General features: G+C 38.1%; 2 protein-coding genes across 2 annotated transcripts; one reads left to right on the forward strand and one right to left on the reverse strand.

Annotated features, from left to right (window-relative positions):
- Positions 1–8,409: 8,409 nt before the first annotated feature.
- Positions 8,410–28,527, reverse strand: LOC139718406 (flavin-containing monooxygenase 5-like). Its single transcript, XM_071629879.1, has 9 exons — positions 28,401–28,527; positions 21,220–21,353; positions 19,857–20,120; positions 18,798–18,998; positions 17,864–17,919; positions 17,146–17,376; positions 15,781–15,946; positions 10,368–10,612; positions 8,410–9,520 (listed from the first exon to the last, which is right to left on the reverse strand). Exons 2-9 carry the CDS (start codon positions 21,332–21,334, stop codon positions 9,200–9,202), a joined length of 1,599 nt encoding a protein of 532 aa, XP_071485980.1. The 5' UTR covers positions 21,335–21,353; positions 28,401–28,527; the 3' UTR covers positions 8,410–9,199.
- Positions 28,528–43,223: 14,696 nt separating this feature from the next.
- On the forward strand, positions 43,224–50,911 carry LOC139718453 (ATP-binding cassette sub-family A member 2-like). Its single transcript, XM_071629924.1, has 4 exons — positions 43,224–43,533; positions 45,408–45,634; positions 46,376–46,469; positions 50,720–50,911. Exons 2-4 carry the CDS (start codon positions 45,569–45,571, stop codon positions 50,833–50,835), a joined length of 276 nt encoding a protein of 91 aa, XP_071486025.1. The 5' UTR covers positions 43,224–43,533; positions 45,408–45,568; the 3' UTR covers positions 50,836–50,911.
- Positions 50,912–54,520: the final 3,609 nt, after the last annotated feature.

Below are 54,520 nucleotides of genomic sequence, written 5' to 3' on the forward strand. Positions count from 1 at the left end.
CTGCAGATCTGTCCTTGGTCTCTCTTCCACCCCCTGGTCTCACCATGGGTAGTCTGGGCTCCGTCCCCTTTTCCTTGGTGCGATAAACCAAAGAGAGGGCGCAAACTTTCTGATTGCGATACTGAGTAATCGAGAGACTGCGCGCACAGTTTTTCTCGGGTATCGCAGTTCTCGGCGTATCGCAATCCTCGGGTGTCACGCCCTCATACGTCTTGTCGCGTACACTGAATCACCTTTACGAGTAAAAAGAGTCCAGAAGCTAGACTAGTGTGGTGGACGATCGAGTTTCTCTGAAGATTTTGCTCTAATATGGAGTACTCGGTTAGTGAACCTAGTCTAGCGGAACCATGGGAGTGTTGTGTGGAAGAAGGGGGAGGGGTGGGGGTCGAAGACCTTAAAATAGAAAAGCGTGTTTCCGAGCGAACTGCTAGTTTATTGGCAGATACTTTTCGTTGACACACGTACAGGCGCGCCGGAAGCAGTTTTGGATTGGGGGGGGGGGGGGGGGGGGGGGCAAATATTGGAGGGGGCTCACGATAGACAATACATATGTTACACAATATACACATACACACACACACACATATATGTACAGTGGCGTACCGTTGGTCGAGACATGGGGGGCACCTTGTGGAAAAGTAAATTTGAGGGTGTGTATGCTTGTGCGTGTGTGCGTGCAGTGTCAGTCTGCAAACTTAATGGGACTACAATACATTACGGAATGTGATACATTCAACAACGCAGTCATTGAGCAACATTGTAAGTTTTCCTTACATGGATTATGGAATGACGGTGTGAAACGACAAATTACTGTCAGCAACATCAGGAGAATTGCATAACAATAAAATGCGAGCGAGCGGAGAGAGCGAGCTTGAAATTTTGACATTTTACAGTCCTAAAACGGCCGTTTGTAGCTATATCTTTCGCTTTGGAAATTAAGGGGGGGGGCGCACGGGGCGCAACTGCTGGTAATTACTGGCAGCAACATCAGGAGAATGTCATAACGATTCAATGCGAGCGAGCGAAGCGAGCGAGTAAAATTTTGACATTCTACAGTCCCAAAACTGCCGTTTGTAGCTATGTTTTTCGTATTGGAAATTAAGGGGGAGGCGCAACGGGCTCAACTGCTGGCAATTACTGGCAGCAACGTTAGGAGAATGGCATAACGATTAAATGCGAGCGAGCAAAGCGAGCGAGCTTGAAAATTTTGACATTTTACAGTCCTAAAACTGCTGTTTGTAGCTATATATTTTTTTCGCTTTGGAAATTAAGGGGGGGGGGGGCGGCCCAGGCCCAACTGCTGGCAATTACTGGCAGTAACATTCTCTTTTACAATGGCATAACGATTAAATGCGAGCGAGCTTGAAAAATTTTGACATTTTACAGTTTAAAAACTGCCGTTTGCAGCTATACTTTTTTTTCGCTTTGGAAATTAAGGGGGGTAGGGACGCACCGGGCGCAACTGCTGGCAATTACTGGCAGCAACATCAGGAGAATGGCATAGCGATTGAATGCGAGCGAGCGGAGCGAGCGAGCTTGAAAATTTTGACATTTTACAGTCCAAAAACTGCCGTTTGTAGCTATATTTTTTCGCTTTGGAAATTAAGAAGGGGGAGGGCGGTGTGGGCGGGAGTTAAAACTATTTTCCGGGAGCGCTACCTACGTCAGGTGTCACGTTAGTAACAACTAGCGGTGGAAGAGGGACGTATATGGAAGATTTTTTTTTTCTCAAGGGGGGGGGGGGGGGGGGGGCACACGTATAAAAATTACAAAACAAAGAAGAATTTTTAAAAAGTTGCTTCAAAAGGAGGGTTGGTATGGGCCAGTTGGGCCGCCTGTAAATCCGCCAGTGCTTAAAGCTAACATTTTGATATTTACACGATTTTCATAGCCAAAGGCCTCTAAAAACTGCAACGGTTACCGTTGAATGCGGTTGAGATAATCTGCTCACACGCAACGAAAAATGAATCTCTAAACATTAGAGTTAGAACTACTAGTCTTAGCTAATAAATTTCCCTAATTGTATTTTATTCATATATATATATATATATATATATATATATATATATATATATATATATACTTCCGGGTTTCATGAGCTAACAAAGTGATGACACCTTATGTATTCCTTTGTATGGTGCACAAAAAGTGTGGGGGCCCAAGCCCCCACGGCCCCCACGGCTGCGCCGGCCCTGTATATATATATATCTGTATCATGAGGAAAAAGTGAGAAAAGAGAGGCTTGAAAGAAGGGAAAGAACCGTCTTCTTAGAAGATGACGCTACAGTCCGTGTATTGTGGCTTTATTTAACGTTCAGGTTCGTTCAGTTCATTGTCAAAGGAGGAATTTATTTGACCCTGTTTTTTTAGTGTGTGTTGGTATGTGTGTGTGAGGGTGCGTGTGCGTGTGTGTGTGTGTGTGTGTGTGTGTGTGTGTGTGTGTGTTTGTTTTATGGGGATGATGGGGGATCTAAACGTATCCTATTATGTTTTGTATCAAGATCACCAGATTTCTCCAGACTGCAATGTCCTGACTAAGTCTCCGATATTCGAAAAGATTTGTCACTTCCAGTTACGCCAAAATGCATGGACTCACTCCATATAAACTTGAGCGACGACGGTTCCATAAAGTCTGTAAATTATTTGATAGTAGGCCTACAGCTCGTTCTGTGACATACATCGGGCAACATCCAGTAGCTCCACATTTGCAGCGCTCAGGGATGGAAAAGGATATGAAATTGACCGAATATGAATCGGTCATTCTATAAATGCATAATGGTAAGTATATTGGACTGCCTTATTTTGTGGCAAACCTGTTGTCATTATTGTACTCTTTGAAGCCATGGCAATGACACTCATCTTCGGTTCCGTGCATTGTGACGTTCTTGCTCGCACAAAGTTCTTGCTTTACCCTTTTAATGTCACCAATGACCAAAAACAGTCACCTAGGACATCCAGATGTGGTAATTATGAAGGGGAAAATACTGAGATAACTTTTAAATGTTCGTATCGTGATTCTCTGTGGCATTGATATGATGGTGATTACAGACACTGGATGAATGTGAAACTAAAACAGACCAAACATCTAATTTTCTTTCACTTCATGTTTGTATCATTTAGTTCAAATTCAGTTTAATTATTCAATTGTATTGTCCGTATCTGGAAATATGATTTGTTGGCATGTGTACGTATCGTATAGTACTATCATCGTATATGCACATTATACTATTTCAAATTTCATTTTGGTGTTTTTCTTCAAATAAACCATTATTAACTGGTAGATAACTATATCAAGAACTATTAAATATTTATCAAGAAAGAAAGGATGTTTCTGTTCTCTTTTGGACGTGGATATTAATAAACAGCAATCACAACTTTCAGAACTAAATGTATATGTTTAACTATCAAACCAGTTGCAACTGATTAACATCAAGGCTAAAACACAGATCACTTATGTGCTCATTTACGTCGATGTACATGACATAGGGCAATTTGTCAATCAGTTGCAATGAAAACATCTCAACGGGAGAATTTCATAAATTTGAATATCAAAGCAGTTTCTCTACAAGGAATTAGGCCTATTTCTCCTTCTGTTGGAAATCTTCATATAACAATATAAGTTGGGGACGTGTTTAAAGCACTGTGTTGTAGCGTCATGCTGTTGAGTGATTTATGAAATGTGGAAGAACACCACGCATCGCTATGTGACATTTCTTATCCCGTTTCATCAATAAATCATTAAGCTTGGAGTACATGATAAGTGCTTCTTTTCGAACTCGATGATTTATTGATGTTTGTGCTGAACAATTCATATGAGATAAAGTGTGGTTGCACAAATAGCCATGTCCTGCTATTGTTTTGATACCGTTCTTTGTTTCTTAGTTTGAGCTTCACTTTCAAATCTGCGATAACCGGGAAAGCAACTGATAGACGCCTGTATGGAAAAAAAAAGCCATCGCCGGACTCACGGAGCTATAAGGCGAAAGTCTGCCCATGTTTACTTTAGCCTGAATAATACAATAGAGACAGACAAACAGAATGGTAAAATAAATCATCAAAATCCCACCTAAAAGAAAGGATGTTTTCCAATCTTAGAGCTTCAACCCCCCCCCCAAAAAAAAAAAAAAAAAACCTGCCATATCATTATGGGACGAACCATGTGTAAGGTATACACGGATATCACCTTATGTCACCAAGGCAACCTGTATATAAATCTTCACTGATTTTCCCCCTTGTTTACTTCAAATCAACAAGTACATGTTGCAAGGATTTAGGAGCTACATTATCAACCAAAAATCACTCTTAAGATATTTGTGCACAAACCAACAAGGAAATACTGATATCGCCTCCTTATTAAATTCGGGTTACCGCCAATACTCAAAGTACCGTTGTATAAGAGCCATGTCAAAGATGTACTGGATTGACGTTCAAAAGTTATGAATGACACCATTGAGCGACCAAATGGCAACCCTCTTCAAAATGGGGTTGCTAATATGGGTGAACCACAAATCTCTATGTAAGATCAGCGGAGTTAACGCTGCAGCGTTTGTGCAAAATTAACACACCGGTATTAACAAACACAGGTTCATTCAAAGAAATACTCTGCAAGTCTACTGCCAAGCCCACTATCAAGAGCGCCACCATCAGTTGGTCGCTCAGCTGTGCAATATAGTAGAGGTCATATTTCTTAATTGATTTTTTAACATCATAAATGTGTTTTGGATGATATTTACCCCTACATCATTATGAGAAATTGCACAATGCAAGGATGTAAAGCTTCTCAAACGGACACTTTTGAAAATGATGCCCTTTGGGGTTTTTTCAAAAATAAATCTTGAAGTGTTGATTAGTTCTTCATAGGATGAATATATAGATACAGACAGTTATCCTGGATTGCCAAGGGGGTATCATCATCACCTTATTGCCTACAAAATACTGTAGAAGACTCTGATTTATCAAACAGATTAACTTTATGTAGCTTGAGCTGTTTCAGTGGTAGCCAAAACAAAGAAAAACATTGAAATACCACAATCATTCAAAGTTGTGTGATACTGATTACTACTATGTACTAAGATCTAGAACCACAAGAACATAATAAGAAAACAGATTGTAGTTAAGCAGAGTTATAGGGGGAGGAGGGGGAGGGATGGAGGGATTTGACAGAATAGGGATCAACATAAATCAGCAGAACTTGTGTGGGATGAATACTTCCCATTGTCTTGTTACTCTATAGGGCTCACACGGGTGAATAACTCCCCATAGAGAACTGTGTTAAAATTCAAAATTCCAAAAAATCTGTAAAATAGCTGGGAGAAATGAGGTGTTTCATCTTCACTAACCTGGATAAGTGAGATATACCCTTTCATCCATCAAATTTCCAAGGCGGGTTCTTCAGCTCAAACTCTGTCCAAGGGTCCGCAAAGCCAGACTACGAGTTCTTTTCACTAAAAAAAAAAATCACCTTTTTTCTGTACATGCACCCAATGAAATATAGTTCCTTCAAATTCTATGAGAAAATCTTTCATCTTCCACCCAAAATGCACTTTGTAGAGGAATTCATTCTCAATATCTGCAGCTATCGACAGTTTTTTTTTTTTTTGGCCAAACTGCACTTCTGATTTTTGATTATTTTTTTCCATTTATTTGGGTATCTTTGGTACGATTTTATGAAGCGGTCAGGGGCATTTACAGGTGTGAGCCCTCTACTGTATGTAAACATGACGCAACCGTAAACGGTCGCGGGACAGTTTCAGATAGAACTGACTCCCCCATGATTTCGATTCTATGATAATCTTTCTTTTTATGTGGGATGGAGTGAAATATGTTGGTTTGTAGATTATCGCTGAAGTCCAAATAACGAAGAACAAAGTAAGCAGATTTTTTTTTGTTTCCATTTCAGAGCTTTTCATTTAATATTTTTTCTTCAACCTTTTCACAATGTTCAGGGAAACAAATGTAGGGTGGTCTACATGTATTTCTTAACTAATGGAAAACATGTACAGTACATGAATCAAGTAGCAAAGTTCCGAGTAAACATTGGTAAACAACGAGGTTCATGTGTACAATAAAAACGTAGGACCTATTTATACGTGATAATTTAGGTTGCAGAGGTTGACGCATGCTTGACGACCCACCGATGCCAGGCCACTCAAAAAACAAAAACAACAAAAACAAGAACAAGAACAAAACAAAACAAAACAACACAAAACAAACTAAACCTCAATTAATCCTTCAGCAACTATCGTTTTCTTACAACTTTTACTCATGGAAGGGAGAAGTAGATTTCAGTGAAATGAGACAGAGGATATAATTATAAACCCGACCAGAGAAATAAACTTTACACACCAACACCCCTCCCCCAGCAAGCACCCCAGTCACGGTCAGTGCACGTAAGGGTTAAGTGACGGAGGCCGTGAGTGATCCTGAACGTAACGGTTTTCGAAATTCAAATTGGTATCATTATGGACGACTAGTTTCAGGGGCTAAAACTCACATGTACTAGATAAATGTTGATAAAACAGACCAAAAGACGGAAAGGAATTAATCTGAAAAAAATATGTCATCATTATCATTCATGTCAAATGAAGTAGATAGATCTGCCAGTGTACCAATTCACATAAAAAGTCTAAGAGCTAAAAGGTCACATTTCCCTATCTCAACTTCAATATTGACAGGACGTGCATGATGGTGTATCAGAGTGTTGAGTGTTTAAGTATCTATGTCGGCGACAAAGCCAGTGTCCGCTTTGTCACGATGCCATATATGTTTGCTTCATTTGTCAATACAAAAATTAGCTAACAACATGAACAGCACAAAATACATTACCATATTACGTTACAGACTTATCTTCTCACAAACCTGGATGAAGTAACGGACCTATTTTTCTTTTAAATCTCGGATATCTTTAAATTCACCAGGTTCTGGAGTTTCCGATGGCGAAAAAAATTAAATATTAAGTCCAAGATAACAGGCTGCGTACAGAACAAAACGTCTCGAATTTGAAAACATTCATACATTCAGAGGTTTGGTTAGGGTGTAGTCGAGTTATCAAGTTGTCAATGAAAACTGATTTTCTGTAGTTTGTCTATTCATCTCATTTTCCATGATTCTCGACTTTTAGTCACAGTTAATGTTGATTATAACATTCTAAAGTACTTTACAATCATGATAATGTTTCACCTACTCAAAAGAGTCGCTGAATGATAACCGTGACCATAATTACTGATTTTAGTCAGAAAGTGATATCATTAATTACATATACGGATGATAGCAGAAATTTGTTTTACCGTTAGGATTGAACATGACAGTGCAGCTGCCTCATTAGTCAATTTCACAGTTTTTCCTCATGTGATACCTCCGAAGGCGCTGTATATATTGCCATTGTTTTATTTGTGATGAACACACGTATACTGTATAGATACATATATATATATATATTTGCTCATACGAGGAATTTATTTCATTATGGTGATTCAACATAGCAAAAATCAATAATCACAAAAATATCACAATAGTATAGCTGCATCACAAGTAAATATCGTTTCACAGTTCACAATTTTTCGTTATAATATACTGTTCTTCCGCTGTCTCTATTTTGTTACTCTTTTCGAGAAATTTCAATTAGTTGTCAGATCTCTTTTAAATAAAAAAAACCCCACAAAAATAGATAATCGTTTTGAAGTGATCTTACACAACATGTATATTCTATAGATCATGTATATCGTAAATTGTGAGAACAAGATTACATATGTGAGGATCATTATTATTTTCATTATCAACATCATGACCAACTAATCAAGTTTTCTCATCACTCTTCGTCTTTACATTGAAGTGGCTGCTAATCGGAACTCATTTTTCGTTGGCATTTGCATCATTTTGTATCATTTTCTGTATCGTGTAAAACTTGGGCGTCATAACCCACCATTCGTATAATTTGAATAATCACTGTACCAGTTACCAGTATCAGGGTGAACGTGAAATTCAATGACAAAACAAAATACATTAAACACAATTCTATGCTGGGAAAGTTCACTTTACGTCGCAAGAAGAATCCTCTCTGAACAATCGGCATGATCGTACTGTACATAATCTCAGCAATAAAATTAAACTTCCATGTATTACCAAGATCGTAGAGAACGTTTGAGTAGCCCAAATATGCATGATGCCTAGGTAATGATGTAAAGGAAAGGTAATCTGACAAACTACAAATACTGTAACATAGCGGTAAATGGAAGATACAGGCAGATTATCGACAGTTAACTTACATAATAGTACAACGACACTGTGATAATAGAATAAGGAATGTACATCTCAATCAAGTAAAGGTGTCGTGAGGAGATACCCCAAATAACTCCACCACATACATACAGTTGGACAGAGGAAGCAAAAATGTACTCATTCACCCTAAGTGGCTTTTGACAGATTTTACTAGATTTTAAAAGAATTAATCTCTGTGAAATCTTCAAAAGATGGACATGTGAGACAACATATTATCATTTAAATGATTAATTTTCTCTCTCTGCAACATTTTGAGAATTTTATTTGAGAATCCTCGGCTGAGCTCCAAGTTGGATCTTTGCTTGGCCCCAATAACATTTCCCAATACACAGGCTCAGCAACTGGAAAATGAAATCTAAATTACTGTACGATACTTTATGAAATGTTGCTCTTCACACCTTCTGAACATGAAATAGAAGACAACTCATATCTGTCTTATACACCGATAACGTTGGACCATTTCATTCAAATTTTATAGCCCTACAGTGGTTTTGTGTTGCATAAACATTTTCTTTTCATCACATTATTACAGCTCTACAGTAGCCGTGACAAGATTTAACTGATAAAAACTGGAAGACAGCTATACGCTGCATATGGTATTGCAAGTGTATTCATCGTAAAGATCATGGAAGGTGACAAGTCAGCGCACAATCAAATACAAGGCTATATGATGAAGCAGGATGTATGGATTTTGTTAATGCATCTGTCCATCTTCTTCTTCATACAGCGTGTTGTAGGTTGTTGCTGTTTACTTTGGATCTCTTCACACGTAGATATATATACATATACTTCAGTATAATCTCTATGCCTTCACATCATTTCGACCTTAGCTGAGCTATTGCGTTCAATGCATATCTGTTTGCAGCATAGTTTCCAAAGTATACTTCTTAGTTCATTCTCATCTATTCCTGAATTTCCAGCTTTACGCCAAAATGCCAATGAGCAGTACGATCAGGACAACGGCCATCATGAGCTTTCCAAAGATGCGAGTGTCTGGGATATCCGGGGTGGGGCTCGTCACGCTGCGCGTCTTCGTTGCCTTCGCTGTGTCTGCGGGCGCGCGAAAAATCGCGTCCCGCGCACCATGCCAGGCGTGTGGACCGACCAGACGATAGAACATGGGGAAGTTTGGCCCAAAAATAAACTTGTATGCCAGGGATGGATCCGTCTTCAGGAGATCTTTAAAGGCAGGTCTGCATCCTAGCTTCATCGCAATCATGTCCATGTACGGAATGGGTGGAAACTGATCGACGAGAAAAAGAGTATGGACAACAAATTAAGAACAAAATGAATCAACAAAAAGTTGCCAAGAAATGATAAAAAGAAAACCCACGTTATAACCGGAATGAAAATTCCACGTCACATAAACGTTTTTACGTGTTCAAATCACATCACAGTTTCTATCCCTACGAAATAATGCTCATGAAGATGAAAGAATCTTATCTTTAATAGTAAGATAGATTTGATGAACGAATTAGTGAAATGAAATTTGTGAAATTAATGAATGAAATATTTGAAAAGTTGAGGGCTTGACAGGGACAACCATATTCATGATAAATAATCCACAGTAGCGCACATAACACGACATAGTTTGTCATACAGCAGGGCTGAGCAGTTGACTTGTCCACCTTTGAATTACCTTCTATGTATGTGAACTTGTAGACGAATGAAGCCTCAAGTTCCTTAACTGTAATAACATCCTTCAACTTCGTATATTATTGTGACATCACTCTAAACGATCTTTGTAGGAGATTTGTATAAAAAGTATAATAACAAGTAGGGCCTACACATACACATACATCCACAGTAAAATCAAAAAATGAAATAAGAAATGTAAGTTATACACAAGTTATATCTCAATACAACACAGAAATCATATCATTATAAAGATGGCGTGTGTGACTGAAAGGCTCTGATTTTTTTTATAAATTTAGTAATATCGAAAGCAGATGCTGATAATACGAAAGTGATTAAAAATATGAAATTACTGCCTGCCATGTCTAAAGTATAAGAAAGCTCTATTCTCAATTCCTTGATAATGAGTGCGAAATGTGAATCATGGTTACAAGGTTGTAGTTGGGTGCACTTACGAATACTTTGTGATTGCCGAAGTTCTTGAAGTACATGCCCTTTCTTCTGGCTACATCTGCCAGCATCTCGTCCTGCCCTGGAAGCTGTACGGCTCCCTTGAAGACTCGGCCCGCCAGCCGTGCCTGCATCTCATAGACTGGGCCCTGAGCTCCGACCGAGGCCACAATACCAATGACTGCCATGGTGTGACGGGCCAGGCGGGGAGGGAAGACGTGCCAGTAGAGCTCCGGGTCGGGATGGTTGTCTGTATTTCAGGTAAAGAAAGACCATTGCACGTTATCTTCGGTGTTGACGTTGGTTTGCAATTACATTGTATTTATCTACAGACGTAAATTAAATATAAATTAAAAGCTATGCTCAAACTCTCTTTACAAGCAAAGTATGATAAATTACATAGCGTAGTGACAATTTCTTTCAAATTTGATAGAAAATTTAGTATTATTGTACAGTCATATGATTTATAGATCTTTGATTTCCTGAACGGAAATTCATCCAAATAAGAGAAGAAATCATATTCTTGCGTTGAAGTATTTCAGAATTTCGGAATGATAATGCAAGAAGATAAATGGCAGTATAGATGCAGATAAAATATACTAAAATGTATTTTCATACGTAGAAAACATATAGAATAGGAGTTTACGACAAATAGCTATAAGATGATGGCATCATCAAATCAAGGGATTTGCATCTATAATTGTGGCAACTGCCGGTGCTTTTTTTTTTTAAATAAGTAACAAGCAAACGTCAAATTCTAACTCTCGTGTAATGTCTGATTTCAGTAAATTTTCAACATCAGTATAATGTCTGATAATTATATTACTCTTTTGATGTATATATACGTGTATATCATTATAAATTGAGGAGGAGCATTCAACACTTTAAGTCCCTTCAGAAAGACTCATACTAGGGAGAGATGATAAAATTATATATAACTAGCAGACCACTCCTGCCATTCACGTACACGAACCACGGTAAACATGTAAAGGCCGTGTCACACCATAAAGCGGGGTTCCCACTATCACGATTGGCGCCACGATTGAAATCGTGGCGCCAATCCTGAAGGAATCGTGGTGATCTTATCAAATCTTATCAGATCTTGACGTCAGTCGTGGCAATCGCATTAATCGTAGAAACATTTTGGACGGTTCAAAAATTTTCTACGATTAACACGATTAATTGTTGATCGTGATCATCGCATCAGGTTGTCTTGGATCGTATCAAAACGCAGCAAATCTCATCTAATCGTGCTTCTTAATCGTGTTGATCGGGATCGACTTTTTCACCTCCCTCCTACTTATATGTATATGTTTATTCTTCTTTTGTTTTATATTTGCCCTTATTTTGCTCCAAGATCGTACATATTTTGCATTCCGCGAGTATTAGATATTTTTATACATATCATTATTATTACTATACATAGTTTTACCATAACACAGACGCACAAAAAAAGGGAGTTCCCCGTAATCAATTTGGGGTAATTTTTTAACAAACAAAAAAATAGCAAAACTAATACGACTGTGGTATGTCTGCACCTATTGACTAAGGTCAGTATAAAAATGAGAATGATTTCCTGAATCGTGCATGAGTGAGCACACATCAAAGGCAAATTTGATTACTTTTTAGAACTACTTTTACTTTTTACTTTTTTTGTTGGGTTGTTTGTTTGTTTGTTGTTGTTGTTGTTTTTTATTTTGGTGGGGGGGGGGGGGGGGTAAAGTATTGTTTCTTGTGTATTGCATATAATTATCAATCGCTGTTGTTGTTTCATCATCCATCATTTGACCCCTTCACATCTATTGTGACACTTTTCATGTTTTGTTTTTTGTGGTTTCGGGTTTTTAGAGGAAAATAGCTGTGTCTACTCTCATTAAACTGCAAAATCCATTTAGTTTAAGATTGTTGTCAGATAATGCAGCTAAGATCTAGCAACCCATGTCAAGTGAGCATAAGAAAGAGTAGTTGTGTCTTCATTGAGTAAGCATGTACACTTTAAAGATGGAGCAAAAACTGCAAAACTGTACGGTTGATATTGAATAGAAGAGGGCTGGCACAATGAATCCTAAAACAACACCACTGAAACATTCACCGGAAGCAGAATGTTTCTCACACCCCACGAAAACTTTTGTGACTTTTGAAAAGTGACCATTGTCACTCATACATGACTATAAAGATCACTGTCATTTTTCACATAGAGGTTAGTTAATAAGTGTAGCAACACCCCAGCGAAATAATTTTGCTTCAAACTTATTTTGTGTTAAAAAGTGACTTTATTTTAGGTGAGTTACTTCTCTGTTGTGTGTATATCGGTTTTGTTAAATACTGTTAAATAAAACTATTTATCAAGCCAAACCCACCAAACTTTCAATACCCCATGAGATAACGACATTTTGAAATACAAAGGCATATATACATACTATGCGAATATGAAATCAAACACATGAGCAATACTATAAGTTCGGTCAACTTTCTTATACTGAGCCAGCATTCAAAAAGATCCAATCCTCTTTTTTAGCTTCCATTTCATCATATTTTCTTCATGTGTTTCAAAGGAAGGCGAAAACCTTTTGTCTTTATCTTCTTCTTCTTTTTGTTTGTTTGTTTGTTTGTTTTTTTTTTTGGGGGGGGGGGAAGAGGGGGCAATGATTTGATCTTGCGTATGCAGTTTTTATTTTTTTTTTTTTTTGGGGGGGGGGGGAGGGGGTGATGAGGACGAGCATGTCGATTCAATAATCTTTAGGTTGAATTAGAAGAGGGATTTTCTGACGTTGTGGCTGGCCTAGGCGCTGCTTTCTCTCTGATGATAACGTAATCGTCATTCGCAATATTGCAAAGGTCACGTTGTCATCATCCTCACTCAGTCAACCCTTGCCATCATCAATGGTTGTGGATAAATAGGCCTAATCACTCTTCAGAAGTTATAGAAATAATGAAAGACATTGTCAGTCGGACTATAATATTCCCATTCGGGTCCAATCGCGCCTTAAATCGAGTCGCTTTTGATCCCGATCGTGAAAGATATCGTATCTTATCTCAACAGCCCGCATTGCTTCGCGGTATTCGTACTAAAACGTATCAGAACATAGCTGCACGCACAAGATCGGGGATCCCGATCGTAATGATCGTGTTAGATCGAAACCAATCGTAGACTCAATCGGGACAATCCTATTGGGTCATATTTGAATCGGAGACCACATCGTGATAGATCGTATTGCTTAGAATAGACCAATCGTGACCATATCGCATCCCAGCGGACCAACACGTATTGACTCGCATAACCTCGTATCCAAACGTGAAATTTCAGACGAGTTCAACAAATTTTCCACGATCAGTTACGAATGTCCAATCGTGGCGTTCGCAAAGGATCGCACGATAGTGGGAACCCCGCTTAACGCGGGCTTGTGGCGAGGAGGTAGTTTCCAGCACGTAGAAGATTTTCAGCGGGCGAACAAGAATGTTTGCAATTTTCATTCATGCCTTGTCATACCGTATGGGGGAACCTCTGCGGCTTGACTTGCGGGGAAACAAATTTACTCCAAGGAGCTCGCCGCACTTGGTCCGCACCTGACAGTATCTAGCGCGTAGTTGCCCGGAGGTGCTCACGCAAGTCCGATTTAATCGCAGCCAAGTTTTGAGCATGACCAAAACTTTTTCCGGGTGAGTCGCGGGAATGCCCGTAGAGGTCCACGCAGAACGCCAGTAGGATACCCTTAGCGGCAGCACTTCCCAGGCAATTCCCACGCAGGTACTTCGCAGTCCCGTATGCAGCCAAGATAATGAAATTCTGTGAGATTTCAGCCATTCCATTAGAGGAATTCCTTCACTAAGTTGTCAGCCCCCACGCGACTGGTACAAAGGTCACACAGTATACTCGCAAGTATAACGCGTCCAGCAAATAAGACACATGCGCTGACTCGCACAAATCCTTTTCCGCCCTCAGGAATGTCAGGTATGCTAGAAAATCCCTACACGTAACAAACCCGAGTAGCTTGCCCGGAAAGGTGTGACAGGGCCTAAACACGGTTGCGGGTAAAAAAATATGCGTGCGCACCTCCGGGCGACTACTTTTGAGATACATGCTAGGTACTGTCATGTGCGGATATCTACGGGGACCTCCGGGTAGTCAAAATTGTTCTTTGCAAGTCGCACTCAAGGCTGGTGTGACACGGCCTTAAAGCTATACCGTTTTTGGCTCAATTTTCACTAATTAATTTTACTGGTTAGGTATGAGTGTAATTCTATATTCCACGATTTTATTGCAGGTTTAATAATCACTTTTTGACTTACCTTGACTGCCCAATGAAAGTAAATACCCTCCCTCTCCCCCGTCAAAAAAGCACCGGCAAACCGCTAGATATAGGATTATGGTAGTCAACAGAGGACTGGAGACTTTCCTTGTACTGGGGATAATTGGGAGTTGAACTAAATCTAATTTGATCACCCTTTTATTCTGTTATTAAATAACCACTTCCTTTCCTTGTATTGCGGTAGTCGTAGTCTTTGCTTTGTTTTACCTTTGTTTGTCTGGGTTTATCACATTAATTTGCTTCTTCCTGCATTGATGTTTCATTGCGGTACAATATTCGAACTCTTCTTAACTAGCTATCCTAAAACCAAAAACAGATATAATCCCCCAAAAAAAAATCCAAACATACAAACAAACAGACACACACGAAAAACACACACACACACGAAAAACACACACACACACACATAAAACTACATGCGTTAGAGCTTAGTTTACGTGGTTCTAGCAACGTTACTTTTCCATTTGTGCTTCCGACGACGGAATTATTTCTTCGATTCAATTATCGTTTATGGGCAAAACGATCTAATAACTTGATAAGTTAAACTCTAAACAGTTTTCAGCACTTTTGCACTGTTTACATTCAGAATCAAACATGTTGGAATCAAAGTCGAAAATTCTGTACAAGATCTCCTCATTTCAATATCCTTTCTTCTTCATACTTTTTAAAAAATCTGACATACCCTAGGTTGTTTGCCAAGCTGACCTAATCTCAAAATGGAAAATTACACTCAAAATGTTACTACACGATCAAAACACCAGTTTTGATATTATTCACCAATCCCGGGTTCTTCAATACCGAGAACGTACCAGTATTTCTGTAAAATTTTCCTAATCTACCCGCAACATTTTGGGCGTTTTCTCGATCGTTATGCGGTATAGTTTCAAAACGTTAAACAACTTCCTGCCGCAAGTTTAATGTTTTCTTTGCGTTTTCATAAGTTTTGCTCTTTGCTTCTTGGCAACCAAAGATTTCTACAATGTTAAGCATGTGACAGGATAAAGATTTAGAGTAGTCTTATTCCAGTACACTGTATCCTCCCTATCTTTGGTCGAGGAAAGTATACAAATTCAATCAAGTCATAAATTTCTAATCTGGCTAGACTCACGTCTGAGAATGGATTCGTCCAAGTACGGAAATTTTGCTTCAAATCCAGTGGCAAAAACGACTGCGTCGACGTCATCGACTTCAGTGCCGTCATCGAATACGACGCCGGTCTCGGTAAACTGGGCGATCTTTGGTTTCGACTTCAAGGAGCCGCACCAGATGCGAATCTGGAGGGGAAAGAAATAAAACAATGATGCAGCCTTGTCTATAGTAACACTAATCTCAATTGTCAACCTCTGTACAAATGTATTTGTGATCTGCTGATCTTAAAATTTTAACCCGCTGATTGTGCTATAACACACGTTTCCCATAGACACCTGCCCGAGTAGTGGTACACTCGGGACCAGTCTTTAACGGGTTAACAAACATGTCGGAAAAAGGAACCGGCAGGAATTGAACCTTTCATTCTGCCTTCCATGCCTTCCGGGTACTACTACACTACTACCAGGCTATACCTGGTTGCCCGCAGTGACACGATAAACTTTGCACAAATACCCAGGTCCTGAAAAAAAAGGATTACTCTCTTTATATCTCATCCCACTCTCACTGTCGCTGACTGTGGTATCATTCAAAGAAATTTAAGCAGGGAAACGTACTTCAGAAATGCTCCATGGAAGATTTTCACTGACGTTAACTGATGTTATCAGTGCTTCACAAGAGTTTATCGTTGTCTGTACCATTGTCGTTGACCTCGTAAACATTAACTGATGAAGTTCTATTCCCTTTAGGCCTATACTGTTTCTGTTGTGTGTGTGTGTGTGTGTGTGTGTGTGTGTGTGTGTGTGTTTATGTTTTGTCACGGTGTTACCCTCTGCGTAAAATGAGTCTATAACAGCACGGTTTTTGTTTTCTTTTTCGCTTGTTTGTTCATTTTCCATCTATGAAGATGGCTGGATAGCCCATATTCAGCTGTAATGTGAGGTAGGACCACTTCACCGGGTAAACACCCTGCTCTTTGCGATGAGTGAATGAAGCGGGTTCTTTTACGTGCATGAGTTGTTACTCTCTCATACACGGGACCCCCATTTTATGTCCTATCTGAGGGACAATGATATGAAGCTACTAAAATGAAATGAGTTGAAATTCAACTCTAAATACTTTGCATATTTGTAAGTGACAGAATAGGCCCTATATGTCGTACTCAATATTTCCCATGTAAGACTATAATAATTCAGTATGATAATGGTGTTTTAGCATTTTTCATGCATTTGAATATCATCGTACAGTTCTGTCTCGAAATACTGTCCGGAAATTCTGTCTGGAAACAATTTCAGAAATATAGTCCTAGCCATCGCAATGTCAATTAATGTCTTTAACCAGCGAGTGGGTTAAACGTTGCTATGGTTACTATCTTACTTGCACCCACCCCAATCTCATCGTTGACCATAAGACTCGTGGTCTGGAAGAGCGGTCTCTCCGACTGCAGCCCGAGCTGATCCATGTTCATGCGCTCTCTGACGTGCAGCCGTATCAAGTTTCGAAACACTGGCCTCGGCAATAGTCCGGCCAGCCGTCGGTTGACGAAGGTGTCAATGGGCGTGCCACCCGGACCCTCCCGGGGAAGTACCCATGCACCTGTTTTCGTGGATAGATACGTCTAAAAGACGGGGAAAACAATAGATAGGTAGAAGATGGGGGAAAACAGACATCAAATTCATGTATCTTAATGTCTGCGAACGTGAGCCACCAACATCAAATCTTGGTCGCCATCAAATCAAACAACCACACCAAACCTCTACCCTGTCAGCAGCAGTGAAAACACTATGGATCAATTTGACATAAATCCATGATACATGTTGGTAAATATGACTGACATGAATACAAATCTCAGTTATCCTTTTTCATCGTGAAGTGAATAATAGTCTATCATAGCAGTACGACATTGTACAATCACACAGTTTTCCCCCGACAGTTTCTAATTGTGTTTCACTTGATGACACGTAACCAACAGGTTGTAGTCGGTTCGTGACATTCATTTGATTACATACAATCATTATACATGCCTTACAGCTGTACAGACAAGGAAAACGTATCCGCTCGAAACCTCTGCATTGCAATCATAAAAACACACAAGGTGACATTACCTGCTTTGCGTGTCGACTAATGTCAACTGCTACATCACCAGCAGAATGTGACCCACCTAAGTATATAGAATGGAAATACAGTGTACCATAAGCTTTATGATCAACATACACTGTGTCCAGATTTCTGTGAATTATTGACTTGAATACGTTCAACAACCATCTCCCCTCTATCTCTCATAGATACAATATGATTATGTTATGATTAGCATACATTCATGTTAACAGACAAGCGAAATGGCGGCATGCAGAATGCATCATGCGATGTTGCCAAATTTAAAGGGTGTGTACAGTTCTGGTCGAGGTGAGGATTTAGCTTTTAACGTTTTGCGAGATATTCAGAAACCACTCTATGATATGTCAAAGAGCATGCATTCTAAGGGGTATCAAAAGTTTATTTGATGAAAATCGGTTTTGAAAGTGCTGAGATATCCAAAAACAAGGTGAAACAAGGAGATCTAATAAAGTTGTGGACTGTCGCCTTTTATTATTATCACTTTTTTTTGATATCTCAGCCATTTGAAAAACAATTTTCATCAAATAAACGTTGAATCCTTCTTAAAATTACATGCTCTTTCATATTTCATGAGAGGTTTCTCATTATCTCACTTAAGAATATTCGAAACATGAATCCGCACCTCAACCAGTACTGTACAGTCCCTTTAAAGCAACTGACGAAAGCAGTTACATCAGAGGAGTAGTTAATGCGCTTTGGTTTCAGCGCTTGACAGTGTCATAAATCATCTTGTAAGATATCCTCAGTATGACCATTTACTCTATCGATATGAGACATTCATACAATTCCCATGATATGAACAAGTGAAGTTTTGACATTGTACAAAGCACTTTATCTAAAGTCGCAAAACCTTCCAAATCGTTGTCATATTTATAAGGGGTCCCGTACTTTGTCTCAATGAAAAAAAATGATTTAATTTACCGACGACAACAACCGTCTTATCGGCATACTCTCGTCCATTCTTGAAGTCGCCGCTGTGCTTGATTTTCCCGCGAAAGTCTGACATCCCGGGAACGTCCGGTATGGACACTTCAGTATGCCGACCCGTACAGACGAATACGGCATCAAATATTTCCTCCTCCTCACATCGCCCTTCCGTCTGCGTTGTAACCCGCCACTGACCTGTACACAGATATTGTCATTTAAGTACTTATCACATTTATTTTTTTTTTGGCCTTTTGTTTCTTGATACGGTGTCACACAAAGATTTAAGTGTCAAAATGCTATAATCCATTCGTAAGGAAATTGATAACATTGCATGCGCGCAATCGGTATTGGAGTATACTGAAAGCCAAGTTTGCATGACACTGAAAGCGTTAAAAGTTTTTAAAATTCAAAAGTAAGGGAACGGGATGGTTTGGATCGCCCTTACTCGACGCCATTTTTTATTCCACATTCAAACGTCCGACCAGTGTCCACGCATCGAGCATCGCACATCGAGCAAGATTTCTTGAACCAGAATGAGATGCTCAGCAGCTTCGGGGCATGCCTTTTGTTCGAAACGAAATTCTCGTCAGAAAAAAACCCAAACGACAACAACAATTTTTTTGTGGCTAAATAGAGTGGATGTGGAAACAGTCTACCAGTCATTTCACGCACTCTGACTTGTATTCCTATATCACAAGGCAATGGATTTCTGTGTCGATTAGATGAGGGAATTTGCCACCGTCTCAATAAACATTCTCGTTGGTAAGAAAAAGAAATAAATACACTGTACAAGCAGAGATCATAATATCATTTTTTATGACTACAAAGCCCCAACTCCTACAAAAGTCGTCATTTCTATAGTTAATTATGACGTCATAATAACATGATTACTAGCAAGTACCAGTAATATATGATTGAGTTGAAAACAACCGGGGCACATGATATTTCCCTGCGTTGCTCCTCGAGAAATAAATTTTGAACCACGCTAATGCCCGAGCATGAGTCAACGACTGATGATAGGATTGTCTTCCCGCTCTACGTCATATTCCTCACCTGTTTGCTCGAAGTCGTCCGTCTGTTCAACGGCTTTGACGAACGTGTTCAGCCGTATGTATCGCTCGAGATCGAATTGCCGCGTGTATGCCCGGTAGTACTCGAGGAGGTCTTTGCGCCGGAGATACGGAGGCAAACTTCCCTCAAAGGGAAAATCGCTGAAGCACATCATATCCTTGCTGGAGTTGGTAAGGAGGCTGTCGTATACACCAGCCGCAGGACATGGCCCAGTAGGTTTCTCATCCCTCAGCACCCAGATTCCACCTTTGGAATAGACAAAGAGGAAGGAGTGAAGTGAAGTGAATGAATGAATAAATGAATGAATAGACTGATTAAGTAATAGTAAATAAAACAAATAATGAAAACGTGAATATACATATGAATCAATGTGTATAAGCAAATTGCATTTAGGGCCTTCTTGATGACCATGACTTTTAAGTTCTACTGATATTTCATTTCATTTCATTATCAAAATTTCCACACAAATTACATTTATAACATGCAACAATGCATATATCAAATATATGGACAGGCGAGAAAATCAAAGATAGTTCTGCCAAACCTGTGTCCGAAGAAACGTATTCAGTGCTCAGAAAAATGATAAGAGAGATAAAGAATCATGTACGATTTGTAGAACTTAATTCAGAAGCGAGTGGCCGAACGGACTTCAAGGGTAATCATGCAATCTTGACATGGTGATCGTCTCACGACATTCATGAAATCTGTAACATTTTCTCCGAATATTTCAGCGAATTTGACATTTCCAAACTGCTGGATCTTAAGCAAAAATCGATCACGTTGATAATATTAAGGCCATCATTTCTCCATTCATGTCAACAACAACAACAACAACAACAACAACAACAACAACAACAACAAAATATCATAGTGAAGATTTGTGTGCAAGAGAATGGGAAACTTTTACGGTTGTGTTTCTTTTTAAGTTTACTCCATCCATCAAAATCGATTCGAACTTGGGGTGTGATTTTACTTTAAATGGAAAAGCAGTCACTGATAATGTGGGATCCTATAGGGCTTCTTGATCATACGTTTAATTTTATTTGATCTTTATACATTGTCGATCATCAAGTATATCGACAAATACAACAAACCTTACGATTCACAAATAGACCAATTACTAATAGTTCGTGCTTATGCAGTTGTTTACATCTTCATCAACAAAATTTATCTCAATCAACGACAAAGCTTGTTGAGGTTTTCCCCACGTAACTAAATATAGTGCATGGCTTGAAACATATGCTCAGAAGAACAGATTGATTGGATTTCTCCATCTAAGGTTTTCGGAGAATAAAGTTACATTTAATTTGATTTTAAAGAGCTGATTACATCTCTCGTGACTTACCGTATTGGTCGGTCTGTTCGAAGCACACTGGTTCAAAACCCTCCTCCAAACACGTTTTAATGGACACAAGGCCGCTGACCCCTCCGCCGATAACAGCCACTTTCTTGACAGTCATGATGGTATCAGCAAGATCACTGTGCACAGATATTGAACGCACAAGATCATACATACATTCCCGAAAACAGATACACCAGAAACATGTGAACGTGAGCCCCCAGAATAAAACGAAGAAAACAGAGGGGAAAATGATGCGTGAGAAGTAAAGACCAAGAGGCGAACCAGTTCATTAAGGTATCGTATGCAAATACAAACGTACCCCACACACGCACTGGTGTATTACATACACCATAAGTGTGTATAAGGCTATATTTTCTACAATGGACTGATAAATAGCTGGATTTCAAAAGACAGACACGGGACGATGGGAATCGATGATGTCTGATGATGTCAGATTGACCCGAGTAACCAGTTAGGCCTACTACAGGTATTCATCCCATCTACATACCTGCAGGTTGCCAGATTCTAGGCGGACCCCATACGAGTCACGATCTTGATGGGAACGACCCGTGTTTAATGCCGTACCCGTGTTTAATGCCATATCCTCAAATATGCAGGCATTCATAATAGCTGCCGTCTTTTTTAGATGATATACGTGGTTACGATGAGTTATGATATCGCATTACTTCTTGATCACACATGTAACTTCCTATACTCTGAGTTTCCTCGCTCCCTATCTCTTCCGTGAATCTGATTTCGCTTGCTTACAGACGCATTCTCCTGAAAACCAGGCCGCGTGGACAATAAGTGTCAGTTTGTATATTGAAGGAACAAATTACATTTACTAATGTTAATGAAGGCAAACCAAACTCTGGCCTCTTAATGTGTGGTAAAATGAATCATCCCAAGACCATGAAAAAACACATGGGTTATTCATTCCGGTGAATATTGCTATACAATGAGTTGCAAAATCGATACTTGGAATAGGCTAATGGATTGCACTGAGCCAAATTTAGCTTAAAAGTGTATAATGAGAGGTTCTTTTTTTTTGGGGGGGGGGGATCTTTCTATTATGACTTCAGCAAACATGTCTCTAAATCTTTAAAAAAAAATACACGGGGAAAATCAAGGACTATATAGATGACTCCACGAGTATTTGGTGTTCTTTGAGAGAAATCACCAATACGTATATAGTGTACGTAATTCCTGAGAAACTTCCCCGAAGAAATACATATTATGCGCTAGGAAAAAGTCAACAAACTTTATTAGGTAACCTCGAAGACTGAATAGCCAGGAAACAAATGATACACACGATGGTAATTTTGTCACCTACATGCAGTGCAATCAATGAAACATTGAGCAACCAGAGAAATGCTGCCTATTATCATAAAATGCACAAAGGACACTCGTTATGTGATCCTGATACAGACACGGCAGAGCGCTTTGAAAATCAAGATTAGTTCAATCGTTTTGGTCCAGCATAGATCAGACTGACACAGATGTTATCTATTCCTGCCAAATTCAGTTCAGTTCAATTCAATTTTATTTTCATTTCCATTAAATAAACAGGGAAAATTATATACAATGCATTTACAGAACATATTTGTAATAATTTCAAAAACGTACAATAACAAAATACATGTGATCATGAGTAACAACATGATTGCATTTTTAAGGTATATACATACAGACATAATATGCATAGTACAAGGATGGGAATGAAAATGGAGGATCCCACTAAAAAGCCAAGCTTGTACCATATGGGACCCTCAGAAATACATAAGAGAACGAATAACGACTTCATGAAACTACAAACAAATATATGAAACAAAATCAGAGAAACCAATGTCAACTGACATAAAATGAAATAACAGGAGGGAACGAAAAAAAGGAAAAAGAAGAAAAAAGGGAAACAAGAAAAAAATGAAACTGCAACACACGCCATCGATGTGACAATGCCTTACTTTACAAGGACATAGATGGAGCAGAAATCATGGTATGGTAAACTCACTGAAATCTAATCTTTCGTGTGGGTGTGAAACTTGTTAAAACAAATCTTTAGTGGTAATCATACTAACACCACGAACACACATTTGCAATATAGCACTTTCCCGGGGTATTCCCTATCGCACACATATTGCAATAAATATTGCCATAACAATGGAAAAATATGGTTCCTTCGCTATTTCAAACTAGCGACCTGTTTCTATTCTCCCAAGTCTCTCCAATTTGTTAAAAAGACTTGCACAAAATGTACTTTACATTAATTTTGGATGAAAAAAACCCAAGTTATTACTATGATATCTTTGCTGATGCCATTTGTGTATTACCATCCAACCTAGATCTACAAGCTGCCGTAAGAATTCTTAAGACCAAATTGTCCAAAACTATTCAACTGCAATAACTTGTCACTAAACTCAAGAAGATTAACCTCCTTATGTGTTTTAAGAAAAAAAGATTATGTTTAGGCCATAAGACAGGTAGCAGTAGATGATCAGTTGCTTGAAAAGAAAGATAACATGTTTCGTGGAGTCTTGCCAAATGGTAACATAAAATGGAACGACCACGAGTAATAAAGCTGTAACAAGATTTAAACTATGAAAATTAAAGCCGAATCATGTGCCGATGAAAGGCTATTTCATGCTATACAGCTCCCTATGTGCTGTGATTATGTCTCCTACATACTGCAATATGATATGGGCCATCTCAATCTCGTGTAACAACGTCTTACTCCTAACGAATGAATTTATGTTCATACAAACAGCAATACATTCTTTTACAATGATTGTAATTGCACTTATATACGTGATCCTAAAAGTGGAACATATACTACCGGAACCCATTACCGAGATTAGAACCTTGAAGTCTCCGTATATTCGTGTAAAATGTAGCTGTCATAAATACATATCACTTTGAATACATATCGATGTTTTGAGAGTTGTGATATTCTATAGGCGGTTTAGCGAACGAGAAGCTCGGCAGTTATGCATCATGTAAATAAGTTGCATGCCCGGACAAAATGGCGACAAAATAATCATGTTCAGAGCAAAAAAGACGATAATACTCGCCAGCCAGTCAGAGCTGAAGAAGTGACTAGATAGGACGAGTCACAAAACTCTACTCTCAGTGATTTTCACAAGCTAAGTCTAGTCGAAGAGATTTAATTACGTGTTACACGTATCACCATACAGTATACTTCCTGGATTAATCTACATTGACAAACGATTATGGTATAGGTGCTATTATTTTCCCCTTCACATTTACATCTCTTACAATCAAAAGCAGTTCACCTCCCTGTTTTCTTTTTTCTCTTATTCTCTTGAATAAAGTCCCTTAATCATTCATTTGATACAGCTACTGCAATCATATAAAACTACAATTAAGCTAAACCGAAGTATCGAAATTATCACGTCAGTTAATGAATATTTTATCTCGCGTCATTTTATTTTTTTTTAACACAAAATAATTGCATAATATTCTATCAAATGATAATTTCTATTTTGTATTAATGTATGTACGACGATGGTACGGAAAGCAGTGGACGAATTAAGATAAGGTACAATAATAGACCAGTTCGTAATTCCACTTTGCGCATGAGCAGAAAAAGGTCATTGTACCAACAGGCATTTTGGTTTGTAAATTCACTGAGATATGCATCTGTGGTGCGATGATTATTCATGTGATCCTTATCTTAATGGTGCTTGCCAGCACATCCACCTGACAGCAGAATGGTATTTCGCAATACAAAAGGAAATAGGCTGTTATTGCATTCAATACAAAACAATGAAATGGATGCCTGGTAAATTGTCAACTGATGGGGTATTCTGATCACCTGATCTAAACGCAAGTTCATTCTCTATTTGAACATGAATTCTATAAATTGTTACGTCGGGCAAGCTTATGCATTATGCCGCTTTGAAATCGAGTGAAGTGCCTAACGTACTGAGAAAAAAGAAAAGTTCTTTCGTACACATATTGTGTAAAAAGGAAAAGACAGAGCAATCATGCTCACAAAACAAGGATCGGAAAAGAATCATTCCTTAGGTCAGTAGATAGTATTGGTATATATCATTACAATCTCGATGTGGGGAAAAAGGAGAAGATTTTTCTCCAGACCCATATTCTAATTTGTCTATACTTCGTAATTCCTCCATAACGAGAATGAAATGATGATGATGATGATGATGATGATGATCATGATGATCATGATGATGATGATGATGGTGACAGAAACAAAGATAATAAACATTATAAAACATACTAAGTGTGATTATAAAAAATTGGAGATTGACAGACTTGTAGACCATGTGGAAGAATCACGATACCAATTACAAGCGTGTTATTGTAACACACAACAATCAAAAATACGCCTCCCCTTTTATTCTGGTCCTGGTTGAAGGGGAAAAAAGTTTTATACGCAGTCATTAGTGAAGAAATACGTGCGCTTGAGCCGGATTATTTTTTGAAGTGAAGCAAGGTGCCTTCTCTCAGCCATGATTCCATGCAACAGCGCATGAGTCTTGGATGACTTGGCATTCTATATATATTATACGAAAATATTAGAGACATTGGCGTATACTTGGTTCTTAAGTGCCAACAATCCACTTCCCTCTGAAATAATGATAGCACATAGTGATGTCATCTCTAATAAAAGTTTCGTTTCACAAACCCTCACAGAACATGTCTCCCTGAAATAATGGTAGTACTGTAGTGAGATCATGGCTAATATATAAAGTTTCGTTTAACAAACCCTCAAAGAACATGTCTTACTAAAATAATGGTAACGTCATGGCTAATATTAGTTTCGGCTTACATCCTTCACGAAATAATAAATCTTTGTTAAGGATATACCTAGTATTGAATGAAAATCGATTTCGAATTGCTAATGGTGGTTTATGTGGTATATACGGCCAGCCACTTTTTTCAAGAAAGCCTTGCCAATGCTTCTCTCCCTCCCTCTCTCTCTCTCTCTCTCTCTCTCTCCCTCTCTCTCCCTCTTTTGATATGTACTGTGCTGTGTGGTACTGTACAGTTGCACTCATATCATTAAGCTCAAAAAGATAAATTTTAGAAATAAAAATACTCCATGTGATGAAAAGAGCTCTTTTGACAATGCATTACACGCTGTGGGTTCATAAAATGAGAAATATGATAAATTTTGTTCAGCATATACAGCCTAATTTATATATTTATATACGATATACATGAATCAATCTGTGGCAGATCGCAGTTCGTACACCGTATACGAGTGTTCATGCATTAACTTAAAAAAGGAAGAAAATATCAAAAGCATGTTGAATTTGAATTCTTGCCTAATGACCAGTCACGAAGAACATTTAAGTTCCTATTAACCACTTTTGAAACACACACACACACACACACACACACACACACACACACACACACACACGCACGCAAATATACAGGGTTAAGGGATGCAGAACACGTGTTATGTGTATGGATGACACTCTACAGCTTTTGCCACACAAGATTGCTCTTTGAGTATAAAAGAGAGACCCTACAATAAAAGTTGTTATAACGCCATTTATCGCATTCTATTAAGTAATGCAACTTTGTTTCCGGTTGTCTAGTACCAGCGCAATTACTGACCTCTTCACCTGTTAGTCTTCTCAGCAAAAACGATGAAACTGAATGCCGCAGGCCTACTTGCGTTCAGTACGAACTTGTCAATGTAACATCAGAATGCTGTGTATACTCCTCATAAATATACCTATAACGTCGAAAATGATTACTCGGTGCGTTATAACCATTTTCATGACTAGAATATTCGATGTCATCACAGTTATTTTTTTGGGTGTGAATTGTGATTCTGTTATATCTTCAGCATACAGATTGTCTTTCCTACATTTTGTCTGCTTTAGTATTGATAGATCATTTTTGGCCTGCTTTCTGACAAAGCATGTTTTTAACTCCGAGTACGTGAATGCTTGTAAAATAACCTTTCATCATCAATATCTACACAATCGGGAGATAAAGAGTTCTCGAATCAACTTATTATTATCATTATTTTTTATCAAAATATCCCTAGTTAGTCAAAGCAAATTTTGTGCTAAACCCTGATAGATTGTTCTTTTTTTATGCGAACAAGGATTCGATAAAACCCCATTTTACGAACAGAGTGGTATGTATTTCTCATTGATACACTCCCCCTGTTGTAGTTTCTGGCAATATACTATGATGATTATGGAAGCAATTGAAGTCTACATTGTGCGATATTGATAAGCTAACAAATTTGTCATTACACGAGTATGGATATTCATGCATACCACGACATTAAGTTTAACGACCGTTATTAATTCAGATATTCATTGCATTTCATTTGTTCAAAATAATTTTCAGCAAATGATATGTGTACAAAATACATTATGCAAACAAAGAAATATACACAGTCTTCATAATTCATCGAAATGTAATATGAATTCACAATATACTAGTGAATTGTGAAGCAAAGAAGCATGATATTTCATAAATAATGTTGAAAATGAAGGAGAAGCTAAAACCATTATTAATGAGATACAGAAAATGTTACCATATTGCATGTACGGGCAAAGAAACGTATCTAAAGTGATCATGACATCGACGACAAAACTAAACGAAATGGGGGGGGGGGGGAGGAAAGGGTCATTAGTTGAGTTTAGAATGGATCATCTTCGGAAGGAGAAGAATACTGCAAGACATCAGATTTGGGTTGGAGGAATTGTATACATTAAAGTAATAAACTATTTGAAAATTATTATGTTTAAAGTTGTCTGCTTTACAAGCTTGTTATCACAAACTTTCAGCCGTCTTGGCTCTAAATTATTATATTCAAAATGATATAAGGTTATATAAAAGGCTATTTTACGGAAAGATTAAAAAACTTGCTTGTTATTGACACGTTAGAATAACAGAAAATACAGAAAGCAACTCTTTTTCCAGAGGTCGTTTTTAGCTTGTTGATAATGTATCTCTATACATAGTCTATTGCCAAATAGTATTGAAGCAAACGTTTAGTGACAGAATCGATTAACGGAAAGGGAGTGCAAATATGAAGTATTTCAGGCAAATAGATCGAGTAATAATCGTCTCAAAGATCAATCTCTTTATCATTATACCTATCGGTTACAACAAATACATTGACAAGAAAAACATATATCATAAGAATGTAGCTACGTGAGACTTACCAGTATGCAGGAGGTATACGACTACCGCTGTGGTTTGTAGCTCACAACTCCAGGAAAGAGGCACATTTGACCCTTAGCCCGTTAGCTCTGGCGTGCGAACATTGAATGAATGGTTGATCAACATGTGCATAATTATTATAATAACGCAATCATGTAAACTACACGTAGTTTTACTAGTTTCATTTCACGCCAAACTATAAAATGCAAGGCCACAAGAACCACACGCAATCAAGGTATCGGAAGAGAACCGACATTTCTGTGACTTTCTCTCTCTCTCTCTCTCTCTCTCTCTCTCTCTCTCTCCCTTCAAAAAAAAAAAGGGATTCCCTACGGGGATTTTTTGTATTTCCTCTGCGGTTTTTGAAGTTTCTCTGTACAGTATTCTCTTTCCCAGATATCCTGTACATTGTCTTTTACACGACTAACAGGGGAACTCTCCATCGCTGCAGAATCACTTTCAATATCGACAACATTATACGTCTATCTACTTTTATGCATAGACATGGTATTATCAGACATATCATTGCTATGCATAATTATACATAATACAATGATGATCATACTATTATAGAATTACAAGGATGATGATCCCGAAAAGTAATTAAGGTTACACGGTATCAATCAATTAATCAATCAATCAATCAATCAATCAATCAATCAATCAATCAATCAATCAATCAATCAATCAATCAATCAATCAATCAATCAATCAATCAATCAATCAATATATATATGCATGTATGTATATATACACACATACAAAATGTAGATTATAGTTATAAGCGTACCGTAATTGTATTATTTTTTTTTCCTTGTCATTTTAATGTGTCTACAACGTATGTTTGTGATGCATAGTATTGTATGTGTAGGGCCTCTGAAAATAACAGTGTTTGTAGCCACTGACAGAACTACTCTACTGGAACAAAGTAAATGAATGAATGAATAAATAGATAAATAATAAATAAATAAGTAAATAAATAAAATGACGATAGTATTAAAACAATGATGATCCCGAAAAGTACTTAAGATAACATGTACCAATCTATCTATCTATGTTTATGTAAATGTATATGCATTCTTTTCTTCTTTTTCACTCATCTGTTAAACTGAGCACAAAAAAAGAATAATAAGAAGAGAAGAACAATAATAGAAAACTCACTTTGCAATCACGGAGTTGCGAAGGGAGAAATTTCTTTGTTCACAAGCCTTGCATTTATAATCCATTATGCTATTTTCATGAGGTTCTATAAGGTCATTTTCTGTTGTTGTTGTTGTTGTTGTTGTTGTTGTTGTTGTTGTTGTTGTTGTTGTTGTTGTTGTTTGTTATGAGCATTGTGGCTAGGCGTAGTGCTACAATACGTGGTTTTGCAGGGCGTGTTCCGTTTTTGCAGTAAATGGGTTGGGAAACCACATTATACCTCCGGTCACGAGGCCACTCGATGATGATGAGCTATGTGAAAGTGAAAGTACATTGCCATGCCATTTCACGACTATGCGTATTTTTATTATGTGACCGTGCATCACAAAACAAATAAAAAGTCACACTCCTTGATTGGACGTGAGGACTCAAGAAAGGTGAAATGGGTCACCGAGTCAATTTTTAGTTTTCCATATTTTCTGAAAGATCTTTTCTTCTTCTACATTATTCTTGATGAGTTTGGGATCATAAATTGAATGGGAAAGTGGGTTTTCAGCAATTTTTCTACAACCCCTTCTATGGTAGAGTAGTGTGATCAGGTTTTTCATAGAGGCCCCTTTCATTTCTTGAAAATCCTTTCCACCCTCCTCACTTTCAACTCTGATAACTTTTGAAAGGATGATGCTACTGCTTTGAAAGTTGACATTTATCATGGGCAGAATGTGGTTATAGAGCATGCTCAATTTCAATATTTCAGCTTAATCTGATAATCCCTGCATAATTGCTACAATGGTTTACATCATGTTTTTGTCCCATTCATGACACAGGAAGCACGGCACCCTGTACCGCAGAGCCTCTTTTCTCAGTTCACACTTTCTAGAGTGTGTGCTTTCTTTCCAATATTAATATAGGTTAGGAGAATCCATTTGAATTGAGTTATACATCATTTTAAAGCTTGAGAGTCTGCTCTTTCAGAATCTGCCCTTAACTAAAAATCCATGTCTGGCGACTTTTTGTTGGTTTTGTGTTGCGGGGTCACATATTATGTAATGAGCCTTTCATCATCGCGTTTTCTTTCATCTGCAAGTCATCCTTTTTTTTCTTTTACTTTCTCTCTCTTTAATATTATCGATCATAATTCGGGTCAGCATAATGGAGAATGAAACAAAAATGTTTGTCCTTCAAATTGCATTTTTAAAATGAAAAACAAACATTTCCTCAACTTGTTACTGGTATATGCTAAAGTTAATATCATTTCCCTCTTCACTGAAGAGAAAAGTCATGTGCTCTTTCATTATTATACCCTAAAAAGGTACAAGTGTGCTTAATTGGCTTGATATTTTCCTGATCGCCCTGTGGTGACGTCACGAAATGTTGTAGTCCTCTCATCCAACAATAATGGCAATGATGGCACCGGAAATTTAAAACTTCATAACTCCTAAAAGGATTGTCTGATTACCTTCATAATATCATTTATCCTCGTAATCATAATATATATATATATATATCATTTATCCTCGTAATCATATATATATATATATATATATATATATATATATATATATATACAATATATATATATGCTACAATATATATATTTCATAATTATGTAAATATACGTATGCGAGTGTGTGTGTGTGTGTGTGTGTGTGTGTATTTCATTCTCCTTCAAAGGAAGAAAAGTCAGAATTACTACAGGGAGAAGAAGAAGAAGAGGAAGAGGAGGAAGAAGAAGATAATGGCATTGCTCTGGTGATGGTAATGGTAACTCAGTGCGTGTGAGTCTTGTTCAGATATGCCGCATTTTTGTACCTAGTTAAAACAATTAGTAAAAAGACATGTCTAATTCTTGGCGCTCCTTTCTAGCCCGCACTGATATCAAATTCGTTCCCTGGCCTAGACCTAATATTATTGTATACAGCCACACGCGTGTGTCTTCATCTTGCAGCTACATGCGTGTGGTTGCTTCCATTGTCTGCGGCGCAATAATCATTCAAAAATTTGTGTACAATTTTGCCTCATTTGTGTCAGTGGAGTCCAAAAGCTACACTGTTCCTGATCATATATTTCGAAAAGAATACGTGGATCTCGTAAAAGTCATAGGCCCCAGTACCTAGGCTGGAAAGGTGGAATCAAGTGCTCAAATTCCCACTCTTGAAGCTCTGGATGTACACAACCAGTAATTTTTACACAACAGTTGTTTGAAATATTTTATATCAGTAACAGTCTTGTTATGTAACAAGGTTTTTCACTGTGTAAAAAGTGATAACAACGCTGTGTAAGATTAACAAAACCCGGGTTGTGTATCAACTTTACACAACAATTGCGTGGTTCATAACAGGGGTTATGTTAAGTTGTGTAAGAATATTTTACACAACTTTACACATCTACTTTGCAGTGTAGTTATTTGGTTACACTGAACAGCAGTATGGTATACATACAAAATAGCAATATTTTTATGAAAAACCTAATACATCATAGGATTTATGGAAGGTTATCAGCTGTATTTCCGTCAGGGCTGAAAACGTGCACTTCTTTAATACCCGCATTTGTGCACTTTGCACAAATTTTATGTATTTCCTTTCCTAGTTTTTGACGAAAAATCATAAAGACTGTCTTCGCATATCAACATATAAAGTTTGATGCATTCACATGCATTTGAACCTTGAACTGAAAATCTATCAAAATGAAATTACGGCATGCAGTTTATAGGCCTACTGTTAAAGTCAAGAATTATTTATGGACGCTAAATAACATAAATTAATGAGAACAGAACAGAGAGCTCATTGCTGCATGCAAATGAGTGAGGAAGAAATTTGAGCTAGACCATTATGGAGGAAAAAGAATCTTTTTCATGCTTAGCTATAGTGAAGGTTTGTTTGTTTGTTGTTGTTGTTGTTTTTTGTCATCAATGCTTTGTACTTCTGGAAACAGCAGACCTCTAACTTAACACCACTTCGTTTGAGTTTGGTGGCATGAATTCATAAGCCTTGACTGAAATTGCTTTAACAACGATGTAGATACTTATATACTTTGACAACAAGACGTGTTTCATGGGTAATTTTCAATATAAATCTTCTGAATTCTCATGATACACCAAGTGGTCAAAATTTTCATTGTTAAACGCATAATTTACTATTTGCAGATGAAACAAAAACCCAGCATTAGTGTTTAAAATAGTTAGAAAATGTAAGTTAGGGATAGAAACAACCACTGTAAAAATTTGAACCAGTATAATCGATGTCAAGTATTATAACATATACAAAATGTTAACAATAATTATAATAAAATGTTTCCAGACTAAACCGTCTACAGTTACGGTTTATTGAGAAAAATGCAGATATCTCCTTATGTTTTAGGTTTTATCGAGAAAATTTTGTATGATAGGATGTTTTGTAGTATACAACAAACGTACACATATGCATTAAATGTCATATCTTGATTTTTTTTAAATCACTGTACCCAAAGGCAAACAGGACTTTAACCTTATAGTAAACTGTTGTTAAAGCGGAGATGTTCGTCATACAGAAGGTTCAATAATCCGGAAATGAAATATTGTTCGTTACTCTGGAGGTTCTTTATTCCGAAACACACAAATTTAAGCAGGACCTTTAACCTTATATAGTAAACTGTTGTTAAAGCGGAGATGTTCGTCATACAGAAGGTTCAATAATCCGGAAATGAAATATTGTTCGTTATTCCGAAGGTTCTTTATTCCGAAACACACATATTTCTTATACCTATACACATATTCGTTAATCCGAAATTGAAACTGTGCCCGTTATACCGAACAATAACATTTTGTGGCGTTGTTTCGAAAGTTCGTTAGTCCGAAAAAGAAATACGGTTCCTCGTTTTGAAGGTTTGTTTGTCTGTAAATCCGAAAATGGAATAAGCTGATTTCAAAAGGACTGACTTTAACAAATTACTTTTATAACGATAAATGGTTGCTTTGGCAACATCAGTAGGACGTGCACATGATCATGAGTAGTTTCAGTATTTTCTAAGTCTTTATAATGATGTAATCATTGTCTAAATTCTCAAGATTTTCCTAAATTTCAGTTGTCAAAATGGATGATGTTTCTTTTTTTCCAACTTTCATTTATCCGAAAATGAAATACGGCTTGTTATTTCGAAGTTCAAAGTTCAAGTTTCTTAACATTTCCATATGCACGGATCAAATAAATAGAGAATTTAATTATATACAATGTATAAGCAGAACATATTTGTAATAATTGCAAAAACGTAAATTAACAAAATACATGTGATAATGAGTAAGAAAATGAAGAAAACATAATTGTTTATACAAATTCGTGAAATTCTTCCGTCGAGATATTTTTTCATTGCAACTGCATGATTGACAAAATTGCCCTACATCGACGACCAAAGAATTTTATGAATTTGAATAATTACGCAGTACCCGCTGCAAACTATAAGGATTAGAACCAACACTTGCTGTCGGGCGTAAGCTCGGTGGTCTAGTGGAGATGACGCCTGTCCGCAGATCAGGAGGTGGTAGGTTCGAATCCTGCTCGAGTGTGTACGCCCATGTTTTTTTTCTTTTTTAATCATGGCTACTACTAAAACACTGATCAATTCAGTGCTTATTAATGTCGATGTATAGGGCAATTTGTCAATCAGATGCAATGGAAACATCTCGACGGAAGAATTTCATGAATTTGAATAATAGTTGTAGAGTGGTGCACAATGGCCTCTGTCAATCTGTGTATGCGCTTGCGAATGGTTGCTAAAAGCATGATTGCCAAACCTTCGAAAATCTGCTGAAAAATAAAATCGTTTATGTGAAAATTCTATATTTCTTTGTCATATCCAAGTAGATATGCTTGATTGCTTGTTTGTTTGTTAATTCCAGCATTTTTTTTTGTAGAAAAAAATAACAATCAATTAAACCACGTGTGACAAAAAAAATTGACGTTGTATAGTATATCATAACATCGCTATAAAGCAGGTTACAGTTCCTTATTCCGACAATTTGTTAATCCGAAGATGAAATATATGGTTCACTAACCGCTTTAAGTTTGGTAATCTGAAGAAAAAAAAGGGTTGTTTTTCCAAAGGAACGTTACGCACCTTCTTTTCATTCTTAGATTAACAAACTCTATTTCATTTCGGATTAACGAACATCTAGGTATGGGGAATATGTTTGTTAGGGAATAACAATATTTCGGAATAACGAACCTCATTTCATTTTCTTATTCACGATCCTTAATTCGGAATGGCGAAAATCGCCCATTAAGCAACGGTTATAGATTAACTCATGAATATTAACTTCATCGGATGAATTACTATACATACGGTATATTCTATTCTATTTCATTTCCTTTCATTTACTAGTACTTCATTTCCAAGAAATATAATTATAACGTAATTTGAAAACGTATCAGAATACTCATATACAACAACGCAATGAAAAACAAACAAACAAACTGTAAACTGAGATACAATGTTGTCAATTTCATGACAATACCCCCTAAAAAGCAACGACAAACAAACAAGTTGTCCGAAATGGATGAAACTGCTAAAAATGGCAGTCCGCTCGTAAAGATAAATCTAATAAAAAACTTACTATGAATCATTTTAATAAAGAAGAAAAGTGTAAGAAAGAGAAAAAAGTACATGCGTACACACAACACGAGGAAGCTCTCATGTAAAACAAGAAAGAGGAAAAGTAAGTGGAGTGAATGACAGTAAGAGACCATTATCTACGTAATAGTGTACGGAGGAAAGGGAGAAGGAAGAGGAGATCACTGGTCAAACCAGGGCAAGCTATAGGCAAGAGAGATGCGTAGAGTCGCAAAAGTGTAAGGAATTAAAGTAAGGAGTTGTAGAAGATGATGTACAATTATGATAACAAAAATATCATGACATCAGTGAAGCCATTCTGAATGAGATGCATGGTGCGGACTTGGATTTTGATTTCTACTGCAGCTTGTACCACAGTCCCCGTCTCAGTTTAAAAAAACGTTACATATATTATACATTCAGTTGTGACTTATTATTCTAATTTGATTGATATGATATGATTTGATTGTTCCACATCTCAACATGAATACCATGATACAATCGATAGAACATTAGACTAGATTTAACGTCGTAATTAATAGAGAAGACAAGAAAAAACATTTTACGAACATGAAATGAGGGGGGGGGGGCCTACGCTAAAAATCAATAAACCTAAAAATCAAAGCTTGTATATTGTGTAGGTCCCTAGATGAAAATGTTGGTCCTATAAACAAACAACCTTATCTCAAAAACTATGAAAAGAAGAAGTGGGACGTAAAGGAAATGAGAGCAAAAGGAGCAAGAGAAACAAACAACGAGAACGCATTTAACAGAAAATAACGAGATGGTCACTTGTAATGTATACGCTTACAATCAAGATTCCTCGTCACCCGAGCAACATAGTTACGTAACTGTATCATGTATAATAATAAGATTCACATGATACACAACAATTCATGAAACCAGGAATAGCCTTGACATAATAAACTATAGACGACTGAAAATAGTGAGCTTTCTCGCAAGCACGACGGCCCCCCCCCCCCCCCCCCCCCCCCCCCCCCCCCCCCCCCCGGAGAACGAGAACGGTTCTCGGCCAGAATTGCGTCCGGTCCCGATGCTGGGCAGGATTCAGCCAGCCAGCCAGCCAACCAATCAGCGATCTTGTCGCTACGCCCCCGTCCACGAAGAAAAGCGAAAGTTTTGATATGGGGACGGGAGTTCCGAGTGCGGGGACTGTCACAGCTGATTGCTTCCCTGTACTCTCGGTCTTCCCGTCGTGTATAGCGAAAGCTCCCTCTTGCCAGTGAGAAAAACGAAAAGCAAACCCGGAATACCTAATAAACAACGAATCTGATAAAGAAAAAGAAGTTGGAATGAAGTCGCATGCCACGATAAAACATAAAAAGGAGCTATGCGTTACATTATTATTGCAGGTTGACTTCTGTTGATTCATGATACCCTCAACATTACCTATATACAGAGAAATGAATATCTAAATAAGTGTCATGTACTTTTATTATGACTTGTCTGTTATTTTTCTTCAGATGATACCTGAATACGCCCAAAAAAATGGCCTTTCAAACCGAAATTCTGTCAGGGACATCATCTGTCAATCACCCAGCTTAATGACTAACAAAAGACATTAGCACATACCTTGACATAACTTGCAAGTATGTCTATATACTTGTTATTAATATGATTGACAATAGTTCAAGGGAAACGTACAAGGGTTATGCTCAGTCTAGGGGAAGGTGCATTCTATATCTCGGTACTTTACCAAAAAATGATTGGTGGATGTTGTTATTAGCATCAGAATCTCTTTTGGAAGTGTGTTCTCTTCTTTTTTTAGGCATATCCAAGAATCTGTAAAGAAAAATAGTAGAAAATGTATCATAAATTGTGTTCACTAGTCCGAAGACTTGAATACATACGTGTATAATGTTATAATGGTTATATAAATTATCATATATACATGCATTTTGCGAATCCGATAAGACTGGGGGTGGGGGGGGGGGGTGTCACCATTTCTGTCGAGTTGTTATGAGGGTGGGGCTGATTTAGAGCATGACCATGAGGGCGTACACAGGTTTCTTTCAAAGATAATGACCAGAACACGCATGGGTGATTCTCAAATGTTCTCTTGCTTTTGAGTTACCTGTTACAATAATTGTTTCTTTATCATACCAACATGCAGTGGCGGATCCAGGGGGAGCGCACCGGGCGCACGCTCCCCCTTTGTTTGTTAAAGCAAAATAGAAAAGAAAAAATGGGGGAGGGGACGTGCGCCTCCCTTAGGCACCCCATCCCCTTTTTAAAATTCCTGGATCCATCCACCCCCTGCACATGGCTCATTCTAATGATAATAATATAGAAGAGGAGGAGAGGATACGGAAAAAGTACCCTCTTGCAAAAGCAGCTCGCAAATGAATCTCATACGGCGGGCGGTGGACCCTCGTGCCCAAAGCGATCGGATATCTCGCAGCTCGTATATAGGTCGCGCGCTGTGTGTGCGAGTCCATTGCTCTCTGCGTGCGTGTGCTGACATTATAGCTAGCTGCCTTTGCAACAGGCTACATTGTACTAGTACAAGGAGAAAGAGAGGAAGATTTGTTTGCAATAGTGGTTGACGTGGTACGGAGAGTGGCTAGAGAGATAGATTACCGTACTATACTGGAGGTGATGCATGCTGATGACCTGGTTGTGATGAGCGAAAAAATGGAGAAGTTTCGGAGGTGGAAAATCTGTTGTATAAAATATGTTTACTGTTTACATTTTTGTCCATCGTTATATATGAACATTCTAGCATTTCAAGTTCAAGTTCAAGTTGGTCAAGTTGATTTTATTTCACTTCCAACAATTTCGTCTGTCCTTCTTTAGTATATTTGCTTGGTTGTTTGTTTATTCTATTACCGATTTTTTCCTTGAAAAATCCACAAATCAAATTAATCCACGAGATGACATATACAAATTAAAACTGTAAGTAGGCTATATCATTATGGCTATAGCCTATAAAGACAGTTTCAGTTCCTTATTCTGAAGATTTGTTAATCCGAAAATGAAAAATGTTCGCTATTCGCTATAAGTTTGATAATCTGAAAATGAAAAAAAAGGTTTGTTATTCCGAAGGTTCGTTACACACCTTTTATCCATTCTTTTCTTCTTCTTTTTTTTTTTTGAATAACGAACCTTATTTTAATTTCGGATTGAAGAACCTTTGAATAACGAACCTTCGCAATAGCTCCACACAATATTATTTGGATTAACGAACATCTAGTTATAGGGAATTAGTGTACTACGGAATAACGACATTTCAGAATAACGAACCTCATTTCATTTTCGGATTCACGATCCTTAATTTGGGATGGCGAAAGTCGCCCATAAAGTAACGGTAATAAAATGATCTCATGCATCTTAACTTCATCGCATTAATTCTTAACATTATTTCATTTTATTTCATTTCATTCATTTGTTGTTTCATTTCCAAGAAATAGAATCATAACATTTGAATAAGCATCATAATTACTGTACATACAATAATGCGCTGGAAAACAAATCTTAAACTGAGATGCAATGTTGTTAATCTCATTACAAATACCCCATCCCCCCTCCCCCCCCCCCCTCAAAAAGGAGAAATTGTCCGAAATCGAGGGGACTGCTAAAAAGATATCTAATTACAAAACTTACAAAATGTTATTTAAAAAAAGAAGAAGAAAAAAGCATTAGAGAGAAACGAAGTATAGGACTACACACGTACACACACATTAACATGAGGCAGCTCTAGAAAGATGAAAAGTATAAGTGGAGTGAATGACAGGTCCGAAGAGACTTTATATCAACAGAACAGGGATCGAGAAGCATGGGCGTGGGGGGGGGGGGGGGTTGCGTTGGAGCGAAGTGACCCTTGAATAAATGGTTGTACTGATCAATTACTAGTATGCACGCACAATTTTAATCTCCATGGTCTCGGAGGTGTATGGGACACCACCCTTCCAGACCCCCCACCCCCCCCCCCTCCCCCGCTCGCTCATAAGGGCTTGGTCACTTCGCTCCCTCGTATCATGGACCTATACCATGCTCGTATGCGCGCGCGCGGGTATGGATGCTCCTCCCCCCCCCCCCCCCCCCTTGTCAGCTGGAAACCCAGAAGTGGAACCAGAAAATAAACGCACCCCCCCCCCCCCCCCCGTGCCGCTGGTGAGCTGGTGACACCCCTGAGAAGGAAGAGGAGATGATGGATCACAACTAGGGTACGCGAGGCAAGAGATAGACTCGTAAGTATAAGGAACTATGGAAAGGAGTTGTATAGGTAAGAGGAAGCCAATTTGAGTATGCATGGTGTGGACTTGGATTTTTATTTCTAGAGCAGCTTGTAACAGTCCTCGCCTCAGTTTTAAAAGACGCTACATTATACATTCCGTTGTGGATTATCGTTTTAAAGAAACAGTATATGCATCGCAAACTCAGGCTGACTTGTATTGATTCATGATACCCTCAACATCACCTATATATCCGGCGAAATAAATATCTAAATACGCAATATATTTTATGATGATTAATTCGTCTATTACTTTCCTTCCCACGCCCAAAAAACGACCTTTCAAACCGAGATTCTGCCAGGGACATTATCTGTCAATCACAGCTAAGTACGATGACAAACAAAAGACAATTGGCACGTATATACCTCTTCTTTGGAAGTGATAATCAAGGTATGATATCAATCAATACAATTCATCATGATTGTTTTTGCACTACATAGCTCCTTCAAGATCAGTATGAAGTCTGTGTTTAAAATTCTTCTCTTTTCTTGTTTTTTTATTTCACGTGGTAGATAACCATGCATGTTCACGACACAAAAGGTATTTATGAAGTACCAAAGGAACGCATTATGTTTAATGTTGTCAGTCAGTATTTCATTTATTTTGTTGTAATAGATTTTTTTTAAAGACCTGCATCCGGTTCATGCCTAAACAACTGCCAGTCTCGTTTTTGAACTTCCGACCCTGGATTACGTTCGTGTATAATATCCATCTGAAAAGATGACAACCCCCCCCCCCCCCCCAAAAAAAAAAAGAAAAGAAAAGAAGAAGAAGAAGAAACAAACAATAATAAAACAAAAACAAAGGCGAATGCAAACATCAGCACATGTGATCTTAAGCAGAACCGGCAACAAAATATCCGGACTTGTGTAATATGCCACTGTAGGCACTACATGTATTAACGTTTCGAATGTGTGTGTGTGTGAATGAAAAAGGCCTATAAGTACGATTTCGAGCTGTTTCGTGCTGTTAGTGCCAAGGAGAACACGGGCACTGGGGCTTTCTAGCCGATGCTTTTCGTTTTGTTTTATGTTTTTCTCTGGGCCATTTTGCACCCGTCAACTCCGCAGAATCTGGTACATTGAACGCCCTAGTGGTATTTCTACGCTGATGTTCTGCTATCATTGACAGAAATCAACGTTAAACTCAATGCCAAACATTTAAGAAAACAAATATATAATATTTGTATAACACATTATAACCGTCTTTATATATTATTGCCCTGCTTCACATTAATGTCTTATACCCGTAAGATTATCAGTACCTGTATATTTTCTTTTCTCCAGCTGTAGTGGAAAGGCGTGATCCCACATTACAACCTGTAGTTCATGTAACGACTTTCTAAACTCAGAGTCTCTGGTGACATTAGCAACAGGATGAGTGCACCACCTTGGCTGTAGATTTGGAATCTGCTGCCTCATGGTAAGCCTTTAAATTAAAAGTATTGTTTATCATTATGGGAACAGAGATTTAAAAGATGTTCTAGCTGTCACTGACATTGATGCATAGGTCCTATGTGTAGGTCAGTTTAAAGGCATAATTTACCATTTGCAGAAGAAACAAAAACCCAGCATTCGTGCCAAATGTGAGTTAGGAATAGAAACAACCACTGTAAAAATTCGAGTCAGTATAATCAATGTTAAGTGTTGTCAAATACACAAAATGTGAACAATAGTTATAATAAAGATATTTCCAGACTAAAACATCTACAGTTGCGGTTTAATGAGAAAAATTCTGATATCTCTTTAACATATTTTAGGCTTTATTGCAAAAATTTTATATGGTAGGATGTTTTGTGATACAACAGACCTACACATATGCATCAAATGTGATATCTTGAACATTTTTTAAATCACTGCTCCCAAAGGTAAACAGATCCTCTGAAATATAACGAGATATCACTATTTTTCTCACTATAAACCATAACTGTAGACGGTTTGGTCGAGAAACAATATTATATCATGTATTACTATAGTTCACATCTTGTATTTTAACAATACTTAACATCGATTATAATGATTTATAGGTCATGTCTATCCCTATACTAACATTTTAGAACTATTTTGAACCATTAAAGCTAGGTTTTTGTTTCATCTGCAAATGGCAAATGATGCCTTTAAGTTCTCGTGTATACTATATATATAAAACAGCAACAACTACCTGCTATTCGGACCTAATATGCGATCACATGCATCCATTTTGTCCTGGACCTTAAAGAGGAAATCCAGTCTATATATAAGTTAGTCTGATTAAAAAAAACAGTAAAATCTTACGAGTTCAACGGTAAACATTTGACTGCAGTTGGATGAAAAATAAGGAAGTTATGACATTTTGAAGTTTTGCTAATTTCAGCAAAAACAAGTCTTGTATCCGTGATAGTGAATATGAATATGGTTGTATGAGCTACCATGTCATACCCTCACAATTTTCCACAAATTGTGTACCAAAAAACAAAACAAAACGACAACAACAACAACAACCAAAAAACAAACGAAAATTAAATGTTTCTGTCATTGAAGTCTGAAATATGACATTATTCCTGATTGAATAACTTCTGAATAGTGATCATGCAGTTAGATATTTACATGAAGATTTGAGCCTCTGGCATAGGCCTAATTGAATTTGAACGAAAACTGGAAATTTCAACATTGTCTGTTTTTTATGTATATGGTAAGTTGTGAGGGAATGACATGCCCACTTTGCCATTTGCATATTCAAATTGACTGTTTAAGAACTGTTTCCCCCCAAAATGGCAAAACTTCAAAATGTCATAACTTCCTTATTTTTCATCTGATTTTGATCAAATTTATGCTGTTAAATTCGTAATATTTTACTCTTTCTTATCAGACTATATTTGGACTGGATTTCCCCTTTAAACCTTGAAGAAGTCATCCCTACGTTGGCCTACATGTACTGTAACTGACTGCCACTTTCATCTACGACCTCTCACAATTCATTTCTGAAGTTCAATTTCACAAACATCACACAATTAGTTAGGACCTAGTCACTTTTGTATATCACTGTACCTGGGATTTGATAATGATAATGATAATGATAATGAATGACATTTATATAGCGCTTAATACTGATGTTTCTAAGCGCATCGATCCGGAAAAAAAAAAGAAGTATGGCATTAAAATAAAATACAGCATTATATGAATATACGTATTATGATATAACATGCAGCAGTAAAACAACATAATTAAGTTGAGTAAACAGATAAGTTTTCAACAATGACTTGAACTTATCAACGTTATCAGCATTACGAATATGGAGAGGAAGTTTATTCCAGAGAGACGGGGAAATAACAGAAAAAGCCCTATCACAAGTGTCTCTGAGAGTGTCTCTGAGAGTTGACGATTGCTATTGGAATGCAGTTTTGATCTAAATCGGGACTACTTCAAAAGGAGGGGATATCTAATAACCTCTTAATTTGCTTTTCTCGTTTCCTCTCCTTCCGCTTTGTGACAATAAACTGTCTAATAGGAGGAAAAGTAAATTACAGTCTTAGGGGGTGTTGCAAGAAAGTAGGGCCTAAAATTGCAATTAATTGCAAATATATGTTGCAAACTTTGCAATAGATAGATCTATTGCAACTTGCAATTAATCGCAAGTTGCTGTTGCTTGAAGGGAGCTTGCAATTAATTGCAGGATTTGCAATAGATTTGGGGGAGTTATTATTGCAACTTTCTTGCAACACCCCCTTAGAACCCACTCTTGAAGTCAGAGGTGATGTGCAGGCTAAGCTCGAAGTGTCTTTCCACAAAAAGTGGCACAGCGCCATCTAGTGCGAGGTACCATGTACTACATCACCCGATAGCGAAATATACTAGTACAGTACACTAACAGACCAACACTGGCAACAGAAACACAAGTAGCATACAGGCAAGGCACGTCTTTACCGCATCGCCAGTAGCACTGACTGCACCGGTGTGTTGTTGTCTACGGTATCTACTACTCGCAAGGGGAGGCCAACTGTATAAACGTCATTTAGACCAAGGGTCATTTTATTGACAACAGCTGATCTGTGTGTGAACCAACGTAGTTTGCGGCGTCTGATGTATCCTGCATAATACAATACAATCTTTAAACTTGTGATTATATGATGGAAGACAGAGAGAAGCCCCGCGTAGTAGAGTTAGGAAGAAACTGAGACGTAAGTTACCGATGTCATGAGGTGAGAGTGACTGTCCGATGTCGAGTGTCGTGAGAGTGATATCTAATCTAACCTCAACGTAATAGACAGGGAGCTGGAGGTGGGTAACTAGACCTAGTCTAAATTTATATTAGCTATAATTTATAAGGCAATGTATACAACCACACGCGTGTGTTTTTACCATCCAGCCACACGAGTGTGGACCGTGGTTGTAGCCATGGCCCGAGGGCCGAGTCACTGGATACAGCCACACTCTAAAACGTGCAACAGTAAAACTTGACCGAAAGATCGGTCTGTATCTGTCCGTCGGGGAATGTTCCGCGGAGACTGCGTCTGGCTTCACGGATCCCCTCCGTATACAGACCGAAGTCAATGATTGCGGCTCCTGTGTGGAGCAGTCGCGCACAGATCAAACGTTACGATAAACCAAATTTCAGACAGCTTTTTTACATTCAAACAAGTATGACATGACATGACACATTATGCAGCAATATTTGGGATAAATTTCTCACATTGTGCAATCGAAATACTCACATAACCTCGGTTATAATGCAGAAATTTTATCGATATCGCAACATCGCCGTTCGCAAGCAGTAAGTCGCCATTTTGAATCTGTAACAATTGCTAAGCCAATCACATGCGAGGTACGTGTTTTAGTAAAACAAACACGTAGAAACTACCTCGCATGTGATTGGCTAATAGATTCATAGTGTATGTTTCTGCAGTTTGAATGTGACGACGCGACAGGCTGTGTTTTACGTTGAAAATTCTCCTAAAATGTTGGATTATTCATTAATCTGGTGAGTGTAACGTATTCTTAAAAAAATCATTTCACCATACAAGCTTAAATTTGCCGACCTAGGGCCGTGATTTAGACGCAATCGAGAAGGGTGAGGTACCTCACCCAATTTTCCATAGAGACAGTGGTTAAGAACATCCACACAGCAATGGGTACTGCAACCTTCCGTCTGTCTACGGAGGACAGCGTTAATGGCAAAATATAAAAGAGTCCTCCGGACAGACGGATCTTTCTGTCTACAGTAAAACGTGCATATAAAGGTGGGAAGAAATGATAGATCTACTACTATGTTACTAGACTAGAGTAAAATGCATGCGAACACATCACATGCGCACAAATTTCAAATCCATCAACAGATAAGATGTTTGTGTCTGCATGCGCTGGCCGTAGTAGTCGGTACTCGGTGTATGTAGCTCTCCCAAGGTCCTCTCGACCGAGTCAACATTCAGTCATCAATTCGAAAAGAAAGGGATTATTGGCAGAACCAAACGTTGTTCGAAGCCTGTTTTCAATACTTCAAATTAATTGGTAAGTCTTCAAATCGAAGAAACTTTTGGATTTTAAGTTGACATTTACCCGCGATACTAATTCTGTCATGATCCTGAATGCTACAATGCGAAGCCCCATTACGCTATGTGTATGGGGCTGCTGGTCGCAGTTAGCTATGCGTACAATGGGCTGCACGCTGCTGGTCGCAGTCAGTGGTTTCGTACAATATTTATCGACGCCGTACGGCAACGGCTCTGGTACGAAACCATTATTGCATGATTACTAAGGCATGAGAGCACTTTGGGGCGAGTAATTCTCACAGACAACGTACTTTAATGTGAAACACAAACCAAGACAAGGAAATTCAGGGAAACTTTTGAGGTACCCACGGTACCAAAACTTTTTATTATCTTTAAACAGAAATGGTGAAACTTTCAAATTTCTCAATTACAGTCTGTACGTAAATGAACAAAACTACAGCTGTATGGTATAGATATATCCTGGTATACGATGTATCATACTTGTAGTAATGCATCTTTGTTTCATCAGTTTCATTCTGCTTTTCTGTCTCTTTCTTTGTCAACAGTGAACAGAGTTGTTGCTATTACAATTGCCACCAACTTCCACGTCAGTCTTTGGAGTTGGCCATTGGAGGAGACAACTGGTGTGATCACTAGCTGAATGCTGTGAGGAACAAGGAGAAAGGAAAATTTTGACACTTGTGAAGAGAGACCAGTGCCGTCTACCATGGGGTTCTATCACCAGCTGCTCATTCTGTTGTGGAAGAACTGGACACTGAAGAGGAGGAGTCCAGTAAGTAGAACATGACATCCCTATTTGACCTTTTGAGAAGGGCCTTCCTTTTTATAGCCTTTGCGTGGCTGAGCTCGGAAGAGAAGTGGTTAGGTGTGCTGTGACATTGTACGTATGAAATGAACGGTTTTCTCCTGTGCAAGTTGGTAGAAGTACCTGGTAAACCAAACCCACACACCCACAGTACTGGCCATTTTACTTTCTGTTTCCTCTGAGCTCTCATTGCTCATTTGTTGTTGACTCTATATACATTGATCATTCAAAGTATAGGCCTAAGAAGATTGAAGTTATCTTTCTTTAGAAATGGAATGGTTCTGCACAGTCATATTAAGGTGTTAACATGTAAAGAAATTTGGTCTTTACCTCTGCAAATATTTATCAACTGCAAGCTTCGTGTTTAGGAGTAGAGTACTTTCAATGGAAGACACTATACAAAACAAAGAAAGAAAAACAAGCTACTGTGCATATGTGTTTTTATCATGAAATATTTCCTTCATGTACAAGTGTTTTAGAGACATAGGAGTCATGTAGTTTTCTCAGAAAATCAGTGTCAGTCATGTTTATTTAAGTTTGGTTGTCCATGGATCATTTTTTTGGGGGGGAGATTTCAAGAGACTTTTACATGATGCTTGTAATCATTGCCTCGATGTTGACGACAGCCGTATCTGGAGAAAATAATTATGAAGCCATATGGTCATGTTTTGAATATTACCCCCCATTTTTTTTTTTTTTAATTGCCAGATTGTGCTCCTACTGGAAATCAGCATACCCTTGACGCTGTTTTTCATCCTCATGTCTCTCCGCCATCACAAGCCATCTGTTCCCGAGCGTCAAAGTAAGTCCACCTATTTGAGACAGACGTAATTTTCAAACCATATTTTGGCAAACAATGTGATCATGATCTCAGCCTCCCCCCCCCCCCCCCACCTTCTCTATGCCTCATACAAATGTCGGCCATGTGGAATTTGATGTATGTGTTGTATCAGTATGTCACCTGAGTCTGGTTTCCCAGCATCACTAAATACTACTGTTATGAATTATGTAGGAATATTTCCATTTTTGTATACAAGCAACAGCAACATGCAGTACAAATATGAATGAAAGTTGAGCCTGCAACAGTGGTAGTAACTGTTGGGCAAGTACATGCCTATGAAGAGTATGGGACCCTTGCTGCAATCCTCAGTTGGAGCAAGGACTGTAGGATCATGAATACATACAATTATAATTACCAATACTGTACGAGCTGAAATTTTCGCGTACAGATTTTTTCGCGAATTGCTACTTGGAGGACATTTTCGTGTGTTGTTAATTTCGCGGTTGCGAGGGTCTAACTGAACTTACTTATTCGCACGTTGTTATTTTCGCGGTTCAAAGGTGATTCACAAAATTCGCGAAAATTTCAGCTCGTACAGTATACGATGTTGTGCCATGCCCTGTTAAATTTAAAGCATTACACCTTGAAGTAAGACTAGAATTGTCTGCTCTAGCACTACCATCTATCACAGCTGTATTATGATTGAGGTCAATAAGGCTTGGACATTCTTGTCAAGCGTGGAGTAAGTAATATCATGACTCCCAGCACAATGCTGTCACCTGCATGAGTATGAAGTGTGCGGATTATGTAACAGTATCTTGTGCAAGCAGTGATCACTGAACAACTACTGTGAATTAACAGAGGTGGTTTAGATTTAGACCATGGCTTGAATTTAGTCCATGAACTAAAATAAGGATGAAATAGGCGTACCTTGACTTGCGCGTATCAAAGCGCAATTGTTGTTGGACGTCCGTCCGTGATACACAGTCCAGTCTGTCATGTGTATGTACACAGAAGAAGTCGGCGTATACTGTAAAAGTGGAAATTTTCGCGGTGTGGAAATTTTCACGCATTTTGCGCAACCAGACGCTAGTGCGAAAAAATAAAAGCATGTGAATATTTTTGCATGCCATAATTATGTTCCATTAGTTAATGAAATAAATCACATCTTAAAGAGTCCTAAATTTTGTGGCCAGGCTTCTTGCAAAATGCTCACATTGTTCAGTCTATCTCGTTCGGAGTAGAACTGAAGCATTCATCATTGAATGCGAGGTTTAATAGTCTTACTTTCTCTTTGATTGACATTGACTATTAATTGCTTTTGAAACATGAATTGATTGAAAAGCATCAATCATACCAGAACTTTCAGTCTCAGGATGTAGTTTCTTCATAATTGTCCCCTACATGATGTATCGGTATGCCAGCTAAATGTGCTGTGAATGGTGTACACCACGGAATAGGTATAGCAGCCTCAGCCAAGGCTTGACAAAAGACATTTTTCTCTTCACCCTATATGAATGTACTACATCTGGCTAGCAAGTACAGCACCATTATTTTGCGCTTGTCTGACAGTGCTTATTGGATACCTAGCACCCTGGTTACCTTGCATTGGTGTCTAGTTTCAGTCAAGCAGGTGCACCATCAACAAGTTGAGTCCATGGCTCGTTGTTTTGAGTCCATATGTCTTCATTTGGGTGCATTCTAAACTGCAAAGGATTCAGCACTGTAGGTTCACTGACACACTTTGATTGCAGGGGAAGTTCCTCAAAATATTCATGATGATTGAATTTTATGCAGCAGTGTTAAGAGAGCACATAAGTGAAGTTTGAGAAAAATCAGACAATATGTTCAAAATTATGATTTTTTTAGAGTATTAGTGCCATCATCACTGGATGAGAACACTTCAACAGTTTGTGACATACAGTACTGCAGAACAATGATACTGTATTTTGATTAAAAAACCCCCCCGGAGATTTCAACATATTTTCAGTTTTCTAATATAATAAAATAGCAATTAACTTACCTGATATTACGGTTGTCAGTATAAACCAGTCAAAGGAATGTGCCCTCTTCATATTTCATGTCTTCCATAGTTGTTCTGCAGTGATTTCACAAACACTTGTAGTCTTCTCATTTAGTGATCGGTTGCACCAAGATTTTTAAACATTCATGAATTTTGAATGGATTACCGAATTTTCATCAAACTTTGCTGATGTGTTCTACCAATAATGCTGCAGTCACTCAATCTACATACAGCTGTACTGTAAAAGTGGAAATTTTCGCGGTGTTGAAATTTTTGCGCATTTGGCACAACCAGAAACTAGCGTGAAAATAAAAGCACGCAAATATTTTTGCTTGCCATATGTTCCTGTGCATGATGTCTTGATTCCGCGGAATTAACAACATGAGAAACTCTTCTTACCCGGCCAAGCGCGAAAAATTGGTCGTGCGAAAATATCCACTTTTACAGTACGTGTGGAGAAACTTCCCCTTTTTTTGTTGCAGACTTGCACCGAAGCATTCCCCTTTTTTCCTATTCGAGTTTTCAGTGTCAAGAGACAGGCACAGAATACAGTCCTCCACTGTATATGTTCACCCTGTGTAAATGATCCTTCCAGAAAAGGGAAATTCAATATTACGACCATACAAATGTATTTGACCAGTTTACTGAAGGGCACTTTAGAGCGAACAGTCTATTACCATGTAGAAAAAGCAATCAACGTATTCATTTTGAGTTTAGTAAAGAAAAATACTGCTTACTGTAGTCACTATAACTGTGTCTGTGGGGAACTGACAAGGATAGCAAACTATTATCTTTCAAGACATGAAAGTTTGGCCTGACCTGACGGCAATTCAGGTTGAAATTTATTTGCAACTGATGGTTGGGAGGCTTCTTATGAAGTTATGCCGTATTACTTAACTCTAACTTTCCACTAATTACTTAACTCTAATATAACTATTTTTATTGCAATCAGTTGTTACCTACATGTATATTAAGGGACTTTTATAGTGTATTAAAATACATACAATAGTAATTTTTACAGTAGGGCCAATGTGAGTGCTCTGAAGAACTTGCACTTCACAGTGGCATTTCAAATACTGCATGCATGTCATTTCTTATTACTGCCCTGGAGACATTCGAAATACTTTTCTCCAAACATGTCGAAGGATTATCTCCTATAGACTTTTCTAAGAAATAGTTTTTGCTTGTCTTTAAAAAAGAGCATCAAGTTGGAAAGACTGTCTTGATTGAAAGGGGAAATTTTGATTAAAAACAGAATGTTGTGTATTCGAAGTGTGAAAATGAGAATGCCTCTCCTGATCAATAAGGTACGGATAAAATACAAGAAAAATCAAATGTACATCATGTGCTACAGGAGTGGGATAGTGCAGTTGATTATGAGCCTACCATGGGAGTATTATAGAGGCATGCAGTAGTAAATTGCAGTCAACAGTGCATTATCCAAAACTACTTGACAAAACTTGCAAGCTCAATGTGGCCTGTGTGCAATTGATGTCACATGGCAAGTGGTCAACCAATCTTATACTTGTAGCTAGAATCTTTGTAAAGCTGTAAATGTTGTATATAAACAGAATGATGAAGTTAAAATGTAATCAAATGCTCGCTAATTCCACATGCAGCTTGTACAGAAGTGTGTAAACAGAGTTGATTGCGTGATTATTGAAATCTCATTCCATTGATGAAGGGTACGAATCTTGTCTCTTTCTTTTTTCTTTAAAGTGACATAAAATGTTTTTCTTCTACTGTATATTTCAAAGCAGTCATATGATTTGTTTCCTTTGTTGACCATACTCAGGTTGAGAACTACACTAGTGTACTTGTTGTTTCCATTCATGTTCAATATTTTCTGTCATTTCAATATTTTTTATATGCCAGTGATTGCCTGCCACCTTCTCCGTGCTGTATATTTACAACATAAAATTCTGTCAGTTTCACTTTCTTTTTGTAACCTCACAGACTCTGGCAGCCTGTTTAGTTTGTCTGTCATTTCAACCAGTAGATTAAACTTTGCTACTCATACAAAAATCATCTGTATTGATGATGCCAATGCTTGATGTCAAATGGGAACAATGATTCATTGATTGATAAGTTAGGGTTTTGTTCAATGCCCTGTCGTACACTTGTACATGTATACAACATGAGAGAAACTTGGGAATAGAAGAAATTTATGGGAATCTCAGACACTTTTTTGTGTCATTGAGAGCACTCCAGTTTGTAGAAATTGCTTTATCTTTTCTTATTTTTCCAGGATATTACATGGCCCAACCCCTGCCTTCCTCGGGAGTGATACCAGTAATGCAAGTGTTCTGTCCAACGGCAGTCCGGGATCCATTTGGTCTACCTGACCACCCAAATTCAGAGTGAGTATAATTTACCTTCTACCAGTAGTTCTTACTCTTATATATGTGGTTTTCCTAAAAGATACTTAGAAATTGCTATCTACACATGTTAAGTGTACTGCTGTATCTCTGTTTGTACAGTAGTTTCAGTGTCATCATTATTGTAACATCACTAACACCCCCCCAAAAAACAAAAACAAAAACAAAAACAAAACAAAACAACCAAAAAACATTGTAGCTTGTTAATGCCTATTTGTCAGTATGTGTCTGCAGTGTTTGTTGTGTGATCATAGGTTTGTGTCTTCTCAAATACCTTGTGATTAGCTGAGTATTGCAGTTTTAGAAATTTGATTTGTCTTTGTAATGCTACAATGCAAGTTTGATAGGAACTGAAAATAACTTTCAAATACATAGTAGGTATGTTGAATTTCATATCACATGGGCTAAACTTGTACTATTCTTAAACAAGGTCTGACAAGCTTGAGAATGATTTATGAAAGTGTAAAATTATAAAAGGGAGAGATCAGAAATTTAGAAAAAATCAGAATAAACTGGCAACCACAGAATCTCTGCCATGTACGATAACATTGTGTGTGTCTCATGCAACCTCTGTTAGGGCTTGAACACAATGTGTTGTTAGGTTATGAAAACCTTGGCCCCTAGGAGAAACAATTTGATAGCCTGATTGCTCTGGGTTTTTATTTTTTCCTCCTACAACCATAATCTAGCACACACTATCAAATTATGACTAGTGAAGGATATGTTGAAGCATGCAGGTGCATGTTTGATACTGGGAACATGATGTCGTAGCACTCACTGTATTTTTTCTGCTTTGATATGAATGATAAGGAGTATCTAAGTGTGATTGTCCTTTTTTTATGCACCATGATACTGTAGGTGGCTTACAATGTGATGTACTGTACAATGAATTTGTACATTGTGCTTTACATGTACAGTTGTATGTTTAATGATACTGTAAAGTTACATTGGTGGGCCATGGCAAACATAGGTCACAAGATTTCCAGTCTACACTGTAGGAGGTGATGATTTGCTACGTCGAACATACATGTACATGTCGTATAATGTGTTTACACTTACAGCTTGGGCTTGTGTGTATACATAATGTGTGCATCACTGTGGGTTCTTCTGTGACATTTATGAATTTACGATATGATGACTTAAATCTGCATGTTCAGTTCACTTAAGCTTGAACGTCTAAGTAGCGTAAAACGGGGTGAATAGGGACAAATTTAAAGTTCTTATGATTGTATTTTTTTTCATGCAGCCCAGAGACTCAATATTATGTGGGGATTTTATGTCCACCTACACCTTGTAAAATACCTTTAATTTGGTATTGTGAAAAAAAAAAGATATTTGGAGGAAAAGTATGTTTTTTGATAAAATGACACTGTCCCTATTGACCCCAAATTTGGGGTCAACAGGGACAACACTATTTTTGATCCAAAAAAAGCTGTTTGGAGGCATTTTTTTCAATCCATCCAATGAATTGGATTAAGGGAACAACTACAGAGTTTAAGGACATTTAAGAGCAATCTATTCCATCGGTAAATCAATCTTTAACAAAAATTGCAACAGCCCAACAAAATGAGCTGATATAAAAATGTGACCCATTAGGTCAAAGGTTAAGATTGAAAAGTAGGTGAAAAAGTAATCCATTGAATTGCACTCAAATATTAACCCACTTCTTCTTCAAGTGGCAAATCATGATGTACAATCTTACTTACAGCTGTATACACTCTAAATTCAGTGTAACTTGACTCTTACGATGTCGGGGATATTGTGGGAGTTCTTACAGCAATTATAAGCTGGCACCTATAGTATGGGTCTGACCCAAGCAGATGTGTTATTGGCATTAAAACATGCAGAAGACAGAGAAAAGGGTCATTAAATACAAGTGGAAAAGTCCTAGCCTGTTTTAGACAGTGAAAAAAATTCCCAAGAGGGTGGGGGGGGGGGGGGGGCGGGGTTCCCAGACCCTTCCTCCTCAAGTTAGGGTTAAGACAGCAAAGTTCACTCTCATCTATGTATACAAAAGTGAAGCCACATATCCAAAGATCTTATTGCTCTCTTGTCGAGAGATTTAGAATAAAAATTCTCACTTTTGGAAATGGCTGGACATAGCAAGCATTTCAGAGCAATTTATGACATTATAATAGTTAATCATACAGAAAATTTAAAGGGCCAATCAAACGACACCATGGTGTCCCTATTCACCCCAGTCTAACTGATTTTTTGCCCGAGAGAAGAAAAAACCTGCTGTCACAAATTCCTGTTGGAATAATCATTTCATATTTAAAGGTGTGTTGTAGGACCTAATAGGCTAGATTCATGAACATTTTCAGCGAATTTCATTAATCAATGGCTACAGGAGCAGGAAAGTTTTGACCGCCCTGATTTTTTTTGTGATTTTTTGAAAAATTTTTATTTGGACCTCCTGTACCCTTTAAAAAATTTTTCACATCAGGAGGACCACTTTCTGGACACTGTTGGATGGTCCTTCCATCCTGTGATAAAAATAAGAAAAAAAGTTCAAGCAAATATGAAACATGCACATTCAAAAAACTTTCTCGGTTTTGTCCCTATTCACCTCGCCGTCCCTACTCACCCCGTTTTATGGTACAGCGTATATACGTATATGTATTCATATACCCTTGGTACATGTATGTTATGTCATTCAAATATGTGATGCGCTCCGTCGGAATGAGTCAAAAGTCGCAAAAATTGAAATCGTAGTTATGCCTATATTTGAATTCTACAGACTCTAAGCTTTACACTGATATGCAATACAACTCATTTCGACATCCCTATAGATCATAAAAACGAATATTAACTACGTTTATGATGTCAGTCCATTTTCTAAATAACGGAGAAAATCGCTCTCAAAGTTCAGGCTATGTTCAAGCTCACAACCTGTTTCTTTCACGGGACAAAACAATACAACAGTCCTGCTTAGCGACGCCGTTTACGCTCCATCGCACGCACTACCATATAAGGCGATAGCTTGGGTATGTAAGATAATTAACCAATCGCAGGACAGGTCTGTCATTAACGATTCTGACCAATACGGCAGCCCGAATGTAAACTTCGGCACGTTTGTGTCCGTGCCGCTGCCGCCGCATGAATGAGTCGGTATGCGTTGTGTGTCGGCTGCGTTGTGGTTTGCCGCACGTTTTTAACTCACAAACAATAGGAAACAGTAGAAAGAAAAAAAAAAGGCACGCAATGCGTCTTACGAGAAGCGTCTTTTAGCGAGGGCGTTCATCGCTTCCATTCTCCTCCCATGTTGTTGTCAATGGAAACTAAAGAGGATGCGTTTAGGCGCATCTGGTAAACTAGGGACGGCGAGCGACGCGGTGCGACGCTTCTGTAAATTTCTTTCAATTTCCGACGTCAAAGGACACCCAGCGACGGTTAGCGACGGCATACAACCAGTAGTTTAGACTGCGTGTCGGCGGGCGCCGCCGAGCGTCGCAAAGCGTCGGCTAACTCCCAAGTATACTTGTAAAAGACGAGCCCTCACAAATGGACCGTTGCATGTACGAAAAGGAGCTTACCTGGTGGCCGTCTCGCTGCGTCCGCAAAATAAGCTCCTTCCCTCTACCCTCCCGATGCGTCCCGATGCGTCTCGAGGCGTCCCTCGTTGAATGGCGACTTTTGTTTCGTAATGAATAGAAAGCTTATACTACTAG

Source organism: Diadema antillarum, unplaced genomic scaffold, assembly GCF_040938485.1.
Source record: "Diadema antillarum isolate AM-2024a unplaced genomic scaffold, OU_Dant_1.0 scf00000094, whole genome shotgun sequence".
NCBI lineage: Eukaryota > Metazoa > Echinodermata > Echinoidea > Diadematoida > Diadematidae > Diadema > Diadema antillarum.

What these genes read in the sequence shown, in the direction of transcription:
- LOC139718453 (XM_071629924.1), top strand. Translation starts at nt 45,569, where the DNA reads ATGGGGTTCTATCACCAGCTGCTCATTCTGTTGTGGAAGAACTGGACA. An exon ending in CACTGAAGAGGAGGAGTCCA is followed by an intron (nt 45,635 to 46,375) that starts GTAAGTAGAACA and finishes TTTAATTGCCAG; the next exon opens with ATTGTGCTCCTACTGGAAAT. An exon ending in ATCTGTTCCCGAGCGTCAAA is followed by an intron (nt 46,470 to 50,719) that starts GTAAGTCCACCT and finishes TTATTTTTCCAG; the next exon opens with GATATTACATGGCCCAACCC.
- LOC139718406 (XM_071629879.1), bottom strand. Translation starts at nt 21,334, where the DNA reads ATGACTGTCAAGAAAGTGGCTGTTATCGGCGGAGGGGTCAGCGGCCTT. An exon ending in TGGTCAACGATGAGATTGGG is followed by an intron (nt 15,947 to 17,145) that starts GTGGGTGCAAGT and finishes TTTCCCCTCCAG; the next exon opens with ATTCGCATCTGGTGCGGCTC. An exon ending in GGACGAATCCATTCTCAGAC is followed by an intron (nt 10,613 to 15,780) that starts GTGAGTCTAGCC and finishes CCTGAAATACAG; the next exon opens with ACAACCATCCCGACCCGGAG.